The sequence below is a fragment of the Haemorhous mexicanus genome, chromosome 6, assembly GCF_027477595.1.
Source record: "Haemorhous mexicanus isolate bHaeMex1 chromosome 6, bHaeMex1.pri, whole genome shotgun sequence".
In the NCBI taxonomy this organism is placed as follows: Eukaryota; Metazoa; Chordata; class Aves; order Passeriformes; family Fringillidae; genus Haemorhous; species Haemorhous mexicanus.
Genome location: NC_082346.1, coordinates 41,126,859 through 41,198,947, shown reverse-complemented (window position 1 = coordinate 41,198,947; position 72,089 = coordinate 41,126,859). Strand labels below are relative to the sequence as shown.

General features: G+C 38.7%; 1 protein-coding gene across 2 annotated transcripts; it reads left to right on the top strand.

Moving 5' to 3' along the window:
• The first annotated feature begins 26,695 nt into the window (after positions 1 to 26,695).
• MBIP (MAP3K12 binding inhibitory protein 1) lies at positions 26,696 to 42,764 on the top strand. 2 transcript variants are annotated; one of them, XM_059849923.1, is made up of 9 exons: positions 26,696 to 26,840; positions 31,131 to 31,250; positions 32,924 to 33,136; positions 33,229 to 33,325; positions 34,800 to 34,865; positions 36,544 to 36,696; positions 39,245 to 39,342; positions 40,652 to 40,690; positions 41,826 to 42,764. In XM_059849923.1, the coding sequence occupies exons 1-9, from the start codon at positions 26,718 to 26,720 to the stop codon at positions 41,931 to 41,933; spliced, it is 1,017 nt and encodes a 338-aa protein (XP_059705906.1). In that variant the 5' UTR covers positions 26,696 to 26,717; the 3' UTR covers positions 41,934 to 42,764. The 2 variants fall into 2 exon arrangements, with proteins under 2 accessions (XP_059705906.1, XP_059705905.1); XM_059849922.1 differs by having other exon boundaries at positions 41,823 to 42,764.
• Positions 42,765 to 72,089: the final 29,325 nt, after the last annotated feature.

Here is a 72,089-nt window from a genome sequence, read left to right as displayed (position 1 = left end):
GCCAGATTGCCAGTGAAAACCTGGATTTGAGGGAGGCCTGGCCCAACAGCCTGGGCACAGGGTTGGGGACCAAGGAATGCCCACTGCATGCTGATATTAACCTCCTCTGCAAGCTTGCAGAAGCTCCTTTATTTGCAGAGATGTTGCTCCCTCTGCACTCTCATTAACTTCAGTGGGAGCCAAGAATGCACAGCACCTTTGAAAATCAAGCGGCTAAACTCACAGCTTCAGTTACCCATCTATAAAATGAGGCTAAACCTTTCTTATCAGTCTCATAGAGCTGTTGTGAAGATTAATTAGATAATGACTGCAAAGCCCTTTGAACATGAAAAGTGCTAAGAATTGTTGTTACCAAATGATGGCAAAGATTGGGCTATTCTTCATTGCTGTCAAATAATAATAAAGAGATGTGCTAGTCTAAGAAAAGGAGAGGTGGGAAATAAAGGGCAATAATGGCTGCTGTTGTTTGCGCATATGATACTGAATAATCTTTGCAAGAAGAAGCCAATCTTGTGAAAAGCTATCTACTGTAATGGTGCTAGGGTTATTGACAGGTCTGGCTATAAGTGCAGGTTCCATTAGATACATCAGCCACAATGTATTCGCAGCAAATCTCACTGATGATTGCCCTCCTGCAGAGGGAGAGATAAGACAAACTATGATTGAAGTAAAAATGTAAACAGTTAAAAAAAGAAATAGAAGTCAACCACTGCTCTCCCACAGGGGCAAGGACCAAGGATTGTTGCACCTGTGAAGCAGTAATAACATCAAATGTTAATGTGATATACGATTGTAGCACAGATACTGCTTCAAGCTCTTGCTGAAGAATTTATGTTGTTTAATATTTTTATATGTATATTAAGTGAAGTGCACTTTCCTAGTCTGGGGCAGTTCAGGGCACAATACTGGCAAACTGAAGGGGTTTCACATGAGTCAAGTTAACAAGAGCATTCTTCGGCAGCACAAGTTACAGCTTGTGGTTTTTACAGGTCTCCAGCAAAAGCCTCTGAATTGATACCGAACCCCTGAATCTCAGGGTTGTGTTATGAAGTAGATGCACTATGTTTTTCTCTTTCTCTTCTCATTACTGTAAAAATATATTATTGATTCATATCAATGCATGATATCAATTCTTCTGTTTGGCAACTGGAAAGAAACTGAGGGATATATCAATGCTAAAAAAGCACCTCCTATTTTCACAGTGATAAGGAATGTTTACAGTAAACAGACATTAAATAATGTTCAGATCTGAAGAATGGCATCATATTAACCAAAGAGTTTTAAAGCAATTGGTCAAATAGGCATTCTAAGGCTGATTTATATGTGTGGCTTAAGAAATAATGCCACTTGTGCGGCTGGCCCTTCATCTGGCCATTAGTTCTCCTTTCCATCCCCACACTTTCCCCCATGCCCAAAAAATTTTCACCCTTTGCTGTAACATTCAGCAGAGGCACAGAAATGGCAAAGAGAATTAAATTCCTCCACATTTATTTTAAACAAAATACTGTCTGGGTGGAACAGAAAGCCTATTCATGGCACAGAGGAGAATTCATTGTCCCTTACACTTAGGAGCAGCCAGCTTTTACAGTGGTCACACCTGTACTAGCCAGCCAGTCAACATGTCTGTGCCAGATGTGCTGGCTTTCCCCAGCTGGAAGGATAAAATACAGAGGTAGAGAACATGGAAAGAAGAATACAGAGAGCAGGGAGTACATGGAGCTTCTGTTGTACTGGAGACAGAAGGGAGCTGGGGAGAAGGATGACTATATCAGAAATCAAAGACACTGGAAGGAGTGAGCAGCAGCACTGGTGTGGTGAGCTAGGTGATGTGATGGAGGAGAGCTAGAAACACAGAGGGGATGACATGGCAGAACTGCTTTGGGAAAGTTTTAGAGGACGTGGAAAGAGTAGGGATGACAGCAGTGAGTGGATGGAATATATAACTCCAAAGAAAACAATGTTTAATTATTTCTACTCTTCATGGAACAATCTTTTAAAAATATTGTAATGCTCTCAAAGTTTCAGTGATCTGGAAAACATCTAACATGTTACCATTTTTCAAAAATTCCTACACATTACCAAAGTAAGTAAAAATCTAGTGACATTATATTCGTTCCAGACAAAATACTGGGACACAGAACAGAATGGGATCTAACCAGTAATGCTACAAAGACAGTAATATAATCCATTTCAGTGAATAAATTTTAACGGGAAATTAATGATAGAACTGATTACGTCCTTAGATGAAATGAAAAGTTCTGTTGCTAAAGGAAGTCGCTCAGTACAACTGAGCTATTTTACCTTGTACTCTGACCTTCTGGTTAAATATGACACTACATAAAATCTGTGTAGCAAATTTTAACTGGCGTGAAAAGGCTGATACAGCCAAAAAGTAATTGCACAGAGGGCATCATTATATAACGGGGTTCCACATAGATCTATTCTTAGTTCAGTGCTATTCAATATCTTTATCAATGAGATGGAAGAAAATAGAAACTTGTTGTTGGTAAAGGCTGCAGATGCCATATTCATATATAAGAAGTTAGTACGTGACCTGATTTTTAGACGCACTAAACATATTTAGGCAATGAAAAAGGAAGATTTTGGCTTAGAAGCTAAAGCCACAAAACATGTGGGTATTGCAGTGCAAGTTTTAAAGCACCTTTTGAGCCAAACTCATCTCAAAACTGGCTTCATAACAGGCGGTAAGAGAGAAATGCCCAACTAGCCAATACAGAATGACCCTGTTCTTCAGTGCTTAGCCATCGATTTCTGATCTGCCAGATGAGAAGGAAACTGCTTCATCTTAAAGCCCTCACAGAGAATTAAGCACTTAATTGCTATTTCATACAACCAAGCTGTCTAGAAATGAGGGTGCTTGCTTGGCCATGTGGACTGCCAGGGCTGAACATCCCTCTTTCATGACAAGAAGTTAACAAACGCACTTCTCAGGCTCTGGAAAGGTGTCTTTGCCTACAACTTCATTTGGATGGAGATGCTTTCCAACTCTCCTATTAAAGCTTAGGCATTATATAGAAAGGCTGCAAAAACACCACACATGCTCAGACAAGCATTAGATAATGTAATAGCTACTGCTTCTTCTGCCCTTATCAGCTGATGGTGAGAAACAGATGATGCCAGTTTTTAAATAAAATTATTCCATGCCATCAACTTGTTTTTGAGACAAAATCTGGGGTAAGAGAAAAAAAAAGGGGAATAGATAAGCTGGTGCTGGTGGTTTCTCTCTTTCTATGCATTTATAAGTATAAAAAGACAACAAGCATTAGGGTCCTGCACCTTTGTGGTCTGCATAAGAACATGACTGGAGTATGCTACCAGCACTCTTGGTTTTTCCATAAAACTTCACATTCCATGGAGACCAACATAAAGAAGACAAAACACAAAGATGGCATATCTCCACCTCAGGGACATCCCATACCTAGATCAGAAGATAGAGAAATATCCCCAGATCTTGCAGTGAAAACATGGCTTCAGGGAACAGAAGTTTTTCCACAATCTTCACTGCCTCTCACTATCTTACATGTTCTTATTTGTCCCTCTTATTAATTTCCTCTTATTAATTTCCTCTCTTGGGTAATGAATGAAAGACTTTTCTATCTCTCTTCATAAAACTTTCTTTAGGCCTAGGAGTAAAGCAAAGTCTTGGCATAGTCATTGCAGCAGACAGCAGATATAAATGTCCTGGAGAAAGGCAGTGAAAAAAAACTCCCAAAGCATTTTTATTAGTTCTGATAACTAAATTGGTGATAATAACAAAGCATGCTAACCTCTTTGTCCAAACTACAGGTAACTAGGGAGAGAGGATTTGCAGACTTTCCTGAGCCACAGGTTTTATATTGTGATCCTGGGCAGATCACTCTCCAGATGCACTCCATTTTGCACTGCTGGAAGTACTAACAAGAGTGCTACATGCAGGTGTATTTTCTATAAAGTAGACCATTACCAGCAAAAAGTAAAGGGAAACTATCAATTCACTTAATGCTGAATACCTGTGAGCATTCAGTTGCTGCCACTTCTGGGCACTGATGGCTACATTTGATTATCTGTAGATGCTTATGACCTGCATTCCACGTTGTGACTACCTGATGAGCTGGCCTCCAAAGGGCTGGCTAAACTCCTCTGTGGGCATAGTTGCAGCTCAGGACAAGGTCACTCTGTGCTCTTTGAGTGAGCCACCAAGAGCTGCATCTTGTCCTGTCTCTCAGCTTGTGTAGAAGTTTTGGAATCTATAAAGTGATTTTGGATGTTGTTTTCAGGGCCATTTTATAGCCCTGTTGGACTGCAAGAGCAAAAAGACCCTCTCCATGTTTAGAGTAAGTTCCTTTATTTATAGCTGTCTTTATTTTTAATAACTTCTGATCCAAATTGTCTTAATGTCCTGCAATAACGAAACAGCACAATAACTGTTTAGTTGAAGTGAGCCTTCATTGCATAGGGGTGCTATGTCTGGGCTGTGGTGCTGGGTGAGATACACAAACTGGCCTTAAACGCCTTAGCTGCAGTCTAGCCATTCCAGCACAGCTGTCAGCTTGGATCAATTTTCCCTTCCAAAAAAATGCTGCCATCAGGAGGAACGCTTTGTGGCTGAGCTATCTTGATCCCCCATTACATTTGCAGCAGGGATCTAGACTATTTATATTCTTCAGAAAACAGCAGGAAAGAGCACTCCTGAGCTGGGAACCAATGCGCACCCCATTTCTGTTGTAACTCTAATGTCAGCAGGAGTTGGGTAGTCCTTTGAAAGAGTTCCTCATCTAGATGATTGGTGTGGATGCACTGTGGCAAACAGCTGCAGTCTGGTGACCTGTACAGCTCCAACAAAAGTCAGATATTTTATTAGAAATTGTGGAGTTTGAAAGAAAATTGAAATAATTTTACCTTACATGATTTTCTGCCAGTTTATGTATTCAAACGCTTCAACAAAGAATGGAGTTCTCCCCAGCAAAGGTAATTAGTAGCTATCAGTGTGCAATACAAAAATGTTTTTCTCATTTTGTTCCTACAAAGAGCACCGCTGTGTATCACATTAACACTGTCTGATAGCAACAGATGACAGCTTTAAAAAAATCCAAGAAAATTAACAGTAATGCTCTAAAAATCATCACTAAAGACTTGACCTTGCTAATTGATATTTAGGATGAGCCATCAAATCAGTTCTTTGAAATAAGGCTGGCTGCTGTTCTTACATTATTGAGATTGCTATGCTGTAGACTTGTGATGGTATCAAGCTGTCAATAAATGCAAATTAATGGCCATTGACGCACAGTTGCAGAAACAGCTACACCTATGTTACCACATCCCCAGGAGCGTCCTTACCATCTACACTGCCTAGTCACTAGCCATCCCACTCAGAGCACCCAGCCTTCAGAGTACCATGGAGAGCTCAAGGAAGTCTGACTCCATCCTGTCCTACAAAACCACAAGTTTGGCCCAAACTGCAGTTCGAACTGCACCTCAGAGTGGCTCAATCTCAAAGCACAAAACAACACAGCACAAATGTTTCATTTAATAGTGTCAAATGGCTGAGATAAGGACACACAACTTCTCATCTCAGTGGGAGGCTCATCTGCTTCTTTTCAAATGGAAATTGGATGGAAGAGACTCCTCATTTAAAACAGTTACATCTGTGCAGAGATCACTGCTTGTTCTAGTGTGCAGGCCAGCCAGGGAAAACGCTGAGACATGCCTCAAGCAAGGCTAAAGATGGACAATTTGTAGTTATGTACAAGAAGGTACAGCACCACCCACCGATGAAAGAGGAAAGCATCAAAGATTCAAACACAGGCATACTCTCAAAATAGCTCCAAATTAAATATTCAACCTATTCATCCTGTGCAGGCCCTGTTATGGGCAGACCCCCAGAAACCTCCACTGCCAAGAGTCACCACATAGCTACAGTAAGAGATCTCAAGCCAGGGACAGAGCATGAGACCACTGCCAGCAAGGGGTAACTATCCAGCACTTGATACCACAGGCAAGAGCTGCTCTGTCCCTAAAACAAGATGGAAGAACAACGTTGAGTGGGACCATGAGAGCAAACTCAGGGGAGAAGGATGGGAGTAGACAGGAAACTAAGAAAAAATTGTTTTCCAGAGAGATGCTGGAAGCTCTCTGGCAGGTGGGGGGCAGGCAGTTGCATACTTCCCCATACATTTTCTTTGTGCTCATGTGAAGTGAATGACTGTTGCTTTAAATCCTCTTTGCTGTCTGTCTCCAAAAAAAAAGGATTGAGAAGAAATGCGTATAATTATACACAGAATATTAATCTTCTTCCTGGTGATCTACAACTCTAGCATATTCATCACACTGGAACTGTGCTCGAAAGTATTTTCATCTGATTAAAACCGCTGATTCATCGATGCATGTAATCCTTTCCTAATAGTATGTATATAAATGGCTCTTAACAATTTGCACATCAGTTTTTCCTCATTTTTCATTGTTATGTGATTTTCCTAAACACTGAGAGCAATTCTGAACTTTTAGGTTTTGATTGAGCTTTTTGGAGAAGTAAGGTGCAGTGATCTAGGCTACAGATTGAAGAAGCCTGAAAACCTAACATCTGATTTTAGCTCTGGCCACAAATTCCCTCTGTAGCTTTGGATAATTCAGTCCAGTCTTGCCTGCTCTGGGATCAATTCTACAGTCACCTTCAACTCTGGACCCACAATTCTTTTAGGAATTGCGAATACTTAAACTTGATCACCAGCCATGTACCTCACTGTTGCAAACTCAGCCACAGTTCAGGGTATGAAGCTCAGTCTGACTCCCACTGTACCACGCCTTTCTGCACTTCCGCAGAAATTCACATCGGAAGATACTTACACACTCTCACCACAAATGTAGCCATTTGCTATTCTTTGCTTCTGACTCCTTCTGCACCTCCTTCCTTTCTTTGCTATTTATAGGTGGCAGCTTGCCTAGGAGAAGAGACAAGGCTGCCAAATGACTTCACAGCAGTGTCCCACAAGGAAGCTTGGGATAAATCTTACCTCTATGTCCATAAAATAGAAACCCAATGCTAACAACTTTTGTTTACAACAAACGGCCCATAGATACATGATGCAAACAAGAAATAATGGCTCATGAGACTTCAAATGTCTGAGAATAACTATCATACCCTTAGGATGAATATTTGTAGCAGTCTCAACACCACTCTTGTCAAACCTTTCAAAGCTGGAACCCAGTCCTATAGGCCAGAGATACTACCAGTTAAAATTCTCACTGCTTAAACCTCTTTCCACACGTGTTCACAAAGGCTCAGCAGTGGCCCACTGCCAGCAGCAGCATGAGGCCCTCTCATCCCACTTTCTCTTGTTCACAACAAGAACCTGGGTGCATCCCACCTACGCCTTTTCAGAAAGCTGAAATAGTAGCTGTGTTCAGAGCATGTGAAGTGTGTACCTAGAAGACTGTTTCTGTATGGAAATTAATGTTAGATATTTATTTTATTAAAAACAGAGACAGGTACTGACCTGCTTTTCCTACCTTACCCTGGTGATTAGAGCATTTCTCCCAAGTTCAGCTCTCTCAGGCTGACAGACAAAGTAAGGGCAAAACCACAGCTCCCAAGAGCTTCACTGTTCGGCTGAAATATCTTCCTGGGACACAAATTCTACATTGGCTGTCAGGGCTGTTAAATGGCAGCCCTGAAATGTGCACAGTGTTGTGAGTACTTGAGGAAATAGATCATACTTCAATCCCCAGTTCTCTCCATCTCCTTTTTCTTCAGAAATTAGGCATTTCATGTGAGGAAAGGATGCAGAGTTCTTCAGCCCACGTGGAAAGAAGTTTGTAAAGGGTTATTTATACAGCTGGAATTGTGAGAATCTGGAAATCAGTCTTTCTCTTGTGATAGCTCAGGCAGCTTTGTGCTCACCTGCTGCAAACATTCTGAGTTAATGAACTCCTCCCATATCTTGATCCTGTGTAGTTAAAAACTTGTAATGCTCACTAATATGATATCCAAGAGTCTTTATGAATTTAACTACTAGGACAAAAGTTTCCATTCTGAATATGCAAATGTCTTCAGTGCCTCTGAAAATTAGATCAAGTCTCTATCTAGTCAGTGCCTAATTTTACAGTTGATGTTCTGAAATGTTTGCCCAACCTCTGTATTTTCTGGTTTTTGTTTGTAAAAATGGAACATTAATACTTAATTGCTTCTCAAAACTTTGTGGGAATTAATGCTTCTAAAGCATTTCAAGAATGAAAAGGACCACATAAACTGACAACTACTGTAATTAAGTATGAATTATTTAAAATGAAAAATTTGTATTGCAAATGAAGTGCTGGAGGAATGTATTGAACAAACCACCAAAAACTTCACAAAAATTACTAATCAAAACACAAGGCTTAGACATCTTGCAGTACCACTTCTTAACAAAGTACTGAACATCAACTGAGCTGTAGCAATTGACCATATATGCACATAGCCTTATTTTGATGGAAAGCAGTTTCATGTGAAATATTTTACCTTGCATTGGATTCAGCCAGGAGGATGCTTATGGTCACTCAGTTAACACTGACTTAATGAGGAGCCCACAAAAGTAGTTTCATAGCAACTGCTAGCAACTGACAGCCAGCTGTTGTGTCCCCTTTTTGCAGTATCCAGACATTTTCCCTTCTAATATTCCTAAAAATAATTTCTGTGGGGCAGTAACCACATAGAACAGTTAGGTTTAAACTCCTGTAGTGACATGTGATCCAGTACAGAGAAATGTCAGCATCACCACTGCTACTACTGAACTTATTTGAAAAGGAATGTAACACTTCAGGGATGGAGCTACCAAGCTATTGGTTTTTGTCCTGTGTGCATAGAGCATACAGACCATGACACCTACAAGTGAACTAGAAGCATTGTGAATACCCAACCTTTTAAAGCAGTATTGTTGTACATGCCCTACATCTAATTTTTTTCCCCGTTTATTTTGTATCTTAGTCTTGAAGCACTTAGAATGAAAGGGATATAGAGTAAATAGCAAGGATGTCTCTTTAACTTTCTGCTAGTTTTCTTTCCAAATCAGGTCTATGAACACTGTTTTTCAGTTTAAAATACAATGCAGTAAACAAAGTGATTTAAGCTCTTTTGCATTATTGTTAAATTTCTTATTGGATTTTTAGCTCTTTTGCTATTTGTAAAACAACACCTCTTTTAAAGAACATTTACTGTATGCATTTAGGATTTACATTAAATAACTCAAATGAGTATATTCTAGGCAAAATATAAATGTTTTTGGGAAAGGGAAATTAATAATTAATCTATAATGTGGCATAATAATATATTCACATTTAATAACAACATTCCACTAATAAACAGCTAACAATATTCAATATTTCTGAAACTCCCCACCCCCAAACAGGGGTGTTATTACTTCAAGTTTTGCAGACATTTTACAAAGTTGTTCTAGGCAGAAAAAGGCCTGATGGCTGGAAAATAGCCAACATAATGTCATTATTGAAGATGGACTCAGGGAACACTTCAGGAAATTATAGACCATTTAGTTTTGATGCCTTTTGGGAGGAGGGAATCTTAAAAAGCGTTTTTGGACATTAAATGGGAACCATTTAGGAAAGCACAGCTTGATGAAGGATAGCTAGTATTGCCTCAGGAATGAAAGGTCATGCTTCACTACATTCTGAATTTCCTCCAGGTTATACATAATCAGGGAACAAAAAGATACCATAGATTTTGTTTTCATTTCCAGAAAGAATTCAGGAAAATTTTAAATCAAGGACTAATATATTGTACTATGATGTTGGTAAGGGAATAAAATAAGAAATTTTTCTAAGAGGAAAACTTTATTATTCTGAAACAAATAGGTGTAGAGAAACACAGGTATTAATAGCAGGGGTTTACATTTCCACTTTACATATATTTTGTGACAATAGAAATAACAACATTAGGCTATCCAAACCCACATCATTTAAGTCTCAATGGAGTACTTAAGCATGTATATAACTCTAAGCAGATGCTGAAGCAGTATTGTTAATGTAAGTGGAATTACTCAGGTGCTTTAATGATTTACAGAGGTTCAGCCCCTTCGAATATAAGGTCCTAGAATCCAGATTAAAAAATGGTATTTTTTAATGCAAAAATAAATAATTTCTGCAACATGTTCACCAGGAAGCTAATCTGATAATTGCAGCATGCAATTTCTTAACCTCTCCCTTCTCTTACCTTCTTAACCTCAGCCATTAAGAATTCACTTGCAGGTTTCTGATCCATCCAGAATCATGATGCTACCCTCTACAATTTGTTGTACTTCAGCTCGAAAAATTTTGTGTGTTTTAATAGATGAACGTGTGGTATCATCAAGACTTTTCAGAAACAACTGAAAATTTTGAGTGTCTTTATGCTTGAACACTAGAGAAAGAAACCTTTGAAATATGTGCCCTACAGAAACCAGGTGAGTACTTCCACATCTGAAAATCAATCCCATTTTAAAGAAGACCCAAATTTAACTTGAAAAAATGGAGACACCCAAGACTGTGAGAAGTAACCCTTCTTGAAAACCTTAACTAAGATAAATGAATTAAAGGATCTAAGTTTAACAGTGCAGCACACACAATAGAAATATATTTTATGATGTGAAATTATGGAATTTAGAATACTATAGTATCTGTTCAGTAAGTTTCATTATTGCATTGATTTTCATTAAATCTATCACTACCAAAAGACCCAACTACATAATATACACTGGAGCAGATTTAGCTAAAAAACTTTCTGCTATTTCTTTCTCTAATCTTTTTCTATTCCCTCTCCAATATCAGTAACAGTTTGAGATTTCAATTTGAATGCCAAATTTCATGTTGAAAATTTATAGCTGACTGCAATTCTGGAACTCTTAGGACAAAACAGAATTAGTTTGCACGGAAGCATTTTGGTTTTCATTATTTTCAAGACGTATGCTACAAGGACCAAATGCTACAGCTAATATGTTAGAAACATGTTAATGCTGAACTACCCTTCAAACTCTTACTTTTTCTTGAGTGTCAGATGAGAGAAATCCTAACCAGGATAAACAAGGGGAAGACTGACAAAACTAAAGGAATGCCAATATGCAGGAAGACTTTAAACAATTATTCTTGACATAGCCTTAATCTGAGAATTCAAACATTCTCCAGACCATGTGCAGTGCTCTGAAAATAAAGCACAAGAACACCAGATAGATCTCTGTCTCACAGAAATCAGAGGAGGTGTTCCCTTACAGGACAGAGTGGAAGAGAAAACAAATGAGCACTTACATAGTAGTAAACACAGAAATGCTGGGAACAGGATCAAGACTTTGAAGAGGACAAAAAGAAAAAATTACGGAATTTCCAAGGCACCATTGCTAGAAGCCCAACTGCAAAAAATGGGGGTGAGGGTAGTTGGAAGGGGAGGGAAATAGCTCATTTGTGAGCCCAAAATCAGTCATTGGTATTAGCCATCTCAGTCAAAAAAGCCTGAGAAGAAACCAGACACTGAGTCGCCTGCATTGTTTGATAGTGGGGTTCAAGCAAACAACAAATGGTTTTATCTGGCCTGGTTTGGCCACAGAACATGGAAGCTGAAAGGAATTCTCTCAATAGGACGCCCAGAATCAAAAATCTCTGATGTTGCAAATAACCCAGAGGATATGACAGAAATTCAGGTGACATTTCTCCCTGAAGCACTGTGCTCAAGCTGAACCTGTAGCTCTTTAGTTTCTCAGTTTCAAGTGTTTTCTAAGGATGCCTTAAATTCAGATCAGGAGTTACATCAAGTTACTGTAATTGATATTTCTAGCTAAATGATTAAAAATCATGGTCAAGCATGTGTTTTCCACCTTTAAGAATGCCTATCTTAGGAACTGCATATTTAGCTCAGCAGGGACTCTGTCACACACCACCTGTAATTCATTTCAGCATTGCTTTGGACAGACTTCTGAAATCCTACGATCATACTGATAACACCAGCGGTCCAAATCAGTATTTTACACAATTGAGTTGTTGAGTCTTTCTAAAGGTCTGCTTCTTTGGGGGAGGGGGCCCTTATCATCTCTGGATTTCAGCAATAAAATACAGATTTTCAGTGTGGGACTGTGAGCTCCCCTCATCTTGAAATTCCATTGTCATATGCCTGCAGTAGTTCAACAGTCCAGATCCATAGTCAGGCTACTAATTCTTTACTACATGTTCCAAGAGACAAAATGATAGCAAGATTCCCTCAAAATTCTACTGAACCTATATCTCTTTAACCTTTTCCTAGCCTCTAATCATGATTTCCTTCAAGGTGAGGATGTCTTTCTACTAATAATGAAATGAAAAAGATGTTGGCCTCTACTGTATTCCTTCCCTGACAACTAATTCATTTGAAGTCAATACATGAGCTACAGCTATAGCACATGTGCAATGCAGACTGTCACTCAAATGATACAATTCTGCTTCCTGACCAGATGGAAGTATAAATGTTGAATATTTCTGAGAATGCAAAGTTTAGCCTGGCCAGATGTGTATATGACAAGTGCAGCTGTGGCCTCATGTGATCTGTACGCAGATGTATAGAGGAGTATTGAATAATAGGGGAGAGTTTTTTCATGTGCTATTGTTTCAGCCTTTTTAGAGGTAGTTTTTTTAATTTCAAAGTTAAATTAAAAAAATCTCAAAACATTAAACTTGTCTTTAAGGTGATATAGTTTGTGTCTTGGCTACTTAAAACTGATTGGATGGGTTTGCCTGGCAAGCCAGAACTCACGAGTTCAAGCACTGTGAATTTGTATGCTTTCCTGCACACTACCTTCTTTCAGTAAAGAAGCCCAGAAAGCAAGTTAAAGAATTATTTGTCCAAGTTCTATAAGGTTTTTACTAAAGAAAGATGAAGATTAATCAATGCCTGTATTTTGGGCAAATCAGTGTGTAACGAGACTCAGCGGTTTGAACTAAACTCTACATAAATTCAAACTAGAGGACACATTTTTTTTTCATTTTTCTGATAATAATTGAAACATCATACTCAACATTTTGGTAGATTTTTTTATCTCTGGAAATTTTACAATCAAGACTAGCTTTTTTTCTCAAACACACACTCTAATTCTAAAGGAATTAATCCCAGGAAAATCTTAGATATGTTATGTGGGAGGTCCAGCTAGAGAATTGCAATAGTTTCTACTGGCTTTATACTATACAAACAAGCTAAGAACCTGTGACTGAATAGTTGTTGCTACACCACTCCTGTTTGGGGAACAAGCATTATGGTCACAATGCTCTTTCAGTGGCAAAGCTCTTTTTAACTGCAGGCTAAAGTATCAGAGCTTAGAAAGAGATTTCTAATTTGTCAGGATCACGCATTTTGGCTGTTCGTATATCTTTAATGGTTTCCCATTTCTTTCTCATTTTCCTATATCTGTGTCCCTGAATAAAATCACAAAAATTATCAACACCTTGGTAAATTCACCCATTTATTTATGAACTAATATATAATACAATGACAGATCTAATAATCAGTCATGCATAAATCAAGCATTAAATTCTAGTAATTCAGTGATCAATGTATGATTCATATGTTTTTCCAGGGAGTGAAACTGAAAAATAAGCATTGTAATATCTTGCCCAGTATTACAATTTGAAATAATACTGTGAGAAGCCCATGGCATGAAGAAGATTGACTGTCACCTAAGACACAAATCAGGTGTCTTAGATGTCTTTTGATCACAGAAAAGTAATATTTAAAGCTATGTTTCAGTAGTTAAAAACTGGAAAATAAGGCTGTTACAGCATTTTCTGGCTACAGAATAAGAAAGAGTGCTCAAGTATATCACTGTATGTAGTTTAAATATAACTCTTCCACTTTTTGTTCCAAGACTGGTGCAATTTCACCTTGGAGACAGCTTTAAGATAAGGTTTATGCATTAAATCAGCTTTTCTACTTTTCAAAAGCACAGATGTGTCAGGATCTGTCACCCTTTTATCTTTGTGAAGAATGCTAGGCTAAACTGAATCTGATTCTTGAGCAAATGTAAAAACTGATGAGGATGCAAGGGATCCCAACCTTTGTAAACACTGGCATAATCTGCAGAGGGACAAAGAGAGAGAGAAAGAAATGTGAGACACTGGTGAAAGAATTCACAGTGCTTAGGAGCCCCAATTATGGACCAAGATCCTGTTTGCATTGTTTAATAACAAAGGATAGTTCTTGCCCCAAGGCACTTACAATAAATGTGGATTTGAAATTAATTTTCAAGGAATGCTAGGGTAATTGTGTGTGCACTGTGTTTAACATTTGGCAACACACTTTTGGAAATGGCATGTATTAGTGGAATAAAGCCAGCCTGAGCCTGTGTATTGTTAAACTCCATTCAGAAGATAAAAATTATTGTATGATATTGGGCAAAGACATAATCTTTCCATTAATAAATTTCAATCTTTAAATGCATTTCTATATTAGCTATAGAATTTATGCACCTAGTAGTATCTGAATGAGAAAAATAAAACATTTTGCATTCTGTCAGTGAATGACCTTGATAACCATAAGAGAAATTAGAAAATATGTTCTATATTTGTTACGGCAAACATATTCTCTAAAGTATTACAGTAATCATTTTTAAGATCTCAATAATTTAACAGTTCCTCAGTTGTTCAAGTACTCTGGCCTTGGATGATTGCTTGAACCTTCACGAACACACTACCTGCAAAGTCTTTTTAAACGTTTTTAATATTTCAAACTCTTTATTTTCCTGAATATATGTTTAAAGGTAGTGTGGTTTAGGAAAGGGCAGATGAAGATATTTAATGATATTTCATCCAACAACTGAAGTAAAATGAAACTATGTCAAAAGACATAGAGTTTACTCTTCATTTTTATGAAAATGTTTTTATTTTCTTCTTCAACAAAAGAAAAACGTGAGCTCACATTGAGCAGGAAGTACCATTGTTTCACTCACAGGCTTGGATCTAGGAAATAAATTCTCCACCATTAGACCCCATAACTCAGTTCTTCTCAGTGCTGGTAGTGGATGAACTTGTCTCTATCTCACTACAAAATCATTACAAACAGTGTACATCACTGCTGGCACCCTTGGGATATTACCATTCCCTTCTGCACCAATGATCTTTCTGATAGCAGTAATGTTTGGCAGAATGCTTTGGCAATTTTCAGTTCTTCTTTCCCATGTGTTTTTCCTCCCACTATCACCCCTTTCTGTGAGCTGATCTTGTGAAGCTACTCAAAGAAATATCATTCCTCTCCAGACCTCCCCAGCTTATTTCACCTAGAGCATTGCAATCAGTTCCAATGTTTCATGCAGAAAATGAAATAATGTTACCTATGAAACTACCAGAGAAGCACAAAACTTCTCAGACATAAGGCTTCAGCTTCTTTTCTGGTCCCTGAAAGTGTCAGTCACAGTGGTCACCATGCCCAGAACTACCTGTCACATTCCTGCTTTTCTTTGTTCCCTGAGCTACTTCAAGTTCTTGTATGATGCAAACCTCTTTTTTCAAAATTGTTTCCTATGTAAGCCAATACCTGGTTTCTTTCTTCCTCAGATTTCTTTCTCCCCTTCAGTCAAGGTTCCCAGTCTCCCACCTCTTGCACATGTCTGCATACAGAAACCAGCAGCATCAGGCTGAAAGAACTTGTATCTGCCCTGTTTATGTGTGTGTAACTGCAGTATCTACAGAAAAGTGCATCTCCCTCTGGGACAGTCACAGGATGGTGCCTATATTGGATCACACCACTTCTCTCCTCATAAGACCTAATTTGTGAACCTCAACTATCAGAAAGGAGGTGCTGGACGTATCTGAGCCCTGTCAAGAAGAAGACAGTTTCACAGAGCTCAGAATGACATAATACTGCACTCGCAAACTACAAAAGCCAGTTCCCTCCTAGTGGTTACAGATTTCCTCCTTGGCTCTAAAGATTCATCTTCCTTTCTCTACTGCAGTCTGTCAGCAAACCTGAGCAGATCTCCCACAGACTTTCTCTGAGTATAAGTGATTATTTATATATCTTTATATTTATAGGTGATATATAGAGTCCATACTTTCCCAGTGCCTTACATCCTTAAGATCATCCTTTGCATCCACAGCAGAAAATGCTGGAAGTACTTCTCCTGTGCATTCACAATGAGTTCAGAGTAAGACTTCCTCTGATTTCTGCCTTCCAAAGTATTGTGTACTTTAGTACACTCTAAAATTTCCCAGAGGTACTTCCAAAGGTTGTGCAAGGCTGTGATTCAGAGAAATGGTGCTGAACATCTATGTCAGAAAGTGAGCTGTGCTCAGCTGTGTACATTGGCTCAGCTGTTATGCAGACACCTGGCAGATAGAGACCTTCAGCTGCCATCTGTGCTGCTTGTATTGTGCAATCACATCTCTGTAATCTAAGAGTAAAAATGGAGGGGAAGGAGTAGCAATAACTGTGGAGAAAGGAGAGAGCAGTAAGTTTCATATAACCTCTAATATCAAGAAGTGTAGGTCATGGAGCAGTTGATTTTGCTTGCCACAAAAGCAATTTTCACAGTAGGTGATATACAAAATTATCCTAGACACATTCATTTTTTCAGAATAATCGAGGAGAATTACACACACATAAAACTCTTGTCATATATAGGGCAGTAACAGTCATTATCAGAGGAACTGTCAGAAGCCTTCTTCCAAAGAATCCTTAACAGACATCACAAAGAGAAGTTGTTAGGCTTGTGTAACCTGTGGAGGGTAATAAATTTTGAGTGACACTATTGGTAGCTACTTTTTACAGCAGCACCTCTACTTGCTGATAATTATTCCTTACCTTCTCCCCTAAAATGAAAAAAAAAAAAAAATTAGAATGTCTACTGGCAAGAGGAAATTTTGTTCTTTAATATCTAGTTCTGTATCACATGGTCAGGAGCACATCCCAACACCAGAAATTGAAGACATGGGAAAGCAATGGTGCAGAAGCAATGTGGTACAGTGGCGGTCTCTTCATGCTTTTTGGGCTAAAAGGCAGGCAACCAAAGGCCCAACTAGACTGACAGTTCTTGCAGTTAACCTCTTCCTTACTTTCCCAGCCTTTCACAGAACTCCTCAGAGCTTTCCAAGTTGAGCTGGCTTCTCTCGATATTAAAAGGTTTCAAAAAGGGTCTATGTGGAATAAATAGGATAAATTAGAAAATTAATTTATACAATGGCAATCATGCCTTCAGCTTTTGTAACTGGGCTTTTGTTATCAGGCCTTTTCATATGTCTTTTCCTTAGAGGTAACCTCATGTCTGAGAGCTAAAGCAGCTCTCCTATAGACAGCCCTCTGCTCTCCAGATGCCAGGTACAAATTAGCTAAGAAATTATTTCTCCTTTAATTTTTATCTCTGTACCTCTGTGTTGGTTTCTGTCCTTGTTTTTGACCAGGTTTAGATGGATTATATGTTTATTGTTGAATTTAAACCCATGTATACTAATATGAATATATATATAATTCACATTAGAAACCCATGTATATTAATATGAATATATATATAACTTACTTTTTCTTGTTTTTTACAAATTACTAGTCTTCTAACCAAAACCAAGCTCTTCCTACATGTTAGCACATGTAGGAAGTATGTAATGCAGTAAGATTATACTTTAAGGTTATACTTCAACCTATTCTGCACTTCTACAAAAAATTAAATAATATTTCATAATCTGTGATTTTTTTTTTTTTTTTACATAGTTGCTAAGGTAACGTGCTGGAGTTTGTGATTCAGTTTTACTCAGCTGACTGGTTATTACATTTTAAAAATAAAAGACTGACAACATTAAATTATATTTATTATTTCTATAACCTCTTATAACCTCTGCAATTCTCCATGGACTTCTGAGTAAGAGACAAAGACAGCCTGATGTTTTGGACTACCTTTTCTCAGAGGAGATGATGTAGGGGAAGGTAGGTAGCATTAGACAGTAGTTCATTAAGTGCCTTATTGCTCTTCCAGAAGACTCAGATGTTGGGGGAATGTATCATCTGTCAAATTTCCTTTGTTTTGCTAGTACATGCTTGTCCCTCCTGCATGATTTGCCAAACATTTGGCATCATTCTTTGCTGACACCTCTCTCCTCATCCTATCCCCATCAGGAGAAGCAGCAAGCTCCCCATGGCCTGACCCTGCTGTTCTGTACTGAACTGTCTCCTGTCTTACTGCTTCTCAGGCACGCTTGGGAAGCATCTCTATTGCATGCCAGGCCAAGCACAATCAGCTGGGAAGGTTTTGCTCCCTGTGCTTTTCACCCTGCCATTTGTGCCTTCAATTCCTTGTGTTCAAGGGTTTCTGTGTATGCAACACATTTCAGGATTTATTTTAATGATTCATTAATATTTTAAAACACAAACCTCTCATAATCATAGAATTCCATCATTTATTTAGGAAGTCAGGTGAACATCAAATGTCTACAGATTGTAGTTTCACCACATGCAGACTAATCTGAAGATATAATTTTCAGGGTACCTCAGTTTTGAGGCTTAGGAAAGACCTTTTCTCACCAATCACTTCAGTAACTCAAACTTGCTGCTTCCATTGAATTGTGAAAATAGTATGAAAGCATGAAGTGCTTATTAAGTTTAATGTTTTTCTTCACCTAGTTTACTGCTTTCCCATCTACCCTTTACTTGCAGAGGACTTAAAATAAGATAGAAGCTAAAGGAAGCACACTTATCCTGCTGTTGTCTATTTAGCTTTCATTAAGTAAGTTGGTGCACGGTTCACACTCATTCTCAAAACCAGCCCATCATCTAAAAGTATTTACGTAAGACTCTTTGCATTATATACCAACCTCTGCAACACTAGTATTAACTACTGACATCTGCCAAGGCTGACTAGTAAGTGCTTTACAGTATCAATTCATCCCAAGCAAAAAGCATGTTTGAGTGCTGCAGTGCTCTTGTTAACACCAATAAGAAGTATCAGAGCTCATATGACACCTAGCAGAAATTAGTACCCACATTCAAAGAAAAGCTTTTGTTATTTTCCAGAGTATTATGTGGACTTTATTGAGATGACTGCATCTGACACCTGCTGTAATATAAAATGCAGCTATAATTAGCCAACTGATGCTCTCCACAGTTTAGGTCGAATCCCTTCTGTGGGAATTATGCTTTAAAATATTCAGAACTCCAAGTGGCTCTCATTACATTTAATTTTTACTTAGAATTAGGTGGTCTAGAAAAAAAATTTAGGATTGTAATAGCCCCCCGCTGAATGCCACACAGCAACGTGAAAACCCATAGATTTTTTTCCAAATAAAAAAATGAGAACAAGCAGACTACACTACAGCCTTCAATTGAAGTCTGGCTTTGCTTAATTGTACTTTTTGCACTCATCAGTCTCTCCTCTTCAGAGCAAGCTACAAAAATTGCCTGAATAGCCAAAGAAAAGTTTCCCACAGTCACTGGTCACAGAAAAACACCATTGTCCTTCCTCACAGTTTGATGGACAACATTTCTATAAATGGGTAGCCAGTCTGTCAATGGTACCCTTGCTGAAAAGGCAAAAGAAGAGAACAGATTCTGCCAATATCTGACAAAGCATGTTAACACATAATCAGGCATTCACTAGTCAGGCAGCTGCCCCTGGGACCTTCATAACACAGGTGCCTTTAAGCCATTTCCTATTCACAGATAAAGGAAACAAGCAGGAGATACCTGGGAAAGGAGCAGTCTATTGTCGCCTGTCAAATGTCCATCTCCTAGGCTGCCTGTATAAAAACAGAAAGAACACAAAAGAAACTTCAGCCTGAATTGCTAAATTATAAAACAGCAAAATACTCTCCAATTCCATAACTTTAATCTTCATTTAAATAATAATTTAAAAGGTTACTAAAGGAGCACCATGTCTTATAAGATGTACCTCCTTCATTCTTTTTCCAGCATCAAACTGAGCAAAAGACCAGCCATGTCCCCAAGGCCAACAACTAGAATAAAGTCAGCAGTGGCTATCCCTGGACTGTCACCTTCACTCTCTGAAGCTTCGGTATGGTTTGTCCATGCCTAATCTGCTCTCTGCTTCACCCAGCTGAGATTATTAAATTAATCTTTAAATGGAGGAAACTGGAAGTTTCTCAGGGATCAGTTTAGTGTGAACAAAAGTCAATTGAACTGCAGAAAAAGTTTCTTTCCTTTTTTTTTTAAACAACTTACTGAGCCTAACAAACAAGTGACATTTCATAGTCTAGGTTATCTAAAGGCCACTAAGTAGAGTGACCATTTTAGCAGTGAATAGATCATGATAAGACAACAACTAGCTTTAAGCAAAGATTTGTATTTTGTGATGGTGCAAAAGATGTCTATTTCATATACTCAGCATATTAAACACTAAAAACTATAGTCCTAAGCAGGAACTCAGTTTGTATTTAAGAAATTTCATTTCTTTTTCATCGTAATTTTAGTAGCACTGCCTGTGTGTTTAATGTTAAACACATGAAAATGCTTTATCTAATTCTATGGAAGTTCTTGATGGAAGCAATTCATGGAAGCAATACCTAGAAAATGGTTTCAGAGATGCATCACAACAACTGGAATTGCCCTCATTTTGTTGGGAAGCTCCTGCAGGTAATGCACTGTCTCTGAGAACATAAAAGGCTGCAGTGCAGCACAAAACACTTGAAGCAGAGACGGAATACTGCATGCTATGAAGAAATAAGTGTGCAAAACTCTTCTGTACACTTCCATATGAAACAACATTGATGTCTTGCCTTCTCCTCAAGCACATTTCCCAAAGAGTCTAGTTATGATTTCTCATAACTACAATTCTCTTAGCAGATCTACTCTTTCATACAGGCTGTGTGTGTATATATACATATATACACATACATATGTATGCTCCTGCAATAAAGTTATTCAAATGGAATTCACAGTAATAATGAAATTAAGAAGAATCCAATAATTATTAAGATTAAGCTAAAATTCAATATGATAAAATGTAATTGAAAAAAGATTTATGATATCTTTTGCCATTTTTTCTTGGTCAGTTTTCAGAATTCTGTACTACGAGGTCTCCTAGCACTGCCCATACCTGTTTAGTTTAGCTACAGTGACACTTCTCAACTTTTTAGAAGGCCTGCTTTTTCTCTGTTGAATCAGTGTCAGGTCATTATCAAATTTACAACCTGGGCCCAGTCTTGTAAAGGCTTTTACCCACAGGCTTAGCTTTATGCACATGAATAGTCCTTTAGAATTCATTAGAATGATTTGTGCACAAAGTAAGCAGGTGCATGGCCAGCTTCACTGAAAGTTTGGGACCCAAACTTCATATTCCCTATTAACAAATGCCTCTTCTGCTTTAGAAAAATATTGACAGTGTAAAGATGGGTGTGATCCTTTGTTCATTTACTACAGTACAAATAACTTTATAGTTACTTTACATCCAAAAAGGGCATTATGTATTTACTCATAGAGGAAGTCAAAGAATACTGCAGGTGGAATGAACACAGAAGGACATATCCAGAGAAGCTTAGAGGATTCAGGCACCTATCTTACTTTTTCATATGGATATATGAATGCCTTAAGGCTAATTTGAGAGGCTCAGCACAACTACATAACACAGGTCCCTCATTTCAACTATTCGTCCACAAATCTCATATCTAAACTAGATCTGGATCTGGCTTTTGAAGTCTGCCGGGGGCTGCCAGAACATGGAATGATCGATCACACCAATAACAACAGATGTGGTCTATTCAATGATAACTGTCTAGCTACTGGGGTATAGAAATTTTTAAGTTGAACTATTGAAGCAGGAGATAAATTTAAATTTTAGCAATATAACTGTTCCACAGAAAAGGCTAAGAAGACTGTAATGTTTAGAAAAGGACTTGGATCCCAGATAAGCTATGTGAAAAGCTTGTACATAGCACAGCTGAAGAATCCTGTTTAAAATATTCCTAAGCATCCATCACTATTATTTATTTTTAAATAATAGTCAGATTATACTAATAAAGATGCAAGCTACAGCTCTTAAAATCAAGCACTCAGTAATCAAAGAACCCCAATAGTTAAATTTTCTCTGAAATAAATATGCTATATTCCTGTTTCCCTGTTAAATATAGATTTTCAAGTGTCCCGTTAAACTTGAGTTAAATATATAACACGTACATCATGTACATATTAATGCAATGGAAAATTATTAATTTTTAGTCTGTCTTCAGGTATGAATGCTTAATTTCACAATGTTTGTGTCAAATTACTGACAGCAAAAAGGGGAAACACTGTGATCATAGACACCTACTCTGCAAGGCACCTTCTACATTTTTATATGATAGTCTCACAAGAAAATTATAGGAAGAAGAATTATAATCAAATCTTTCAAAGTAGCTATAGAAGTCTAGAATTTGCAAACACAGAATAATTATAATAACGGTTCACTGACTTCCTAAGAAGAGCTGTTGAGCTAGGACTTGCAGGGATCAGTTCTCAATCCCAAATTATATAACTGAGCTGAAGGATTTTGTGCAGAGTGCTAATCATATTTGCAGATGGCAGCAAGAAAGGAGGCAGGTATATAGAATTTAAATATGTTATAAAATTACTAAACAAAACCAATGAAAATAAAGACCAAAGTAAGGAAGAGCATGAAGCAGTATTAGAAAATCACAAGGGTAAAAAATTCAGAAAGGAAGGGTCATGGGTATATGTGCAAGCCAGGATAAGGACACTAAACAGAATGCAGGCAACAGCATCACGAATGTTAGGAATGATCAAATTACTGCAAGTCACAAATGTAAGATACTTATAAGTTTGTTGGTTTGCCTTTTTTTCTCTAATGGCAAATACATCAGAGCTGTATTTCCACCAAGACATTTTGTACAAATCCCACTCCAATCCTGTCTGAACAGGGCTTTCTAAACTTTGATAAAGTGAAAGAAACACCGAAAGGTCAGCAGAGACATTTGCTTTGAAGGAATGCAGCTCCTATTGGAGAGCCAGATTTGCAATTCAGAGCCTTATTTGATGAAGTTAATAAGCACATGACTACGTTTTAGGGATGCAGGCTGAGGGTTTTTTCAGCTGGGCTAGTGCTTAAAATTAGGCACCAGCTTAAGTATCTTGTTGAACCAGGATTTATAAACTTCGATGCAGCAATGCCTTTTCCTGAGTACTTGGGAAGCAACAGAAATGAAGTGCTCCTATTTCTGAAATTAATGCTTGGAAAAATAAATAAAAGCTTTTATTTTGGAGGGACTTGGTCATTTCCTATTTTAACCCTATTTAACTATTTAATGAGTACAATACTATCAATTTTATTTTTATAACTGAGATAATTTAGTGCAGCACTGATAATCTGAATATTAGGAAAAACTACATTTACAGTAGGGTGTCAAATGGAACCATTTCCCTGGGGCTTTGAACAGAATTCAGAGTATTGTTATCTTTGAAGCTCCAAATTATTTCAGGGTTTTTTTCCTTATTTTTTTCCCAAAGCATTGCCTCTTTTGCCTTTCTCTGTGCTACAGCTGACATAAGCAGAAGTGCACAGCATGAGCTTTTCAGTTCAGGAGAAAAATCTGCTTATATGTTACATAGCTTCCTTAGCTCAGCACTTCACTCTTTGCCACAACAAACCTCAGTGGCTGGTACATTCTGCCAACCACCCACCTTTCTTTGGTTATTAGTTAGAGACAAAATTAAAGTGTGAGTTCAGAAATTATGGTGCTGTAATATTCAGCAGAAGAAACAGTGATAGCAATTATGACAGTGGTGACCAGTGAAGAGAACTTGTATCAAATTACTGAGGTTTACTGTGATTTTAAATTGCTTAAAGGCACCTAGACTTGGAAAGAGATGAATAAGTTCATTGTTTTACAAACAAAATAAAAAGAAGCACTAGTCCAAAATCAAAAGAAAATAGTTTTCTATTTCAAAATAATTTTACTCCAACCACAATATTTGATATTAAAGAACTTAGTGGATTTGCACTTATATTTTTCAAGATGCTTTCAGTGGGAGAGGATTTTATACGCCTCAATGATCCATTCTAGGATAAAAGCTGCAGAAGATTTAATATTATCATGACTACTCCATCCCTGAGTGCTAAAAGCAACTCCAGATTACTCCCTCCCTTGTTTGTCATATTATTAAAATATCTGGACATTATTGCCAAGTTAGACAAATTTAAATCTTCTGATTCCTCTTTCTAAAGAAGTATCTCTCTCTCTGGCAAACCACTTCTTGCCAGTTTTCTATAAATTTATTCCAAATTACCAGTATCTTTCCAGCAATATTTTATTGCTTCACCAGCTTTAGTAAGAATGCCATGTAATTTTCTCTGTCTTTGTGGAGGCCTGGATTTACTTTGTGGAGGCTAGCTTTACTTCCAGAGGTGATCACAAATGAATTTATTTTTACTGTTCACAAATTCCAGTGAGCATATAATCATCTTCTGGAACAATTCTGCTCTGGTCTGTCTCTTCCATTAGATATGAAGGTATAACATCTTTGCCTTAGCTGTATTTGCACATTTTTCCCTCTGTGTTCGTTTTCTCACAGGCTCTCATTTTCCCAATCTTTTAAATCACCTTGGATTATTTCTGTTCTGTTAATGTTTGTTTAATGCATTGCATAATTTAATCTGTGAAACTTCAGATGACACCAAATTTATTCAACTAGCAGCTGCAACCCAGATCAAGGTCTTCGGAGACAGAGCAAGTAGGAAAAAAGGCTTTCCCCATAGGAATCATTACTGTTTCTCTAAGAGGAGATATTTGCTAACAGGAAGAAGGCCAAGATCCAGTTTCTCCCTAGTAAATAAAAGGTGGACATCAACAACTTTACTACTTCATGGTCTTTTGCCTACTCTTCTTGTATTTAGCACTGAATAAATAATGGTGTATCATCCCCATTGTCTCTCTGAAATCATCCACATTCATTAAATCTCCCTTATAGTTCCATGTATCTTTCTGATATTTATATGCTTATATATTTATTTTTCATTTGAAATGTTTTTTACCCCAAAACAACCTCTGGCTACAGGTAAAGATGACATGTTCAAAAGTAAAGGAAAGATCCTATGTCACCCAGTTAGGAAAGCTACATGTACATTGCTAACGTAGGACACATCTGCTTCATCACTCCAGGAAAGCTGCAATCTATCAGGTAGCTGAGCACTCATCACTTGAAGTTAAAATTTGGTTCAAATGCCTGGAAGTGTTCTGGTTTATCAGGTCATTGGGAATTCATTCAGGAGACACTGACACCTCTGACACTGAGAAGCAACGAGCAATGCCAAGTTGTTATGTCTGTGCTCCATATTCTGCTCTGGCTGGCAGATCCCTTATGTGTTAGTTCAGTGTTGTAGTGCTGGTGGGGAAGGGGAAAAGGAAATGTATTTTCCTTTATTCTTGGAAGCTTCATGATTGTGTCCAAATGACATTATTACATTTGGCAGGGTTGCTCCAGCTGCCTGTCCAGAGACAAACAGCAAGAGGCAAGGTTGGTTGAAGCAGCCCTTGATCACAAGCTGGAATTACTATTGTTTCACAGAAATGCAAAACAAAATTTAACAAATTTTCTTAACTGACCACCATATTCTGTGCACGTGTTCAAAATGTTATTTGATAAAAACTGTGTGTTTTCAGGAATTAAGTAAACTTCTATGTGTTTCAGAGCTTCTCAACCACAAACACATCCTGCCGTAAGTATTTCTGAATCCAAAGAATGGTTCTCATCAACTGAATCCAAGCAAATGCCATCTAGTTCACCCTAGATAAAATATTTTTGCAAAATACAGACATCCATGCAATATATTTGTAGCCATTAAAGACTGAAGTCCTCTTTGGAACTAATTTTTCTCTGGAACTGAGCAGAGCTTTCTCTGCTTGAGTCTCCTCAAATGTTGTGGTTGCTGGTCCTGAAAGCCTGGTTTAGTAGCATTTATTTTCACTACATCAAGGTATGTCTTATCTGAAAAAGAACCCCCAAAACATCAGTCAAATAAATTCATCTGCCTTTTTAAACATTTTTATTAAGAATGTTTCAATATTTGTATATACAGCTGCACTCACCATTTTTCACGGGAACAAAAAATATTTGGGGGTAGAGGGTCAGCGGACAGAAAGAAGTGCAAAGATCAAAATTTGGCTATCAAAAGAAACATCAGGAAGGAAACCTTTGTAAGCATTTCTACTTCCATTTCTTAGGAATTTCCACGAAATTTCTTAGGAAAGAAATTTACAAGTAAACACTCTTACTGGGAATAGAATTTTGCGATCCCCATAATCAAGAGTACTCTGACAAACTTTGCAGTCTAATTTAAAAACAACCCTGCTGCAACCAAAAGAGTCAAGACTTTGAACAACACGTATGATTGCAAAAAAGTGAACGGGTAACAGAAAGGCACAGCGGAACCAAGGGCGGCCATGCGATCTACTGAAATAAGCGCTGGTGGTCCTTCCCCCGCGAAGGAGCCCTCGCTGGAGCCGCGCCCGCCGTGCCCGCGCCCGCCGTGCCCGCGCCGGGAGCTCCCGGAACGCGCGGCCGGAGCAGCGGCAGACAGAGCGCGGCCCCGGCCGGGAGCGCGCCCCCACAGCGGCCGCGGCCGGGAGCGCGCCCCCACAGCGGCCGCGGCCGGGAGCGCGCCCCCACAGCGGCCCCGGTATCGCGGCCCTCGGCCCGGGCCGGCGCTGCGGAGCCCCACCATTGGCTGCCGTGCCTGTCCATCAACGCGCTGGGCGGAGCCAACGCCAGGTGCTCGTCATCGCGGGGCGACGGCGCGGCCGCGGCCCGGCCCGGCGTCATGGCGGCGGCGGTGGCGGCGCCCAGCCCGCTCCCGTCCGGCGCCCGCGCTCCGGAGGTCGACCCTGCGGCCTCTGAGGTAGCGAGCAGCGCCCTGCGCTGCCTGGCCGGGCTGGCGGGGCAGGTGAGTGAGGGGCGGGCGGAGGGAGAGGTCCTGGGCGGAGCTGGGCTGGGCGCCGCGCCCGCCTCACAACACCTCTCTTTGGGGGCCTGCGCAGGGCAGGTTCCTGCCTCTCTCCGGCCTGCGGGGCCCTTGTGGGCTCCAGGAGTAGGGAACGGCGCTGGAGAGGACATAAGTCTGCCACACACAAGGGAGCTGCCTCTCTTCTGGGGGTTGTTCGCGCCCGCCTGGCTTCTGCCAGGGCTGGGGCGGCGGTGCCGGCTGCCTCCCCCGCTGCCTCCTGCCGGGGCAGCCCCAGCGTGCGCGGCCGCTGCTGCTGCTGCTTCTTTCCCGCAGCCGGGACCGTGCCTTGGCCTCGCAGTGACGGGACGTCGCGTGCCACTTTGCAGTTTGACGGATGATCTCTTCCATGGGAAAGTGCAATTTGCTTAATTGCTGTGTCTTAATTAATTACTCTGAATTGAGAAGCTCCTGAAAACCTACAGTGCATTAAATCGAAGTAAATGATCAGGAGCTTAAAGTTAGCCCTGCCTTGGTAATGATATGCTATGAAACACACAGTGTAGCTAAGGGTCATAATTCTTAAAGGTGCTCTGCTCTATGGTACATAAGTTGAAAAACCTACTTTATGTTTAGTAATGTCTGAGAGTTGTGAAACAGATGTCACAGCAGTGGTGGAAGGCCCTTACTAGGAGGTTTTAGTAAGAACCTATTTATTGCTATAAACAATTTACAGATTATTTTACACTGTGGAAACAATTTACGTAGTTCTGTGAAGGCAATAGAAGCGCACTCTTATGTCAAGAGTTAGCAGTTTGAAGGTTTAGGGCCAGATGATGAGCAATATCTGCAGGAGCTAGTGTAACTTAATGTATATTTGGTACAGAAATGGGCTCTTAGATGCAGAGGCAGTTTAGGAATAGCTGCTGCCTGATCTGAAATTGTTTTTTAGAGTCTTTCACCTCTCATCTCTATAGAATTCTATTATATTTGCATTTCTCCAAATATGCTTGCAATTGTCTCTGTTTTCAAACAAAAGGCAACCAAAATGAAGGGCTTGATAATTCAGGCACTAGTTAAGAGCCTCTGTATTCCTGTCTCTAAAATGGTTACAAACTACCATGGCTTTTGAACAGTACAGCACTGAACAGTGTCATGTTCAGACACAGCTGACTCGTAGGATTACTGAGGCGTGAAAACTATCTATTGAGGTTTAAAGGCCCCTTAATTCTTCTGGTGAAAATTCTGAATGTGATCAACGAAGAGCAAGTGACTGTCAGTTTATTTAAGTGTGAGGACAACACTATGACAGTAGTAGGATACATCAGAGAAAAGTTGGAACTCCTGTATTTATGAAAAACAGAAAGGAAAGTAAGGGGAAAGTTTCCTAAGCTTTTAACTAGGCTATTCATCACAAGTTTATTAATTGTTTCTAAACTACATTAAAAACTCTTGTTTTTCCCTCTTGACCTCTTCAGCAACTTACTTTTTCTCCAAAGCTGGCTCTACAACTAGCATGTCACTGGAAAGTCCCTGGTGATTTTTAAAAATAACTGGGTGTGCACAGACCATTGTGAGAGAACTCTTTAGAGTTGCAGTAGAGCTACAGTAGCTATGCTGAAGAGTATAATTGTCTTCTTTGGTGTTTGGAGTGTCTTCTTTCCATGACAACAGACACGTTTTACTGTCCAGTGCACTGGTTGGATAAGGTTCTGGTTGCTCCATCTTAGCTGTGAAAGTCCTTTTAGTTGCTCAGTTATGATCCTTTCCAGTTGCTGAGTTACACACTTGTCTGCCAGTGCTTGAGTTCTGACAGAATTAACTGCTCTGTTTTAGCCCCGTATGGATTCTAGCAAACTGTCTTGCATTTCTGACTGAAACTACTGATTCCCCATTTCCCTTCTGTAGAGATGATTGAGCTTGTGCCAAATTGCTAGCAGTCACAGTTTGATTCATTATAATAGTTTAAGTTGGGTTTATGCTAGTAAATTGGGCTGTAAGCAGGAATATTTTTGGCACAGGAATTTTTTTTACTGGAGCAATCAATGGCAGTACGTGACCAGGAGGACATCTGAGAATAACAGCTCTTAAAACCAATATAGCTGATCCTGAAAAGTTCAAGATTCAAGTGATAGCCAGTGTTTACATAAAACAAATTTCAAAGGGCTGAAATTATATATGATCCTGTAAATTGAATAGGCTGTGGACTTGTAATTAGTCAAAGGCTTTGAAGTATCAAAACACTGAATTTATAAATCTGTTTGTCACAGTTCCGAGAAGCAGTAGGATGTGAAAGACTGAGAACTTGCTCTGTTGTACTAGAAACTTTTGTTGATGCAGGAGGGGTTTATTCTTTCATTTAAAAGCAGTGTCTGTGAGTTAAAAATATAACTGGCCTCTAAATTATTTTAAGTTAGAAGTTCTGTTGCTTTTTTGTGGTTTGAACCACCTGGACAGGAGTTGTCCATTATGATAAGAAGGCATGTACCAGCTTTTTCTTTTTGAAAAAGGAAATTATTAGGAAATTGCAGTAGCACTTGTATTTTGTTTCATTTGGGTGGCTTAATGTACATGTTTTTACCCTGTCAGTAGACTGTAATATAGCATATAGGAGGTATTACTCTAGAAACTTTGGGCAGAAATACATGCTTCAGATGATCACATGCACAGGCTTAATTCCTAAAGTAAATTTTATTCCTACTATGTTCTAAATACAGTCTTGGTTTTGAAACTCCTTCAAGATTAGTATATCCTAGAACATTACTTTTCCTACATCCTGTGTACTTAGCTTAAGTACTAAACAGGGATAACCATTTGTGGAAATTATCTAAAATACATTCTATATCTAGTCAGAGTGTCTCCTTTGCTATGTCATTTGGGAACCCTGAATTTAGCAAGGCTGATCTTTTGACTAAAGAAGGAAGGTTCAGGCTTATAATTCTTTACAAAATTGTGTTAATGCTAAGATTTGAAACTAAGGTAGGACAGATTATCATCCACAGCTTTGCCTTCAGAGTGATGGAGGCATTTCTTGTGTCCAGTTCTTAGTGTTTTCATACACTTTGTGGTGGCTTCAGGACATGCGTGCACATGCATTCTGTGGTCTTGTTTATAATGTTTGATGCTGTTAGATGTTAAATGTCTTTAGACCATGAGTTAAAGGTCACTTTTGTCATCTTCCCGAGGTACCTTTTTCTGTTTCCACCCCCGCTTTTCATTTTAATGGAGGGGGTGAGGAATAGATATACAAGTATGCATATGAATTGGGAAATCAGTGTTGCAAGCAAAGTACCTGTAGGTCCTCTTGATTTCAAACAAGAATTTTATCTGTATTTAGAATTTCGGGTATCACTTGCAGGATGTTTGGTTGGAGAACAACCTTCTTAGCTTTGGGAAATGAAAGTAATCATCTCTTTAAGATCTTGAGAAAAGCTTTAGTGTAACAAAAAGGGCAAAGTTGGATGTGAAAGTGTATTATCCCCTTAGAGTTTATTGACAATCATCTTTGTATTAAAAAGGGTATTTATAGCTTATAGAAGACACGCACTTCTTTTAAACAATACTTCAAATTTATTATGTGTGTTTTTCTTTATTGTCTTGGGAGCTAAATATTGCAATTCTTTGGCAGTGAGGACAGACTGTGGCAATTGTTCATTTTCGTACAGGAATACATATACAGGAAAATCAGTGTGATTTAAAAATAGGTTTAATAGTGGTGCTGTGTAATCTAGAGTTTATTAAACTTTCAGGTATTAAAAATATATATATTTTTATGCACTTATTTTTAATATAAACCTTCCTTTGGATTAGCAGCAAGTAAAAATTCAAGAACGTGCCATGGTGTTACATCAAGACATGGGTCATGCAGGCACAGATAGTCTTGCAATCTTGGAATAAAATACATGGACTTACAGGAGACTGCTATCCTGGGTCATGTTTCTTCATGCTGGTGGTTCTAGTGTCCATTAAAAGAAAAGATGGTGTGAGTGATTAACATGAATGATATGCTTTCATATGAGAATTAATTAAATAAAGCCAAGGACTGAATTAATACAATGAAAGTGTGATGAGTTAGTAAGGATTTTTTAATTTTAGAATATACTGTACAAATACTAGCTTGCTTGGAAAATGATAGCTGCTTGGACTATAATATCAAATCTTTCCAATGTTCTTGTCTAAAACTGGGATGGGTCTATATGAGGCTGAGCGTAATTGTGGTCTCGTAGGAGTCTTGTATACTTTTTTGATGTTAAGAAATATAATATAATTTTTTATTGTTTTGCCCTGTTGAAGCTTAATCTCGGAGAGGATATTGTGAAAGTTGTAATCGATTGGAGCAAGCTTCAGAGCACATCAGCACTTCAGCCAGCCTTGCTCTTTAGTGCACTTCAGCAGCATATTTTATGTTTACAGGTAAATATTTCATGGGACACATTTGCCTTGACAAATCAACAACTAAAGTAATCTCAGTTGTAAAATTCCAGTAGTTTTGTTCTTATATTGGTGTGTTCAGTAATAAAGGATGGCAAAAGTATTAAATGCTTGGGATTCCACTATGCTCCATAGGTACTCACATTTACGGATTTTTCAGATTAGTGGTGGGAATAGCCACTGTAGGTGAGCAGGCTGAATAAATGCAGCCTCATTGATTCCTAGACTTGCATTGTAAATGTGATACATTTCCATCTATGGTGGGTTATAATTAAGCAATAAGACACGGCAGGTGTGTGTCATGCTATGATAATGATTCCATGCGTTGGGTGAGTTTTGAGGCTCATAGAGTGCTTTCAGTGGTTCAAGAAGTGGCATTATCCCAGCATGACACATCCTGGAGTGTCTTACTGCAATTAAATATATTTTCAACGTAGGTTTTTTTTTTTTTAAAGAGTAATTTCTTTGACATTAATGTCTCATCTTTCCAAATAGCCAGTCACCATTACTGTCATTTCTTTTAACTATTTGAAACTTTCTAACCCTGCCAAAAGTAATTTGGTTGCATGGAAGGGAGGGTTAGCAGTTTGTCAGCTGGTAACTAAGCAGTGCTTTGACCTTGATAGTTCATATGTAGAAGATGGGATTTGAGTACTACTATTTTGCTTCAGCTAGTCAATGAGTTGATTGAGGTGCCTAGTACTGAGAGGATGAAAAGGGAAGTTTTTATATTTTCTTGTCTGTAGGTAAAAGAAAGACCCCTTGTTTTCCAGACATCCACCAGATCTTTGGTGTGATGAGCAGAAAGAGAAAATACTCAAGATAAATGCAAATAAAATTTATATCAAACATGTAAGAATGCTGCAAGTGGGAATTTGATTCCATTTCAGAAAATGTGACTGCAGAAAATCATGTTGTCTTTAAAAAAATTAAAATAATTTATAGAGAGAAAATAAGCAGTGAAGTTTAGACTAGATTAAACTGATGGAAATTAAAAAGAGACAGGGACATATGTATGTACTGAGGTTTTGATGTTACAGTGTACGTAAGAGTTACTGCAGTAAAATAAGCATTTTTCCTGCCACAAATGTCAGTGCCCTTTCTCATTTAATTTCATGAACTAAGTAGATAATCAACTGTGTCAAGCAAAGCATGTGTTCATGATAATGCCTATGTATTTCATGTCTGTGTTCTCTCATTCACTTGGGCAACTACGGTTTCAAGTGGAGAATGTAGTGCTGATGTGATAAAGGCTTTACAGTGTAAGAGCACCAGATTTCACGTTAAGGAGGAAAAATACTAAGCCTTACTGTTCTGAGTAAGCATTTGAATGACATGTTAATTAAGTGGCATTGATGCCAGCGATTGAAGCTTTGATTTAGCTAGTAACACGGGAGTATGGGCAGATTTTTACAGATATTTGGGAGTTTTCCTCTACAAACCTCTAAAAGACAGGTCAAAAAGGTCAGAATCGTGGTGTGCACAATATTTGGAACTTCTTTTTAATCTTATTACTGTGTTCCATCAGAGGAAGATGTTGTAATTCCCAAAATTATTTCCATTAGTCTGGAAATTGTAATAGTACTTGTCTTCTTGGCTTTGGGACTTTTGGACTTTTATTTTTTTAACCCTAATAGACTGTTTTCTTTGTTCAGCCTCTCTTAGAAAAACTCCAGTCATTGATCAAAGAGGAAAATATAGGCCATGTTGAACCTGGAGGTAAAACAGAAAGCCAGACAACTTTAGATGTTTATGATGGTAACAGTCAGACTGAAGAAAAATATGGAAGTTATGACTTGAGAGATCTGAAGGATGCTCGTTTTAATTTTGATCCAGAAGTGGTCCAAATAAAAGCTGGAAAAGCAGAAGTAAGTGATTTATGTGAGTTTAAAAACAGAATAATGAAATTTTAAATTTAAAGAATGAAATAGATATATGCCTTCATGTTTATTACCTGCAGATTGACAGGCGGATATCAGCCTTCATCGAGAGGAAACAAGCCGAGATCAATGAAAATAATGTCAGGGAATTTTGCAATGTTATTGATTGTAATCAAGGTAACTGGCTAGCCAGACTTTAATCTTCATAGTAATTTAAGTTGTGGGGGGGGGTTTTGTTGGTTTTTTTTTTTTGGGGTGGGGTTTTTTTTTGGTTTAGTTTGGGTTTTTTTGTTTTTCAAAAGTGTTAATCTATATTTAAAACAGAACTTTTTTCAAGATTAACTTTGTTTTAAAATTTAGAACTTGCATGTGCACTGCAGATGTCACATGGAAAAATAAATTGAGTAGTCACTGGATGACAATGTTTAATGCATCCCATACAGAAAGATTATTATTATGTTATTTTTAAGAACTGCTATCTTAGATGATTTTGTAGCTATTGTTCCTAGTGTTTTAACTAGGTGTTCCTCCAAAGTAAATGGAATTGCAATTCAGAAATGTCTTGTGAGTTGCATATTCAAATTGAAGTTAATTTAATGCTAGTTAAATTACAAAGAAGTATTTTTTTATAATGAATTTGAATTACTAGCTACTTGAAATGACTTTTTCTTTTTAACACTGCTCACATTGTAGTACAATTGGATGTATCTGTAACCAATCTTAAATCCATATGGCAGACTGGATCCCATTTACAGGATCAGTAACTGTAGCCCAATGCCTCTTGGAAGTTAAGACAGTTTTATATACATAACTACATAAGTAGTACAGAGATATTTTCTAAGTACCTGTGAACCGACATGTGCATTGTCTCTATGAGGTACTTAAGCTCTTAGAGAGCAAAGCTTATTGTTCAGTAATCTTGGTAGAGAGTTTAACTGCTAGAATGTTAGTTGGAATGCAAAGGACAGCTGAAGTTTAGTAGAATGTGGTAGATAGTGAACTAGTGTTTCCCAAAATTGTTAATTATGTACAGAAGAATTGATTATAAGACTTGTCTCATTGTTCAGGCGTAATAAAATATATGTAAAGCTTTGGTGTAATGGACAGAGATTTATATGAAAAAAGAAACATTAGAATAAATTAAGGTGATCCATACTATAGATTTTATGGTTATGCAAATGAAAGAAGTCACATGGATCAGAATAAATGCAGAAAGGTTTAGAAAAGAATGCTGATGAATAAACTAGATCAGTCAAAAAATAGGGGAGTTTCAGAAAAGGACATAAAACCAGAATAACAGTGGTAAGCAGGAAGAAGGCTGCTGTACAGGAAGAAGGAAATAAGGTGCAGAGAAATGCAGTGAAAAGTAAGAACCAAATAAATTTGGTCCTGACCCAGTAAACTTCTATATACATGTGTGAATACCTTTATATCAGTGACTTATCCAATTAAAAGTAATAAGTCCATGCAAGTGTAAAACTTGCAAGTGGGTAAGTGTTTATAGAATGAATTAAGTATTCCTGATTTTTTTTTTATTGTTTGAAGCATTTTAATTAGATTTGTTTAAAGTATCAAAGTTGATGGTGGTTAGAATATTTTCAATTATAAATACATCATTTGGACCTCACTTGTTATATCATTATTTATTTAGAAAATAGCTGTGCCAGAACAGATGCAATTTTCACACCCTATCCCGGATTTAAAAGTCATATAAAGGGTAAGCAACTCTTTTAATACCCATTTAAGTGCCCAGATATAACAGCTCTGATAAGTTTTTGATATCAAAATTTTTTATGATATGCTCAAAAATGCAAACTTAATGTATTGATATTTTACTCTGGTGAATACTTTTACATCTTCATTTATGTCTTCAAGGTTTTAAATTCCTTAATTGCTTCACTAAATGAATGGTAGGCACTAAAGACCAAATCAAAATAGCCTATTTTTATTGTCTGAAAGGAAATGTAGAAAAGAAAGCAGGACAGAGAAGCTGAACAATACTTAGTTTTTCTTCTGAAACCGTCAGTAAGGAATTGAGATTAAATAGGATTATCTTCTATTTTTCATAAATTGGTGCAAGTGTCTTGAAATAGAATACAATTTTGGGACAGTGGAAGTTCTAAGACATAGATTTATAAGAAGTGACAAGCTGGGGAATGAATTTGTCACTGCATTATTTTTTTGAAAGGAATAAATAATATAGAAATTATGTCCAGCAGAAGTTGTGTGTAATATATTGGTTGTTCATCTGCTGCTCTCTAGGTGTACACAGTTAACCTTCTTTAAAAACAAACAAAATACCCAAAATGAGAATGAAAGCAACCCTCTTTTGCATTTTTGAAAGTGGTAATACTCAGTTATCCACTTGATATTGGTCCTAGAAACAATTAATTATTTTGAATTCTGCAATTTAGAATAATACTGTAAAGCAAAAAAATAAGTTTTGAAAGGTGTGATGAGCTAAGAAGGAAATGGGGAAGTGAGTTTGATTTTTAGAATCTTTCAAAAAGAACCTCTTTCAATAGTCACTGTTTAAAACTGAGTGTTAATTTGTAGGTTGGATGCAGCATAATACAGGAAAAAAGGGAAGCTTTCACTTCAAGGAACAGTTCATAACTGATATGTGAAAAAGACTTAGAAAGGAATTGGAAGTAAAACCAGCATAAATTCAGGCAAGAATGTAGCACATTGCATTCATGAAGGTGTATGTATGTAGGATGGTGTATGTGTGTGTGTGCTTCAGCAACTGGAGCTGCCAATATAGTCTTTAAATCTGCAGTGCACTGCAGTAGTTCTATGAGAAGTTAAGAAATTACTCTGATTTAATGAAAAGTGAGCAAAATCTTCTGATGAGGACATGGCTCAGCATGGGTAGAAGATAGTCCTAGATGCAGCTAAGTCACTAAAGCTTTTATCCAGATGGCAAAAATTCGAAGTGAACTTCCTTGCTGAGGTTTGTATTGGTTCTTCAGTTGTGTACCTCTCCTCATCTTCATGTATTTATGATGCTTCCTGTAACATTAGGTCTGGCCTCGTCTTTGCATTTGCAAAAGCTCTCATGTGCAACTGTTGACATAGATATCAAGGTTTCTGCTGTTTATCAGCAGTTGATGACAAATTCTCGATACTGCCATTCTACCTGAATGTATGAGTAATTCTTTTACTTTGCATATGTAAAATCCAGGGGTTTTGTTAGGTTTAGTTACTCATGCAAAAAAATAAGAAAATGCTTTTACTTGAACTTTTCATCTTACTGTGTGTGGAACCCTTCATATGCCAGACTTCTGTAAAACTGATTTAATGCAGGTTTTCGTGCTTCATATTTTCATTCTTTTAGTTATATCTGCTTTGTGTTTCATGTGCATATATATGAAATTTATTTTCTCTTTACCTAGTTTCTAGGGTAGTAAATACATATGGACCTCAGACTAGGTCAGAAGGAATGCATGGGTCCAGTCACAAAGCCAGTGTACCCATGCATGATTGTGGAAACCAAGCTGTTGAGGAGAGGTTGCAAAACATTGAAGCACACTTACGGTTACAAACAGGTTTGTATGATGTTATAATTTTGACATTGGTGTGCCATTTTATACTACAGTTATGATTACTGTGATGAAACTGGGCAAGTCTGTAAAAACTGATACTGTAAAAAATTGTCTAGATCCACTGAAAGGTTTTGTTTTTTGTTCACCCCAAGTACAGTGATCTAGTGGTTTAGGGTTTTATGCCCAAAATGGAACCCAGGTTTATGCCCAGTTTGAGATGCTGAGTTAGCAAATGTACACTTTGTGTAGTAGCAAATAAGGGAGAGGCACATCAGAACAGGATTTAAAATAATATGGAATATCTGGAGATTGGGGCATAGCCCCTAGAGTCTTGCCTTGATGCACTTAACTGGAAAAGCTGAGTGTAGGACTAAGGGCTGCTTCATGGACAGCTTGTGGGCTGGTGGTAGAATCAACAAAAAGAATGACCTGAAACCTTTTTCTAAAGATGAAGAATGTTTCTTGAAATAAGTTTAGGCATTAAGCTTATTTCCCAGAATATGGGAAGCTTGTTGTCTCCACTTCTCTTTAGGCCTGCAAACATGAGTCCATACCTCTCACTAAAATAAGTGCCATAGCTGTCAGGCTGCTGCTGTTTTTTAGATAGTCGCTTTCCTCACCTGAGCACTGGGTGTCCATAATATATCACTGAGGCACAATGAGGCACTTACCAAGGAGCAATTAGTATTTTTCTTGAAAATTATTTTCAAAACAGAACAGAAGCCAAATCTCCATCTACTTAAGTGAATTTTCTACACAAGACACTGCAGACACACTTGATTTTTTTTTTTTGTCTTCTGAATACATGCCAATCCATTATCTTAAAAATATTTGGAACATTGACTAGATTGCTAGATTGTTGTGACTGTGTAGTGGATTAAAGTTCTCTGGTAGCAAGGAGAGTAAGATACGCATAGATTCTCATGAGGTAGCAGTCAGAGCTTGATGCTTAGTTCTATAGCTGTCTCAAAAATAAGCTGGCTTTTGTGCATAGAAATAGAACTTGGAAGCGGCTGGCCAGCATTAGGGTTACAATGTGTAGCTTTGGAGTTTATGCATATACCACATATCAGGGACAATGATTGGAGGTAGCTATGAAGAGGTCCTTGCTTCCAGGTTGTGCCTCTAATAGGTGATCGAATTTTGTTTGAAGGAATGGGTCAGGTAAACTATAGTATAGGTTAAGAAGGTGGAAGCATGCAACACTAGCTCAATTCTTGTTCAAATCAGCAGTCATGGGGAACATCTCAATATTATTTGATGCATACCCCAGCAACTGTGCAAAAAATACTCACCTGAGCACGTAATACGCCTTAGCTACCTGTTCCGCTAGTTTTTGTCTCCAGCAACAGAAAGAACTAATCTTGACTAGCTGGCTGTTTTTCAGAAGAGCTTCCAGTGCTAGTACTGCTCTTTTCCCTTTACATTAAAGGAAAGCAATATTACAAGTGATAGGTTAGCCAATTTAATTAGTAGGTGCTAAGCGTTTAGTGGAGGGCAGAACTGAAGGAGTGAAGCTACCTGCACAGTTGTTTCTTTGAATGGACAAAATAGATGAATAGCAAAAAAAAAAACAAACCCCACATTTGTGCTATTTTGATCGTTTGTGGAATAGAACTACCTTGTCAAACAGACCCAGAAATAAAAGGAAATGGGTGTCAAAAAGCAAAAGTTTGCTATGGCCTTGGTTGTCAATACAGTTCAGAACCAGACTGTCATTTAAATTAGAATAGCCAGTACTTAATTGTGATAAACAGTTATTTCATCTAGTTACTTCCTTATAGAATACTATGGAGTGCAAATAAGATTCTTGCTAAGGCTGATCTTTTGATCAGTTCTATTTGTTCTATGGGGAAACAAACCCAGGTTGCTGTAGTATAGATGAAAACAGCAAATGGGTTGAGTTGGGATTTTTTTGGTGCTGTTGTTTTTGTGGTGTGAGTGGGTTTTGTTATGGGGTTTTTTGTCAGGGTGGTTCTTGGGTAAGCTTGGATCTTTTTTGTTTGTTTGGTCATTTTTTTGATTTTTTTTTTTTCCCCCCCAAACCTCTGTTATTCAATACACACATTCCCCACTCCTTTTCTCCCATCTATGGTCAAGCAAACACTGTTCTTGTGACAACTCATACTTGTTGATGCTCAGTAGAGATTGTTCTGAAAGAAACTTATCTTAGATATCAAAGCTGAATTCATTTGTGGTCTGCCATCCTATCTGCTCTCTCCTAATGCTGGTGTCAGCTTTGAAGTGGCAACATTTCATGACCCATGTATTGCAAAGAGTGATCATTAGCTGTTTCAGGGACCTTGACAGACATCAGCCAACTGCATGAAGTTGTCTTACTGCTTTCATTGACTACACTGGCTTATCAATCAGGTTTTACCCTGAATCATATTAATTATCCTTCCTTTATATTATCCCATCCATTTGTTTTATTCAGCTACTGGTTGATAGCTAATCTTGAAGAATTCAAATGTTAGACTTGCAATCTTTAGTTAAATAAATTATTCAAGTGATTTTTCTGATTTCTTTGCATTACTACTGATGTATTTAGGTGGTCCAGTACCAAGAGACATTTATCAGAGAATTAAGAAGCTTGAAGATAAAATCCTTGAGCTGGAAGGACTGTCTCCTGAATATTTTCAATCTGTAGTAAGACATTTTCTTACCTTCTTTCAGCATATCTAAATGTATTTATGCCTTTTGTGCTTGAATCTTTGATGTACAGAAAAGAAATTAAGAGTCAGAGGGCAGACACTTTTAATAAACAACTCTGGCTTGGTATAGTGGTTATGTTGCATGTGGACCATTCTATCAAGTTCATATTTACCTTATTTCTCACTCAAAAGATTAAAGTATCTGTTGGGGGGGGGGGGGAAATTGCTGCCACCCGAGCTTAACTAATTTGTAAGAAATGTATCACAGTTTGTGTTTGTCCCCCTTGCCTTAAAATCTGAAGTGCTTCTTATGTCAAGAAAATTGACTGAAGTTTTGATTTTTGATACAAATCATTAATGGCTTGAAACAGCTGAAATCATTTGGGCTTCTGTACATGATCTGATTGCTAACGATATGTGAATAACTTCCAAAAGGATGAGAGAGTAAACTGTCTGAAAATTGCTTCATGTGATTCTGTGACTTAGTTTTCTTTATTTCTGGTTTTCAGCCAGAGCTCTGTCTCTCTCTGAATAGTACACCTTAACCTTCACTCACCAAAGGGTATTAGGACAAAGAGAACATTAGTTGTTACTACATTAGGCTCTATTTAATTGTAGAAGTTTCTTGTCTGTTTTCTTGCTCTTCTTTTCCCATGTAACAGTAAGAATGTCTCTTTTATTGTTGATTGCAATTTAATTTATATCTTCTCCCTTGAGACTAGCCAAAAAAGAGTCCGTTAATAAAAATCAATAGCAATAGGGCAGTTTTTGTTTAATTTTTTTAAATTTGTGTTGGAGACCAGTAAAGTTCTTTATTTGTGAGGCTGTTCCTTCTGGCTGAAAACCAGAAGTTGAAACATACACTTTCATAAGCTGAGATTTCTATTGAAAATGCTTTAGAATGAGGATCAGGGAAAAAATTGTGATGGTGGCAATAGTAGTGTTGCACAGTAATTAGCACATTTTATCTGAAGTTTTGCATAAATATTGGTGTGGATATAGGCAAATTTTAGGGACGAAAATATTGACAGTTTCAAAAGCTCAATTCTGTCTGAAGGAAGCTTCAGTTAAATTGATAGTTGTTGACTGCCAAGTGTGGAGAAGCTTCAACAGCTTCTGACTGCTCTCCAGTAGTATTTCTCATGATCCAAAGTACTTAATGATAAAAAAGGTTTCTTTAATCCATGGAATGGCAGTCAATGGGTTTTTTTATACTTTAAAGACTCTTAACAGAATTGTTACAGAATTATTTGTGGTCTTCTGTCAGTGCAACATTAAGTCTGTTTTGACTGTCTTTTCTTCAGAGCTGTTCTGGCAAGAGGAGAAAGGTTCAATCTCCCCATGTAAGTGCTATGAACTCTTGTTTTTTCTTAAGTTTAGGATGTTTTGAGTGGAAAGTAAGCAGGAGTTCTGTGAAGCAAGTATGTAAGTTCTCAGAAGTAGCTGCATCAGTATGGGATAGCTTGCTGTCAAAGAGAGTAGGAAGGAGATAAGAAGCTAATGGATGTTACAATGAAATGAGTCTTCTAAGAATACATACTAGGGTTTTCACGAGTTAGGAGGATGATTGAATTAAATCTATAGTGCTGTTAATCAAGTTGAGTAACAGGCAATTTCTGTATTCTGATCAACCATCTATTAATGTCTTCAATTTTTGTTTTGTGGCATAGTGGTTTTTGTTGATTTTAAAATTATCTTTAAATTTGCTTTATTGGTTTATGAAAAGACAAATAAATGGCTGGCTTGGCAAAAGTACTGCAGAAGGACCCAACATTATAGCAGATATTAACCTGGCAGTAAGACTTGCCATTTTCACAACACCATCACATAAGGGAATGCATTTGCCATGTACCTCTTAGGCCACAAGAGAGAAGTTATTGGTGCAGGTGGGACTGTAGCTGGAACCTTGTCTGCTCCTAGCTATCACCCTTAGAGACAGATGGACTGGGGAGACTGCTTAGAATGGGATATGGTCCATCTGGGACTTGAGAAAGTAGGCTTGTGTAGGAAAAAAAAAGTCCTGCATAGGGTGAAATATGTTTATAAAAAGGATGATGACCACCTTGTGTAAGAAAACATAAAAATATTACCAAGTTAAGTGGCACAGAGGAGCTTGATGTTGGGCAGTAGGAAGAAAAACCCTTTAGCTGTAAACCCAAGTTCTGCAAAATCTTAAGTAATGTCATCTAGTGTTTTAACATGAAGGGATTTCTTAGGGTTTTTTTATGAGCAGACTAAACAAGCATCTAATAAAAGTAGCATGAATGTATTGATCCATGATTAGGACTGTCTTTCTTGCAAGTTTACGTTCTTTTTCCTTTAAATTTAAATAGGCGAAGACTAGATTCAGACAATTCTGCAGAAGTAGTTCTGTCACTTAGTACAATATGCAGTGACCTCAAGTATCAAGTGATAAGCCACTTCTCTAGCAATTACAAGATGTAAATGATTGTCATTTTTATTTTGTTCTTTTAGCAGAGCTATTCACTGGCTGAACTTGATGAAAAGATCAATGCTATAAAACAGGCATTACTGAGGAAAACAAAAGAAAGCAAGTTCAAGGAGGCTGAGCAGCTTCTTCGATAAAAGTGTTTTCAGAATCCTCATCATGATTTACACATACCTAAACCATTGACTTGAGCAGTGTTCATCAGAGATGACTAGCAATGAAGACAAAGCATGCATATAAGCTCCCTTTGGGTGATCTTGAAAGCTTTCTTTCAGAGTAACTTGTTTAGAAGCAGCCTTATTAATGAAATAGTTACTTTAAAATGAGGACTGTTTCAGGAATGTCATTCTAATAATCCGTTCCCTTCTTTTATAAAGGAGGACTGCAGCATTGTTTGTATGTGAAAAGTCTTAACCTGCACACAAAAAGCTACATCTCACGTGTTATTCTTAGTGACTAAGTATTCAAAAGGACTGTCTTTTGGATACTGTTCATGTAAGTAGTTTGCACAGAGTTGTGAAATTAAATACTTCCTCAGAGATACACTGACTTTGGGAAAAAAAATTGCCTAAACCTTGCAGAATGCATGCTTACTTGCAGGGTTTTTTCTGTATTTGTCACTGTTTTCACAGCTGTTAGAAATGCAGCAAATTGCATTTGTGTGACAGGTGTTTATGGAAACCCTATGTGTGTAAATAAAAACAATTGTTCTTCAATTTTTCAGTGTCTTGTGGGAATTAAAATTTTGTAATGTGTTCACAAACAATGTATTCTAAAAATCATCCCAGAGGAGATTTAGAGGAGCATGCCAGCAAAGCATCAACTTCCCTTCTATATGCACGCTTACGTGACTGAAGCATGGATGCTAGCTTAAAGTCTGACCTTTGGCCAGACAGTGAGTGAGACTGTGTTGTGACTTTTTATTTCGTTTTGTTTGTTTTTTAATAAACCATTTTCTATTTATATAAGTTTTATTTACTGTCTGTCAGTATTTCAGTTTAGAAGAAAAGTAGCTGCTACTGAGAGAGTTTTATGTAAACTGCTCTGCTTAGAGCAGTCATATTGGTGATGTCCCTGTGTTAGTATCCGTGACAGGTGTTGTGAACAGTACTGACTTGACACAGCCTTTGAAGAATAGTAGGTGTTTTCTGTGACCTCATCTTCTTATCCAGAATAACATTTGTTATAGCAACTGCAGCTAGTGTTTCTCTGGAGATGAACCAGCAGAGATGGGAGAGAAGGCTGCTTGAGCTCTTGTCCTGGCTTCAGGAAGGATGACAGTATGATAGTAACCTCTAAGGTGCTGCTTGTCCTTCCAGGAAGAGATCTGAGTGCTTCAGATACAACGGTGAATATGAAGAGGTACTGTTGCAGTTGAAGATTGTTGTGTGTGTTACATATTAGTACAGTATCCTACAGAAATAACTTTTGATACATAAAGCGTTGCCCTTGTTGAACATCCTAACAGTATGTTTTATGAGGGATGTTTTGGTGAAGCAGCACAGTGAGCCGCAGCTTTCTTACTTCAAGTAGATAAGCTTTACTTCTTTTTATGGTCCTCTGGCCCAGGAGCCATAGCTCAAAAGAGTACAATGTACAGTTGCCACACCACACTCTTCAAACAGTACTTGAAAGAGTGATGGAGGTGGCTGTTACAGAGCCAGGAGGAATGATGGCCAAAGGGATGTAGCTTTTATAAAGGAGTAGTCTCCACCCATGTGCATCATAATACAAGTGCTGGTAGCACAGGGTGGCATAGTGAATAGCTGAGGAAACAACAGTGGATGCACTCTGTATGGTAATTTATTAACCCTATATAATCTATCAAATACATGTGACAGACAAACTTGATAAATGTCACGTGGCATTCACCTTGCTTTGTTCCTAGTCACTCTTTTGCCATTATTTTTTCAAGTTCTCACTTTCTTGAATGCTTAATGCTAGTGTGCCTGTACAGTAAAAATTCAGGGGGAAGATATTCTTTGCTTTGAGCTGAATGCTAAGCATTTGCATATTTCAGAGGTCTGCCAGGCTGTTGGAAGTTTCCCTTCCTCTGCTGTATAACTTCATGTGAAGAGGCATAGAGCAGGATCCTCTTCTGTGGTTCAGTGCTACTGGTCTTACCAGTTTATCCTTCTTTGCCTTTTGTCTCCTTGGGTTTTACCTTCCATGACTAACTTCCACTGTCATGACTGTTTCTGCAGAAAGATGAGCTCTCACCACAGCCCCATAATAAAGTGGATGCAGGTTTGACCTCTTTCACCACCCTTTTTCCAGAATTTCCAAATTCTCCTGTTCTTCCTCTGCATCTGAAACACTCCAGTGCTTGCTGATAAGTGCAGCTGCAGTAACTCTAGTCTGAGGGTAACTAAAGATTAAACAAAAGCAAAAGAAGTTCTTACTATCCAGTTGATGTGTCTCAACATGTAGACTACTGACTAAAAGAGTAGGGGGTGGGACTGCTGCTGAGAAATCCTCTCAAATGTCTACATGCTGAAGGTGAAACAGACTTTAAATAAACAGCACACTTGCTTGTGAGCCTAAATCAATGAAGAATCTGCTCTATGCTAATTATTTTATTGGCAGTGGATTTGCTCACGGACTGAGATACCATCTTAGAAGAAAACTGGAAGAAAAGTTTCTCAAATTACTTGCTAATTATAGAGCTCTGGACTGACAGGCAGGGAGAATGCCTGTTGCTGTACAATAGATGTTCCTGCCGTGATGCAGACAAGTAGAGATGTCTCCACAAAAGCACTTACATTCTTTCACAGGCAAACTTCAGAGAAATAAACTGGTGCACTCACACCCTTCCATCCTTGAGAGAAATACAGCAGATGAAAGCTTAGCAAGAATCAGAGGAACCCTGAGCCTCTTGCCATTAGGCAGAAGTGGGGGACCTAAAAGGTGGGAGGGGTTGGAAACAGGTCCTTCTTTGGAAGGCAGGAGAATGCCCTACCAGCCTCTCTTGCCATCTCAGGTGCACTTGTGGAATTGGTATGAGATTCTGGAACTTGATAATCAAGCAAAGGATAGTGAAGGAGAAGGTCTACCCAGGGGCTTACTCAGAGCAAGTCAGTCAACCGTTCATATTGCAACTATGGGTTTTAAGAAAGAAAGAATGGTAATTGTTGTAGTGATTTCCTTCTCAGGGAAACAGGGCCCTGTACACTGGCTGGATCCATCTCAAAGTCTGCAGCCTCCCTGGGGTTCAGGTAAGAGATGTTAGGAGATGAGTAAAGTCTGATTATTACCCACTTCTGATTGGCTGGGCTGTCAGTGATGAGGCAGAGGAGAGAAGCTCTAGGGCAGTTAAAAAGAACTTCAGGATGCTAAGATAACTGGCTGAAGGTATAGGAGCCAGATGGTGTTTCCCTCAATCCCTTCAGTAACAGGGAAGAATGATAAAAGCGAGCTTTTGCCTTTCCAGTTTTCACTGTAAATGACTTAATGGCATCCTTGTACTCTCCCTGAGTTGCCTGCCCCTTTTTCCAAAGGGTATAAACTCTTGTTTTTCCCCTGAGTTCTAGCAGAAGTTCCCTTTTCAGCTCCCTTTTCAGTCTGGTAGTCTTCCCTGCTGGCTTGCCTGTGAGCGCATAGGGACAGCCTGCTCCTGTACCTTTCAGTTTTCTTTCTTAAAGTATGCTAGCCTTTAAGCCACATGTTGATCAGGTGGGTTCTCCCGTTCCTTTTCTCATTCTTCCCTGTTACCACCCAGACTTGGGTTACACAATATTAATTCTGTATAGAAGGTGTTCCCATTTGGGAAATCTTGCACCGAATGTAACTGCAACCAATTGCAGGATGATATATCACAAGGTTCAGATTAAATTCTGTGAAACTTTCCCTCATATGTCCAACTAAAATTGAAATTAAAATTACAATACCAGATAATTAGGATTTGCATTGTTAATTAACACCCCCAGAACAGGCTAATCATTGTTCTAATGTACAACTATTCCACACTATCAAAACTGGCAACCCTACAGCGCTGTAAACTCACTGGAAAAGAGAGAATGACCATCATACGTATGTCCTGCTGGAGAGAGATTGCAAAGCATTCCAGGTTGCCGAGAAACTTACCTGAGCTGCATCTCTACTGCCCTGGTGTTTGCAAGGAGCATGTTTTGAAGGAAATGCTAAAAATCCCTGTAGCCAACCAAGAACTGAAAGGATAGTTTTGTTTCCAGTGCAAGAACTCAAGACAGACATCTATCCCAGCTTCAATATATAAAATTCACATATGAAATTCTGTCTCCTTATTTATGCTTACCTGAAAGCTGATCTATTGATCTTTCCAGATTTTGTCAGAGTCCAATAGCCTGTGTTTCATGCTGCATATCAGTTATTAAGGGCTTCCAGTTACAAGATAAAAAGGATAATTGTACAACACTGTAAATTTGGCATTAATTATTTAAGGAGAATGTCTAAGTGCATCACTGTTACAGCAAGAACAGTTGTCTCACATTGCAGTTTAGCACCTTGTGCAAGAGATCCAGTAAAATATTGGAGCTCAAGTTACTGTGCAGTTCTGCTGTGTGTGCATGATCCATTTCCTTGCTTCAGTCAGGCTCCTCTGAGTAGGGAGCGATTCATCTCTAGGAGGCTAATTTCTTACAGTTGAGTGCAGGATTTTAATAAATAAACCCAAAAGTGAAGTGCCCTTTTGAACAGCCCTCATATCAGCAGGTAATATCAGTAATTTAGAAAACTCAAACCATTCACCATTCTATCCAATGTATTCTGATCAGTCCTGGATTATTTATTTATTTATTTAATACATCACAATTTATCTCTTGTTTTAATTAAGACCTTACAACAATACTGAGAAATTTTAACCCCAGAATGCTGAAAATTAATTTTTTGAAGGACGAGCAGTCAAAATACTGAATAAAAGTAAATTTTTGATTGATCAGTTTGCAAATCATTTGCACTGGTGAGAGTAAACAATGCATTTTCTATGGTAGCAGATGCTGTAGCAGTAGCCATCCTCTCCTCGATGAAAACCTAGAGGGAAGGCTTTGAAAAAGTCTCTGGAAAGATTCCCTTACAGATACCTTTTCCCTTGCCCCCCCTAAAAATGGGTGTTTCCCCATAGCCCTTCCTGTTGAAGAGCTGTCAAATGCTTCGGGCTTCTGCAGCTGTAGGGCTCTCCCTCAGCCATGCTCAACACAGCCCACATAACTCTCTCACAATTGCTTGGTCCCTCAAAGCATGGCAGAAAGTGGCTGAACTATGCCCAGCCCTGCAGGTTCCTGAGGATCCAGGCAACCGGTCCAGAGGGGCTGGGCTACACATTGCCTTTGCTGCCAGCATTGCACTAGCCCACATAAGTTGCTCCTGTGATTAGGAAAAGGGTTTGATGACATGTTAGATAATCCATCCCACCCAAGAGCAGTGAGACCCAGCTCAATAGATCTCCAGGAGTTAAGGTTTCTTGGCATTTCTTCCTAGGATATGTGAATTTGACTTTTTCTGACTTTAAATGCTATCTGATGGGAGAGAGGTGGGAGAACATACTGCAGAAAATCTAATGATTGAGAAAGAGAAAAAAAGAAAGCACAACTTAAAACAACTACTTCTGTAGATCTAATGGAACTGCCTTGTCATGGACAAAACACTTAAAAATAACAATGAAAAGAATAGGCATTGTTTGAAGGTATTATTTAGAAATCATCTAAATTTTTAAAGGTTAATTAGTGTAATTTACCCATCTTGATTATTAAAAAGGGTTATACATGAACAATAAACATAAGAGTTCAATCCATTTTATTTCCACAGTTAATTCATCCACATCTGATTAGCTTTTTATGACCATCTAATTGATTTGTAGAATTCTGTCCAGTACAGATGGGCTACTGTTCATGACTACTTTCATAGCATTTATATTATTGTTGCTCTGATTTTTATTCAAGGCCAAACAGAGGGGAATATAAGAGCGTGATGTTCACCTAAACATAACAATGACATTAAATTTCTATTTGGCTCTGAGACAAGAATAGGTTTGTGGAGACAATCTACTATGAATACAAATAAGTTGTTTATACATAAATATAATAACATTTCTTACTTAATTATGAACTATTTTACCGGTTCTACAATATGCTGTTACCAAGTTTTGTAGCAGCAGCCAGGCTAAATCAATTGTCACAAACTCATTTGGCTCAAAGCTAGAATTATACACCTACTAATGCTTGTGAGAGAAAAAAAAGCTATGCCTTTGTAGCCTGTTTTGCAATAATTCTAATAACCCTCTAATAGGTAGTCTCTTTCACAGCTGTACATGCATATGCTGCATTATTTCATACATAGTTAATACATACAGAATTTTGCATTTAATGGAAACTGTCACTCCCCCTTGAGTCATCAAGGCCAGTGGAGGCTGGATAGCTGCTTCCCATCAAGGAGTCTCATCTCTTACTGAAAACACATAGCATGAGCAAGTCTTCACCAAGCTCTGGCCTGTAAACCTGTCTCTTGCTCTGTTTTGTTTCTGAGACTTCCGAGTATATCAGGAGTAGCATGAAAGTCCCAAACTGAAGTTACCTTTATACAGAAGAATTGTTGTCAACCCAGACCCTGAGTCACCTAAATTATTTTAAAAATTAAGAAACTCCCCCTGATTTCCAAGTGCTCTAACCTCCACTTTATGTAGTTGGAGTTTCATGAATGTAGCCTGTGTGTGGATCAGCAAGAAAGCAAGATGTCTGCAGAGTTATTACAGCAATGAGAGGTATACTTTATGCCAGTGATTTTGTACACCTCCTGTTCCCATAAGCTAACCAGATGCTTCTCTGGCCAAGAAGGAATGCAGTATCCAATAAGCTCAAATCCTGAACTACAGCCTTTGCACAAAACTCATGAAAGGAAAATATACAGATTGTTGCCCTCATGTATGCATTCATTTTTCAGAATTTGTTGTCAAAAGTATAGCATCATAAAATGGGAGAGGAAGGCAGAAAGATCCATCTGTTCAATACAGACTGAACTACCATTGAGGGAAGGCAGCCTGTTCAGATTACACAGCTAAACAGATTCTACTGCCTCTAGCTTCAGTGACAGGGTGCAACATCACATTTCCTGAATGATCTACCACGGTTCAACGTGAGACAGAACAGGAATTCCTCAGTGCAGCAGAAAACCTTCATTGACATATTGCAATGGCTTATGACAAAACCATTTATTACGCTGTGGGGATGAGAGATCTTTTCCTCTACACTCATAATTCTTTGTTAGTATATGTCCCAAACAGCAAAGGAGGAAAAATACTACAATATGAAGAGTATTTAAAAATCAGTATGTGAAAAGTTGCTGATTGCTTCTTACCCACGGAGAAACACCCTCCAGCACAGGATGAGGGATGCATCAGTTTCCAACTCACACTTGCAGGGAGTGTTTCATCTCCATTTTGGTTTTATAACAGCAGGTATCAGATGAAAACTGCGAATTTCCCTTTCATACAGGACATGTGTATATGGACTTATCTTTTAGCTGAGCCAAAGTGTTACACTGAGGGCCTCTAATGCAATTATATGTCAAGCAAGCAGTGAACAGAAAAAAATAGATATAGCAAAGGTGAAAAGCTATTTCAAATGCAATTTGAAACAAGACAGAGAGTCAACAAGAGACAAAGTAAGGTTGTTCCAGGTATTGGAGCTGCAGAAGAGAAGACACTTACCCAGCACAGATAGCTGTACAGGTAGAGAGGAGACCAGGGTGTGACAAGATGTGCCAAAGGAGAGTGCAGAGATTGACCTTGCAGGATGCTACACAGAAGGGCTGTTAGCACAGAGGAGATGAAAACAAAGAAAAGCAGTCTGACAGGAGAGGAAGGAACCAATTCTGGTTACGTGACTCTGGCAGGTTGCTGCTGCTGCAGGTTGCACAGACAGCAAGAAGTCCAAAGGTTATCAGGTCATCAAATGCATACAGGAGAGCTGTTTCTGTGCAGAAGAAAACCAGACTATTAGTCCCTCAGAACCTCTCAGAAAAAGGTATTTCTGACTCCTTGCGACACAGACCTCCATGATTCTGCCTGCAACAGTTACAGGCTTCAGGAACCAATTTTCTCTCAAGTAATATCAATGTTGCAGCTTATAACAAGGGTTCAGGGGTCTTGGAGGATTAATTAAGAAAGGAATCAGCTTCATAATCTAGTTTTTATGGAGATTGTATCATCATTTTTGTAACTCCATTGAATTTATTAATCATAAAATATTTGTTATATCCAGCGATGACCGTCATCGCTGTGTGGCAACAGCGAATGTTACTTCCTTGTGTCCTTCTGAGGGAAAAAATTTAGTACAGCAAGATTTAGAAAAACAAGTTTAGCAGGTACTAATCACCAAGAACGTGGCATACCTTCATGGCAAGAAAGAAATCCTGCTATCCTTCTCACCCTATCCCAGAATGCTCCCTGTGACTCCAGCTGCTTTATATTTATTTTAGTCACTCCCATTCTTGACGAGTTAGCTATGCAATCATGGGTCCCTTTCCCATCTGCTCGCCCTTGCTCAGATTACAGCCCTTGTCCTCCACTTTTCTGGCAAGCTTTCGGTGATCTTCTCATTATTCACTGCTTGGAACATATGAAAAATCCCAGTAGGATAAGGGAAGTCCTTGAACTGCTGCCAGTGTGTCATTATAAGGATGACATGCTGGCCTCAGTTTTAAAGCAATGCACCATGGTGTCATGTGGGGTTCTACAGCTGAAGTCAGCAAAGGCCTGATAATACGAGGGAGTAGAAGCAATGAAAAACAAATAATTCAATTAGACTAAATACAAATGTCTATATTCTGGGAGAAAAGATTTTATGACGGTTACAGCTCTCTGTTGAGACTTAGCAGGTACTGATCCAGAGCTTTCCCATCCTCACAGTACTGTGCAAGCCAATTGATCTTTCTATGTTTTATCCCTCAGTTCCCTGTAGGTAAATGAGGATCATAAAAAACAGCTGTCTTACAAGGTTGGTATCATGATAGATCAAGGAATGTTCAGGATGCATTTAGGTTCTGCCCTTAAAATGATGCTTTCATTTAGGTCCTGCATTTAACATGGTACCTGGAACAAGAATAAGCAGACTTGTCAATATGATCTTTTCTTAGCAATGCTATGGAGTAAAGACACGTGAATTTTACTGTATTCTGCAGCTGCAACATTTTAGGTGCACTGGTCCTGCAGCTGAATCCAAACAAGCAGAGTTTTACAGCTGCTGAAACCAAAGCAGTGCAGGCAGAGCTGCGTGTGCAGGCAGTTTCACCACGAAATGTCATCACAAGCTCCTTGAACCACCAGAGCACTCTGCTTTCCCTTGTGGGTCCCTGCCTGGAGCAGGCTCCTTCTCCTTGGCCCCCTCCTTGGGCCAGGCCCACCACTTGGCAGCACTGCTTGTTCACTGCCCTTCATCCAGGTGGGTCTGAAGGCAGAAGCAAGGCTTCCAAGGGAAATCCTTACAAACAACATGGCAAAACTTTTGCTCTGATTTGAACCATTCTGTGCTGCTGCTTAAGAATTTATAATTGTTCTGTTCCTATTTTTTGACCAAGGAAAATAAGTAAAAAACTATTTGGAAAAATGCATTCCCTAAGGAAGGCATTGTTTCTGAAAGCATTTCTTTGAAGGGAAATTAGTTATTAGTCTCTCTCTCATCTTGATGCTTAGATGTCTCAAAGAAAGAAACAAACACAAAATCCAGAAACATATACACTGTTTTTATCTGTGCTTGTTTCACAGAAATAATGTTTTCAAATTCAAAGGAATGAAGGGGTGTGAGAAATATTGAAAAGTCATGAATCAATTTCAATCAATTTTAATTCCAGTATAAGAGGAAGTAATGCCACTTGTCGAAAACAAAGCAATCATTTCTGACAGCTAAATTTGCAAGAGATTTATTGCTGTCTGGAGAGAGGTAAAGCTGAATGCTTCCCTGCTTCTACCTCCTTATTAATTGACTTCCAGTGCTGTTTGACATATTCTAGTGAAGTTTCTTTGCATCCTGTGACTCCTACTTTTCTTCCCTTAAATCACACTCCTACACAAAGAGAATTACTTTTTTTCCTAGAGTTTTAACTTGAAACTTGAATTTTGTATGCAGCTGTTTTATAAAAATATTTTTATTACTGAAAGATATATTGATTTAAAACAGGTGTTAGAAAAAATTGGAATGAGAGTTAGATTAGAATAAAATTAAAAATAAAGATAAAACTGGAGAAAGCATCAAGTCCCTCTTTTGTGTCATTTTATTGGTTTTTTACAAGCTGACTTTTCTGATACTTTTTGGTTGAAATAAGCCAAAATCCTCTGACAATGCTTATTCATCATTTAGCACCCAATAATAATTTTGACTGGCGGTTGCCTAAACATTTTACTAACTGATTTCCCCCTGAAATCTATGAGTGTTATGGATTTTACATGGATATATTGAAAAGTTGAACAATTTTGCTTTTGTACTACAAAGAAAGGCAGGAGCCTCTTCGTTTGGAGGAACACCACAAGGACTCAGCACTCCCTGCAAGGAAAACGCCCCAGTGGATGTTTTCCCTGGAAGGGGAGACCCACAATGAGGAGGTTTGCCCAAGTATCTTCAGGTTGTTAAGAGTTTTTGTCCTTTAATTCACTTATAAACACATATAGAGCTAGCTCAGAAAAACCATGAAGCAAACATCCGGATGACAAATGGTGCTGAACACCAGCTTCATTAACAAACTTATTTAATTCAGGTTTTCCACTGCTGATTTCAGATTTTTGAACTGAGGAGGAAAAATGCACTGCTCAGCAGAGCTGCTACCTTACTAACACACTCAAGCCCATGTCTGTACCTAAAGGGTGCTTTTTTCTAGCCTGTGCTGCTGCCTTTGACAGCAGTAGGGCTTGAGAGACACGTGTTTGCTTGACTGTACTGGAATTGTTATCAGCAGTGATCAAATATATTTTTTAACTTTTATATGCAATTCTGCACATAGATGTTTGAAAATTAAAATGTATTAATCTTTTCTTTTTATCTGCAACCTATCTTTTCGTAAGACAGTTTGAAGCAAGTCACATTTTCCACTAAAAATTTAATGTTAAAAGCAAGAGGTTAACAATGTTTAATTTCAACAGGTTAACAAGGGTCTAGTATCAAACTTTCATTCCACACACCAGGACTGCTACAAACACAGATCTAATCCACATTCTTCTGGTGTACCCAGGGTGTCAGAAGCCCTGGACTCAGATGAGCATTGGAAAATCTCCAAGATAATAGCAGTGGAAGACCCTGGAAGTCTTGCATTTGGCAGGAGATGTTAAAAAAGAAAAAAAAAGGAAAAAAAGGGGGGGGGAAGACAAAAAGCCCCCCACAACAAAACAAACAAAAAACCACACTGCAGTGTGTACCCCACTTGAAATACACAGTATCAGGAGAGGATTTAATTTGGCAATTTAAAAATTTGAAGATAAATTCATTTACTATTCTTGAAGAGATGATAGCCCTGCCTTTTCTACGAGATGTGTTTTGCACACTCATTCATACACACGAGGGAAGAAGCTCGATTCTTCTGTGCCCATTACTTGTGTAATTCCCCCAGCACAGTGAAGGCAGCTGTAAGGGCTCCTTGCATCATTAAAGACCATAGGACTGGGCCCATCTTTTGTTACGGATGTTGAGATTGAGATCATTGTAACAAGTAACTTTCACAACTCTCAAAATACTGAGAAACAAGTATTTCATCTTAGATTTCACCCCTGAAGTCTGTCATTACCATTACCCTCCAAAGAGAGCCCACAAAGCAAAAGTATATTTTCAGACATTCAAGAGGCTGTCAATGTGACACCCAGTCTTCCAGGCAAATTCATTAGGCCAGAATTAAATACTTACTGGGGAGGAAAATATAGGAAGAGAAACTTCAGCCTTTGTCACCCATACTTTTGTTAACCTAGACTCTGCCAGATTTGCCGCATGTCACAACCGGTGCTTGCCGGGGCCATTGAGGCAACAGGAATGCATTTGCTTTGTGAAGTAGTTTCCGCTTGCATGTGACAAAGCAGCTAGCTGGCTAGTCAGCCCCAGTCAGTGTCTATTTATGGCAAAATGTCAAAAAAGAATGTCCTGCATTTGTGGCTCAACAATAATGAACATGGCTAAATCTGAAAATGAACAAAGGGAAGTGAACAGCTTTTTAAATCCTGAAGAACATTCGATTCTTGGTGTCCTTTTTGTCCCGATTGTTTGGGCTGAAGGCTATGAAAGGACCACCTGTTGGGCTGCCATTTTGGGATTGTGCTAAATGCAGGGATTGCATGAAAGAACACTTTCCAAAATAACCTGGTATTATTATTCACTTATTTTATAGTAAATCTGCATTCAGAATCTGCAGGAAAGTATAAGGCTTTTTTTCCTAAGTGAAATTTAAAGCTGTAAGTTCTCTATAAACACACTTACTGCGGATGCATGATTTTATAGTGACAATCATGATTTTTTTAAAGGAGCTCAATTAAGCCTTTGATACAGCAGTAAGTTCTTCTGTAATAGAAAACCAACCTTGTAAAGTAATAAGATGAAGGAGTGATTAAGTTATGAAGGACCGAGTATCTCTGAGGATTAATTTAGTAAGAACCACTTGCACAAAATGTAACTCAGGTATTTATTTTGCTCCTGGCACAAACTTGAAATTTTTAGTGAAGGCAATTATTTTTTAATATCCATGAGAATGTTCTCGAATGTAATTTGCTTTTGCTCAGAGGTTTCACTGAATTATGCTAGGATTTTACCGAATTTTGAGAAAGCTTACCATAAACCAGTGTAAACATTTTATTTAAAAACATGAAAGCAGTATTCTGTTTTCTATGGATTTTTTTTGCCCACGGTCAAATGATAATGATTTGTTACATAGTCAAATAAAGAGAAATGTTGCCTGAATTAAAAAAAGAAAGAATCATTTGTGTTCTATAAACATCAAATCATCCAGCTGAAAGTTTTGAAGTTGAGATATTCACACGTAGAAACTTCCACCTGATTCCAACAAACACACCCATTAACGTATTAACAAAGCAAACCTTCCTATGGCTCCTGAATAATCTCTGTTTAGAGCCAATGGTAATGACACGTAGAAGAGCAAGGAACAAATGTGTTTTCCAAAATGTTTTCTTTTTACACCCATGGTGAATTCTGAAGATTTTGATACGTCCCATTTACTATCTTATTTTTTCTTAAATATAGATGCCTATGTAAATTTATTGACATTTGTATGGTATTTACCAGGATGAGCAATGAGCCTTCTCTGTGTTTTGTATCTGAACTTACATTCTCATATCATGCTACACAATGCACATTTTGAAAAACTTTATATGACTTTTATCTGACTTCATGATCGGAGCTTGTTTACACAATTAATTGGAGGGATAGCAGAGAGGGTTTTGCACATGAGTAGCTGGATGTATTTCCAGCTGCTTTCACCAGTTTTAAGCACAAAAGTTATAACTAAAACTCAGGCAGTAGATCTCTTGGGTTTTGCTTATTTTTCATCCTCAGAAAATTAAGGCAGTTGTACAGCTGAAAACAAGCCATAAAGACATTAGTGTAGGTAAAAGAGATCTTGTATCCTAGAAACCTCCTATATATCTCAAAGTAGCAGAAACTGAGCTTAATGCACCACGATTTTTGCAAATAAACCAGGATTTTAAATCTATCACAGTCAGTTAAAGTGACTCTTAGAAAATAATTATTTTGTTGGTCAAACAAAACTGCTAGTCAAGCAGATTTTTACATGTGGATTGAACTATATTTCCTCCATTGAAGAAGAATGAGATTTAATGTGGCTATCAGTTCAGATGGGGAAAAGGTGAGGTGGAACAGCGTACAATGCTCGAGTATAAATTAGTGTCTGGGTTTATTGTTCACACTGCCATAAAAGGTATGTACTACATGCAGCTATTCTATTAGAGAATTATGGAAACTGAAGCTAGTGAGCAAAAATAACTTATATCTGAATTAAAATATGTATCTTTGGGAGAGGCAATATGTTTGGAACCCTGAGGGTTAATGAGATGTAAACTGGTGAAGGGGGGAGAGGAGATAAGGGAAAAAACAGAAGCTGAATAGATGAAAGAAGTGATTCTGTGGGAAGCATTGTTGATAACAGCTAGGTGTCAGAAGCAAACTAGAAAAATGGGAAATGCTTTAACATTGGCAGGAAAATAATATTAAAAAAAAAAGAACTTATACCACCTAGTAAAAAGAAAAAGAAAATAAGAAATAGTAAAAGGCTTTCAGGCTTTCTTGGTACGCATCAATGAAAAATAGTGCAAGCAAGCAAGAAAGAAAGCATTGAAATGGAACCTCTCCGAAGGTATCTTGGGGAGAGGGGCTCATTGTCCCATTCTTTTCACATCAAGAATTTAATTTTACATTCTCTTTGTCTGTCTTGAGATATACTTGCTTTTATTCTACACCGGTTACCTTTTTTTCCTTTTCATCCACTTAGGTAGCCTACACTGGCAGAGAGAGAGCCAGAATGGGAGAAATCTAGCCATGAATTAAATCATCTGGCTGTCCCCTGCAATGTGATTCTTGAATAAAGTTCGAACTGCACTCAAATGCAGAGTGGCATCCTCTTTCCTGAATACTAGAGGGAACTGCAGCTCTTTAATTTCCCTCATTTTCTGTTCCCATTTTAACATCTGTCTTTACAGAGCAATTACATGGCTGTAGCATCCAGATTTCATTATGCTCCTGCTACACAGGATGCAGATATACCTTACAGAACTTGATTACCTAGACTTCACTTTCAGCAACTTCTACAAAAAGGTACCAACTTATATTGTCCCTCTGAAAAAACCTACAGTAAACTGTTATTAGCAGAACATAAAAAACCCCCAAAAGCTATTTGCTTTTTAGCGCCAGGGACATTCCGGTTCTTATGTACGTAAACTGTTTACACCCATCCCCCATGAATTCCTAAGACAGTTTCTCTTATATTAAGCTTCCTTTTGGTGCCCATAGCAACACCATCTAGTACTGAAATGTTCCTGCAGGGTTTGCAGGAGTCCTTTCAAAACAAGATGCTGATTCTGCAGTTATTGCACACCCAGCTACTTGTATCAGATTCATAGGCTGAATCCTCAATAGCACATGGAAGGCAATTCTTGTGGCCACTGACAGTCCTCATCATCATTAGGGACAAAACATGTTATGTATGTTTTGGTTTGTTTGGATTTTCTTCCCAAAACCAACTTGAGTTTTTTTGAGTTTTGCATTTTGGGTCTACTTAACTGTTTGAAGAAATGGAAGAAGGGGGTGGGCTTTGCAATTTGAGATGATTCTGCTATTTTATTTTCGTTTATCTGTCTCCAAACACACTGACACGCAAGTTGATCTCTGCCCTTTTGTATGTAGCTTGGGAGATACTTTCTGATCTTAGGGTAATGGTGTGAAGGCAGAAAAGGTACACTTGGTTAAGAACCAAAGTGGGAGAAGTTCATGGGAAGTCCCAATGGCTGGCTCCTGCAGCTCGGGAACTTTTACCAGAGCTAGTGCACTGGGAGCCCAGGTCCTCTGGGATATGTGGTGGGGGTCAGAGTCACCTACAGTGAGCTGGAACTCGGCAGAAGCCATGGATGTACATGGTGGGGCAAAAGGGAAGAGCCCGTGTCATTGCCACTGCCCCACCCACCTGTGTGCATCGGGGCTGAGGAGGCTCTAAAACCACTGTGAGCCTGCCTGCCTCCATGCCTTGTGCCTGCCTGCTGGACGTGTCAGCAGATTTCCATTGCAGTGCAGAAGGCTGAGGTATCCCAGGGTGTGCCCAGAGCCTCATAGCCCCCGGTTCCAGATCATCAGGCTGAAAAGAAATGATGCAGCTTTCAACCACCAGAGTCATGCCCATCGTCAGTGCCAGTCATCGATATGATTTTGGCTAAAAAAATGGAAAGGATCAGGGTAGTGACAATACTTTGTTCGTTCATTCTGAAAACTGTATTTCATTTAAATTCTGTGTTGTGCCATGCTGCGTGCTGGAAAATGTACCCTAGGATATTTTTAAAGCTATGAAAGTTCAGTAAATGGAGACTTCTCTGCAGGACTCTGCTATTAAATCTTTGCTGGAAAGTGGGAGCCACGTCCATTAAAAAATTCATGTTCTGGTAAGACTAATCACATCTTTGTACTACTAAAGTATGCTTGAATTCAGATGTTAATCGCATAAATATTTGCCAGTTATACGTTGCGTAGAACAAACGCCACAGTTTGGCAGGGTTAAATAACCCCTTATCTCTGAAGTTATCTTGAGAACGTGGAAATATTTGGGACATGTGTTCAGGGTGAGGTGGAACGCTCACCACAGGGAGGCAAAAACAATCCCTTCCCTTGCCATGGTTTAGCAAGAGGAAAGTTCACCTGGAGTGCAGCTGCAGGACCCTGTGCTGTGCACGGCAGTGCAGGCTGAGCTCTGCTCCCTGCTCTCAGCACCCCGAGCAGGGCACGGGTGCTGCTGGTGGCTGTAACATGGAGATAATATTTGGCCTTTGTACAGAAAGGGGGCAAGGGGTGGTAAAGCCCCCTCAGCCCTGCTATTGCTCTGAGAGAAGCCTTGCCTGTGGTGGCAAGGAATCAGATTCAGGTGTGCAGCAGGCTTGTGCTTGGGATGGAAAAACAAGGCCTGGCAAAAGGGAAAGCTTGAAACTCCTTTGCAGGTGATGGGCCACCAATCTGGGCTGGCTTTAGCAGTCATTCCACAGCAGGAGTTCAGCTGGACAAACAGTGTCTGGAGGTGCAGCATGCCCACGTTTCCTCCTTGCAACCTTCACATATACTGTGCAAAAGGCATGATTCTGAATAATTAGGAATTTGCTTCCAAGTTTAATTTTGAATTTACTGTTCATTAAAAAATAAAAAGTTTTTTTAAGGCTCAAATACCCTTTTCAACTCACAAGGAGATGTGAATGACTCCTAAAATTACTATTGGGCAATCATATTTTTACCTGATGTCATTCTTCCTACCCAGCATTAAATTCCCCATTACTGATAATTACCTCCTTGTATGGTCATTACGATATTGCCTTGAGCAAAATCATGATCTCAGGAAATTTCCTTTGTTTCAAGGCTAGCAATCTGGTAAGCATATCTAGCCCACTGGACAGTTTCTTCCACCCTTCTGGGAATACAGCTCGTGCAGAGGAAAACCAAATTGGGGGTAGTATCGTCTGTGTTGCAGGAACAGGGGATTACAGTGGGGAGGAAAGGATGAATTTGCAGCCCAGTGTGGATCTGGCAGGATTTATTTGGTAATTTGATCAAGAAGTGCTACATTAACATTTCTGTTCTGGACAGGGTCAGAGCACAAAGCTGGAGTTAGAGGTAGCATCCAAACGTACCAAATTGCTTGATCCCGGCTGGCACAAACAGGACTAGACAGGAGTTTGAAAAAAGAGAGATAAAAAATCTGGACCAGTACTTTTGTTTATAAACACAAGGGCTAGAATTGTAATTTTTACAATTGGTTTATACTGAATCATAGGTTATCATCCTGGGTGGGGTTTTGCATTTGTTTATTTGGTTTTCTGTACTCATCTTTCTATCTTTTTTTTTTTTTAGGGAGTGTTTCTTTTATGCAATGGAGTCCTGATGCTACACTAACCTTGAGGAAAACCCATTTTTGTTGTGATGGGTTTTAAGTAGAAGCTGCAAAATGTGGAAATATTTTCTTCCACTTCATAAGAAAATTTCTCTTGTGAAGAAGCATTAATCTGCAATGTTAACAAAATATCCAGTTCACACGAGGCTGCATCTTCCTTGTATTTGTTTGCTATTTAGATTTCAGAAAGATCCAACATGTGGGGTCCAATTCATAGCTTAATTAATTTTCATTTATGCTTGTATAAGTCTGTTGCTTTTGAGTTATTTTAAATTCTTTTGGGTTAATTTAAATAGTAAAAAAACCTCTCAAAGCTTATGCTGCCTCTTTCTGAATGTCCAGAAAGTTCCTGGAAAAACTCACAATGAAATTTTTCTCAAGATGGTCTGTAATGATAATAATAAATCACATACAATGTTGCCTGTGTGCATGTGAGGAAACGCACACTTTATAAAAAACAATGAAAAAGAAATTAAGAGAAGAAAAATTAGTAAATGCAAGAATTCCTGTGTAACTCGTGGCTGTCAGGTTGCTCTCAGTGCTAAACCTTGTCCCAGTTCTTAATCCAGACTTGCAGTCTGTGTTTCTTGCAAGGGAAATCCTAGCCTGCCTTCCAGAAAACTCTTTTGCTACACGTAGCTGCAAAGGAGAGGAAATCTGGGCTCGTGCCCAGCTATCCTTAGCTTCAAAAAATTCTCTCTCCTGATAGTCAGAATCAATATTTACCAAGTCAAGAAATGCCACTCCTCATCTGAGCACCCTGAATGCTTGTACCCAGTCATAACCCATCCCTTTGTTATCATTTTGCTCTGTTGAACGAACACGGGTTCTTTTCCTGGAATTATAAGAAATCATAATTGTTGATGGAAGAAGTTATTTTTTAACAACTAAAGCAGTAATCAGATATCTGATATAAAAGTCTGGAGAATGAAGCATAGTTAATTTAAGAGAAATTATGAATTTCATCCCCTGAAACTATAGAAACTGTGCAGATTAGTTGCTTTTAATCCCATTTAACTACAGCTGCCCATTTCATTCTTCTAATCTTTCCTCACAAAAACATCCTTCCAACTTCTCAGTCATGTTTTCTATCCTCCTTGGAATTTCTCTCTATTTGTCTACATATTTTGAGCATAAAGAGAGGCCCACGGAGAATGCAGGATTCTAGGAGGGATTCTGTCACCATTGTGCTAAATCCGTAATTAAAAAGGGTTAAAGTTAATATATTTAAGCTACAACAGCGAAACCACTTGATCACACATGACAACAGAAGTATTTATAATTACAATGATTGTCTTACCTCTCAAATGGTCAGACTTAGAGTGTTTAATCTGTATAGACTTGTTTTCTATAATGAAGATTTTAAGGACATTTCCAACACAGTGCAATTTCCACTTGAATTGTGGAAAGTGAACTATTTTTAAAGGGTTTTTAGAAATCTTGATTTTGGTCTGCAAATAACGACCTCCTTCCTATCCACCTTCACTTTAACACTGTTCTTTCTATCTCAGTGTGGCAGGACCCCTGCGTTACAGCAGCACCCTCCGTATGCAGCCAGGCAGGCAGGCAGGATGATGCACAGTAGGAACCACAGCTGCAAATAACATTTCCAAAACATTTTTCTGCACTTTTACTGAGATGCTTAAATAACACAGTTGTGATGAGGAAAACCCACATGTTCAATCCATCAAGCATTAACTGAATGCAAACAGAATTTGCTTGTGTAAATTTTATTATTTAAACGCTCTCTAAACAGTGTTGAAAAAAGCCCAGCTGTGTACAGGAACCCCAAAGCTATTGACTGCCAGGGTGTAGTATTACACTCTGAGACACCAGAGATTACAGTTATACAACCATAATGTCCTTGGTTTATTACTTTTCTGACCTATAACTGAAACTGTGAATAATTTTAAATTCAAGAGCAACATTTGTGCCACTGATGGGCATGAACACACTGCCTTGGAACCCCTCTCATGCACTGGGACCCCAACAGGATCATGACAGTTCCCACCTTAGAAAAGTCCCTGACCTGAAAGGCTTCCCCCAGGCAAATTTTCTCAGTAGTTTGCATTGTCAGACTTACAGGCATAGGGTTCAGGAAGTCTGGGGGTTGGGGTTTTATTTTTGTTTTGTTTTTTGGGCTTCTTTGGGGGGTGGGCTTGCAAGGGTTTTTGGTGGGGTTTTTTGTTTTGTTGAGAGGTTTTTGTGGTTTTTGTTTGTTTGTTTGAGGGTTTTTTGGGGGGGGTTGGTTGGTTGGCTGGTTTTGGTTTTGTTGGTTTTTTTTTGGGGGGGGATGTGCTTTTTGTTGTTATTGGCTGTTTTGGGGTTCTTTTCCCAACCAGTGATGCTATGGAATTAATCCAAACCAGCAACTTGTGAAAATAAATTGTGTTCCCTCCAAAGACTAATTTAATGGTACAAAGCACATATGCATGCGTACCTTACCCCACCCAGACCCACCTGCACAATTACACACACACACATTTACATGAGTAGATTAACTGCATCTAAAAATTAATTACTTATCTGTATGCACACGTGTCATTAAGATTTATAAAGCCTACGCAGAGATTTAGCTACAGGTTCTCCTTAGTTTTCTAAAAATTTGGATCATGGTATGGTCCTGATGCTTTTCATCCCTGTGCTCTTTACCCACACACCATCAGCATGTGATGTGCATTTGTATACAGTACAGACAGGTGTCAGGGGAAGATGTATATAATCTATGTATCTGTATATGACCATCATGCATTATTTATAAAACGAGTTTATTGCATATACAAACAATAATTATTCTAAACATGCAATTATATATCCATATTTGTATGTCTATATAGATTTTTTTGTCCTTAATGGAAAACTTGAACTGCAAGCAGCCATGTCAGAACTCAGATGGTTAACATTCACTTCTTGCTGTTTTATTGCATATTACTGTGCGCTCCTGAGCAGCAGGAGCAGATTCAGGCAATTACAATCAAGTCAGGGCACACGCCGTGGCTGAGCAACACGATCATGATGAGGATACTGATGAGGCACTTATCGAAAACCCCACATCATCCACACTCATCAGCCACAACATGTCACCCCAAATGAGGCATCAGCTGCCTTCAAATGGCTCATTGCACACTGTTTACAGCTTTCTTTGGACCCACTTTTGATTTTGCGGTCAGGACTTAGTTCAAACAGCAGCTGACTGGCACTGGCAAGCCTCGGGATTCAGCCGAGCCGACTTCCCAGGAGTCGGGAGTGTTTTGACACGGGGCCTGACCAACGGAGAGGAAAGGTCCCAGTTCAGCCCCCCCCCAAAACATCAGTCCCTCCGAGAGTGGGAGGATGAGTTATTTCAGAAGAGTTTGAAATCAAAAGAGGAGGGGCAGCACAAGAGAGGGGAAAAGCAAGCAAACAAACAAACAGCCCAGCAGCACTTTCTAGTATTTTTTATTTCCTGCCTCCACCTTAAAAAGCAGACAGCAAAGGGAAATCTGGCAGAAACACTTTGGACCAGAGCCCTGTCCTTTCTGGGACCCCTCGAGTCACTTCCATGGTGTGAAAGGGTCTTTAAAGTGGGGGCACAAGTCATGGGTTCTTTATTCAGAACTGTGTGGGACTTGCTCTAAGCTGGTCAGAAAAGTTTTCCTGAGCTGCAAACTCCCCATTACTTACTTGGATTCAGGGAGACCTTTCTTTCTTATTTAGTTATTTCTCCATAAAGCAAGCAAACAAGAAAGAATGAGCAAGGAAGGATGAGAACCCATGAATGGTTTCTCGGAATCAGCCCCCTGCCTGAATGAGGGTCAGGGATGAGCCAAAAAGGAACAACTCCAAACCAGAGATACAGACAGTAACTTCTTCCAGCCAGCTGATGGGCATTCAAAAGAGGGATTTAGAGATTTACTGGAATAGCAAAGATCATGTCCAGACCCTTGCCTAAACCAAGTGGAGTGAGAACTCTGATTGGTTACTGCCACAGAGCATCACCCTGGGCTGAACTGGAGTGGAGATGCTTTCTCCTGCCACCACTGCATGGAAACAGGCATTTCTGCAGCATTAGATTAGAACTAATTTGTTTTGACAAATAGAGATTTTTCTACTGAGAAAGTGCTGTGTCATGGAGCCCCTGACACCCTGCCAAATAGAGGTGAAATGACCTCAAGGTGAATAGAAATCCAGTCCTTGAACTTAAGATGTTAGCTGATGAAAACATGTACTAATCAATTATTGTCAGTTCATATCTGTTTATGTGAGAGACTGGAAAAAAATGCAGCTATTTTATCTTATCCCTCTTTCTTTTATATCTCACAGTAGCTCATGAAATTATTTTATTCATTAAAGACAAAGATCAAAATCCCCAGACAATTGGCTTCTCTACCAATTAAAATCTTATTTTACAAATACACAAGCTTATAAACTGAAACCTGATTCTCTGATCTTCCAGGGCCATCTTAGGACTGTAAAGCAAATAAACTCTGTCTGAGTTTTCAACTGAGGTGTAGGATTTTTTATATACATATATGTAGTTACCTTTATGGTCACAGTGCAGAATGCCTCAATAGCTCTCAAATTCTACAAGGCAGCAAATTCCCTCTGGATTTCAAATTGTAGCAGCATATTGCATTGTGAAAACATTTGAAGCAAAAATAGAGGATCCATGAAGGTTTTCCTATATTTATACATATATTTGAGGGCTTTTTATGTTTGCTACTTTCATTTCTACCCTGTGTTGCCCAATGCGTTTTCTCTTAGGGACAGATTCCTTCTGCTGCTTACAGAGATTTTATTTACTGCTAAATAGAGGAAAACTATTTTCTAAAATGGCAAAATAGATGGTTCTAGGAGGGACAGAAAATAATCTGTACCATCTGTTTATCAGTCTTATTTACTGAGACTTTTTTTTTTTTCCCCCCAGGGTTAGCAAATGTACTACACAAGTCCTAAACCCACTAATACCCTCAGAATAGCTTTAACTTATTGTTAGGGCTCCTATCATGCTCTCCTCTCTGTGGTGCACAGCAATATGAGCAGGAGGAGGAGGAGGCAAGAGTGTGCATGCGTTAGGATGCCACAGCATAAAATCCCTGAAAACTGCTTGACCGAAATAAAATTGAGCTGCTCGGCACAGCGCTGCAAAGACACGAAACTCTGTGTGAATGATGCTAGATAAGAACTGAAGCACCGGTGGTAAAGCATCCTAATTACAAACCTGCGGTGCAGGCGGAATAATGGACAGAGCGGCAGCTCTTGTGGCTGTGTAAAAAGGAGTGGAAGTTTGCATTTTGGTGGCTGTATCTTGAATTGAAAGGGGGGGGGGGAAGGTGAAAGAGAGAGAGAGACTGTGTGTGTGTGTGTGTGTGTGTGTGTGTGTGTGTAAAGAACTGTTTTTGGGTCATCATCTTACGCTCTTTGTGATGCACATTCTAATTTAGGCAAAAGGGATGCATCTTTCAAATGCAGATCATGTTTGCATTAGAAGAGCAATGAGAACACTTGTCACTTTCAGAACATTTATGTGCTAGAAGTACTGTTAGCAGAAGAGCAGTTTAGATAAATTCAAGACTTTTTTTTGCTGATCACAAACATTAAGCTTCACACCTGAAACCCTCAACCCCCTGCTGTGCTCTAATCCTAGCACCATTCACCCTTAGAGACTCAAAGTGCTGTGCCACTGCTCTCAAACATTTGATTGCCCTTACTTTGAATGCCACCACCTGCAAAAATGCCTTTTTATTCCCTTTGAGCCTCTTGAGAAGGAAGTAAAAATGATAATTCATGACAAACATTAATTAATTGTTTACAAGATGATCTTTTCTTTTTCTAACTTCTGTTCAGCAGACATGTTGAGCTGCAAGACTCCACGCTTGATGCCAGAGCTTGTCAAGAGGTCTGCATTGTTGTTTATCACTCAGGCATAGGATAGACTGCAGGTCATTGTTTCTGCAGTTCAAGTAGGACTGTCTAGCTCTTGTTTGAAGAATGGAAGTGCCATGCATGAGTTACCCAGTATAAAAGAACTACCGGTTCTAAGGAGGAACGGGGATTTAGCTTCCACTGCAGAGTAAATAAACATTTTTCACCATCTCTCGCTCCATGTGATTTTGGAAAGGTCAAGAGGTGCCATTACAGTATTTTAAAAGCTTCAAATTATGTTTAAATAACGTATCACTAAACTCAGAGAAATCTTATCAGAATTTAGGAACCTATTGTCGTACTTTTAGTTCTCGAATTCACCATCAGGGGAAGACGTGTTTTGAAAGGAATGTGCTGCTGTGAGGAAGGCTGAGATTACTCAAGGCTTCTACCCCAAACTAAAGCATACACCCTTCCCCCCCAGCAATGATTTAACTGAGTCCTGAAATTCAAGAATTAGATTGACCAAAGATGTTACAGTTGTAATAACTGACAGGAGTATCCCAATGACAGACTAAAAGAAAAAAGTACAGTCACCTAAAGTCATTTAAAAATTTAAAACAATGCCACCGAAATATTGAAATCTGGGCAGCAAAATTTCTTTCACAGAATTATGCTGCTAAAGATGAGCAAACAGGTTTGGAAAGGAACTCAGCTGCCACTGCCTGGCTGAATTCATTATAAAGTGTGGTGAACAGCACCTTTACAGATCAAACCTTTTATTTACTCTTTTTTTATTTTTAATACATGTAAACATATGTTTATTTACACATATGTAAGCACACATCTTGAAAATGTTGCTCTAATCCTCTTGAAAAAAAAAAACCAATTCCAAGAACTTTAAACCACATCAAAAGTCTGGCAAAAAAAAAGGTAAAGAGAGTGAAAGGTCTTACTTGTAGGAAGTGTACAGTAATACAGCTTCTCGCTGAACTCTGGTTTCCACATTCCAAATTAGGAGCCCTTAGATCACGGCTGCAAGGCTAAAAATCAATGATATTTTCTGAGTCAATACTAAGGGTTGCACTTAACAGACGTGGAGACTAATAAGGTATGCAGAAGGAGTAAAAGCAGTGCACAAAAAATTCAGGCCTTCGTCTTGGCGACGATCCAGCACAATGATGTTTCAACCAGATTTGAAAAAAAAATAAAAAAAATCAATAACATCTGTGGTATAATGGTTAATTAAAGAAGCTCTTCAGCAAAGCTCAAGATGAGAGGCTCGGCCTGAAATTCAGACAGCTGAAGCTTGATTATCAGGAAAGAATGCTTTTTTAGCTATGAGTGGATAGGCCAAAAGCTGCAATGTGTGGAAATGGGGGAAAAATTGCTTTTATTTTAACTTTCTTTAAGTAATCAATACATGGTTTTCACCTGCATTAGGAGCTGTTCAGAGCAAAAGCCTCTTTCTATACGTCTATATAAATATAATGCATTCCCTTTGGAATCTATAGCTTTAGAAAAACCCAGCAAAGATGAGCAGAGTGGCTGCCTGATCCTAATTCACAAATTCTCCACTTTCCCTCCCCAGCCTCAGTGCTTGTGGCTGTTCCTTATTTACAAAATCTATCTTATGGCAGACCCCTTCAGCTACATTATCTTCTGACTTAGTTTAATTTTAAAGGACTGAGCCTTTTAAAGATCAGTCCTGAAATAATATAATCAAAGACTGAATATTAAAGCATGAAATCTGCAGTAACCAGATAATTCTATTGTCATCTTCTGCATCTTTCTATCCTCTTCTTTTTTTGGTCATCGCTATCTAAAATATATATGCACAGATTTACAGCCAGAAGTGACTATCTTAATCTATGCCCTGTGTAATATTGGACAGAGATTTTCAGCTGGTAATTCCTGTGGATTTTCTTAGAGAATCTCTTATTTAGAGATTTCATATTACAGAAAATCTACTCTATCTCTTGGCAAGTTGTTCTGAAAGTTAATTAGCAATAGCATAAACCCACCTTTTTTTAGCCTGAATATTTCCTACCTACTTGTGTCTTGGTCTGCAAAGTTCAAGAGCCCTGGGCTATTAGAAATCATTTCTCTGTAGAAATTACAGATCACAGTCATGCCTGGTCTTCATCTTCTTCTGGTAAACTGGAAAAGATGGTACCTCTTTACACTCTAACAGTAGACAGACTTTCTTAATGTAGACAGATTTCACAGATTTTTTTCTTGTAACTCCTTTCAACTTCAGGCTCTTTTTCAAGGGCAAATAGACAAAACCCCCCCTCTTCTTTCAGTAGCAATGTCACCAATGCTTAACATCAGGGCTCCGCCCTCTACTTAGTTTTTTCCCATCAATCCATCCAAAAACTTCCCAGCTGTGAACTCCCTCACTAAGAGCTCAATTATTTTAGCTACAATTATATCAACCCTTTTCTCCAAAAGGCATGTCCCTTCCTTAAAAACAAGAATTCCTTCTTCCACAGGATGAAAATAACTTGTATTTGTCCATGTTACAACAAAACCTGTCAGAGTGCAGCTCTGAAAATACAGCAACTCTTTCCTTTTGCAATGCTAAGCAAAACCTCTCCCACATGTTACAACTATTGGGAGCATAATTTTCTGTTTTACAGGAAATTACAAAATGCGATTCAAACAGATGGCAAAAATGTTTTTACTTATCCAACAGATGAAGTTTCAGGCAGAAAAATTTTGTTGGGTAAAAAAATGTATTTAAATAATTTAAACATCCAATTCAAATTTTTACGTTAAACTAATGTGGTGTCTGTTTATGCACTGCTTCTTAAAATATACATAAAATTAACTATCAAGACCGGTTCCAAAACGTTTTTAAAAGTTATTTCAAAAACACTAGCACAGTGTTTCCTTTCTTTTTGTTGGGTGCAATCTCTTGAAAGCATTACTTTCACCAGTCTTTACAAATCTAAGGGCAGCAACATTGCTCATTAAAAAAGATTATAATAAATGAGCTTAATTCATACTAATAAGGATCTAAGAAGGCAGGTCGTTCTTTTTGAATTTTAAGGCACAATGTAAGCGTAGAAATAAAATCAGTAGTTCTGATAACTCAGAATTTTCAGGGCAGGGCTTCCCAAAACAATCGGGATCAATTTACTTACACATCCATTTAAATCAATGTTAGCTTTATGGCTGTTTTCAAAGGGAGCAGACTGAAGTCAAGAGAGAGTGCAAAGTAAAATCCTGCCCCCTTAAACTTTCCGTCAGAATTCTTCAGATTCCTCTGGAGTTCAAGTGGAATTTTCCTCAGCAAACAGCATACCCAGTGCAAAGATCTTTTATGTCATCAGCACTGAAAAAATGAAAACATCAGCAAGTACATATTTGGAAATATAACTGCATTCACAGTCAAGAACAAAGGAGACAAACATCATTAAAAAATGGCTGCACCTGATTTACTCCATGTAAGATGATGTCCGTGGGTGCATTTTGTTGTATGTGCCAAGCTTATTTTAGCATGCAAATTCTTCCTGAATTAAGTTTTATTTGATATCTATATATGGCAGCCAAAAAACACATAATAGTATTTTCTTTTTGGGCAAGAAGTTCCCCATCCCCTCAAGACATATTGCAAAGCATCCCATTAACTGTTCCCTGCCATGATTACAAGCTCCTGCAGGCACTGGACCAATTCCAAGTGCCCCGTCTCACACAAGGTGAGAAGAGCTCTGGTGAAGCCTCCTTGTTCTCCCACAGCCTCCAAAAGAGCCAAACACTCCATTACTAAAATAGTTCTGCCTTGTAGACCTCCTCACATGAATTGACAGCTCTTCAATCTCCAGCAGCCCCCAGTGAGATCCCTTGCAAGGGTCGTCTGAGCAGGCAGTCTGCCAGGAGATGACACACTGAAATGGTGTCATTTTTAAACCCAGCTTTAATAATGATCTGGCATTCAGCTAGGTCCATCAGCCCTGCTTCCCACAGTTCCATTTAGGTAATCAAGTAGCTCATTATTATTTGGCATGTGTCGTGCATACTCATTGTTCCAGGCAGAATTCCTCCCAAAAGGAGCAGGGCCCTCAGCCAGATGAATGGTGGCTGTGAGGGCTGCAAGAGCAGGCAGTGGGCCCAGCCCTGGGTGAGGATTTGAGGCAGTCACATTAGCCCTGCTCTTGCTCTCAGGATCATGGAGAAGGCCCAGGAGCCAGAGATCCAGCTGAGAAACTGAGTTGGCATGAAGTTTGCATGTCATCCACACTGACTGAAGAGTGCCAACAGACAACCTTGAACTTCCCTGACCTTTATGGACTCTCCCACAGGACCTCCACACCAAATTGCCTTTCCCCTCCTTTCTCTCAGAGGGTGCCAGTGGACTGTGGCTTGTAATTGGTCTACTGAATACACAGAAGGCATCCTCTCTGTCACACCTCGTAGGAGCCTCTGTGAATCTGACTCCCATAAATGTCTTTCCTATGATGTGACATCTATGTCTGACCCAAAACTTAATCAAAGGTAACCTTTGTAAATCTTGGCCCATATAATCAGAATAATTTTCTATTTCCCTAAAACTTGCTCCCTCGTGAAGGCTTCTGAAATCCACTGGGCATGCAGACACCAGGGGTAGGATGTGCAAAACCTTGGACAGAGACCTGTGTCTAAATTACTGTGTCTGTCCTGTGGTCTAAACACAGGACTGATATGATTTGGATTCAGTCACAGCAGCAGGTTAAACACTTTGCATGGCATTGCTTCCAAATTGAGCTTGAGTAAACAGACTGCAACCATGCTTCAAATCTGCTCGTTTGCAATGCCCATGAGTACAGAAGAAAGCTGAACTGCATTTAAACTTCTGTAGTTCCTTGAGACCACTGAGGCCAAGCAGGAGCTTGCAGAACGTTCTTGCATCCCTAGGAACCTTAAAAAGACCAATGATATTCTTAACATATGTCTGGGTAAGATACTGAGATAAGGAAAGTCACTTAAATGCTGGCTTTAATGAATCTAGTAAAAAGATTTCTAGTAACTTGTTTAATTTGGGGGATTTTTCATCCCTGTCTCTCCTAGAAGAGGAGAGATAATTTATAATGGTTTATAATGGGAAGCGGCAATCTTTGAAACATGGGAAACATACTAGAAAACACGCAGACCCCCAAAGTAACTCACATTGTTTAGCCCACAAAAGAGATTCCAAAGGTATCTTTGAGTTGTTGCAGAATTGGGGCAGTGATGCAGAAATGTGAAGCCCCATATTTAATGTCTAACTTCTCTGAGACCAAAGAGTAACTACAAATGTGCATGGCAGTGGTTAGCCGAGCCTTCAGGCAGAGACTGCTCTTCTTTGCTTGCTTTAAGTTGGAGATGCCATGACAGATCTGTGCATCAAAAGAGGAAACAACTGGCACGGGATGATAATGAAATTCCAGTGTGTTATTGGCTTGATGTTTTTCTCCTGCATGCTAAGGGCAGGTGTGCCAAAGGAACACTTCTGACTGGAATTAACAAAAGAGACAAAATTCAATTATACTCAGCCTCTGAAATCTTACCATCTTACCATCTACAATCCTTCTTATCTGAAATCTTATTCAGTGTGAGATACTCCCACACTGTTTCAAACATGCACACCTTGATATGAACACACTTCTGCAAAGTCTGGAACAACAGAGCAGCTGGCAAAATCAAGAATTAACAGACAAACTGCATTCCAGAAGAGTCTTGCTCAACAGCCTCTCTTTAAAAGTACCAAGAGCCACATGCCACACTGATAAAAGATACCTATTTCTTCCTGTTGTTTTCCTACCTCTGTTTTGAATTCTGCAGGTTTTCATGCTTCGGTGTTTTGGACAAGATTATACTGTACAGGCTGCAGCGCAAGAAATGACAGGTAAAAGCTGATAGAGGTGACAGAGTTTAAATAAGGTCTATCTGAGTCAGAAGAGCAGTCAAGTAATGGGTTTCCTTAAACAAATTAATCCAAAAGGCAGAAATTTCAGTTCAGAGAATGTCTGATTCATCCATGCACCAATTCATACATCCAGATTGATGATGTCACTCCCCACGACCACAAAAGAAATACAGCAAGAGGCAGACCTCTGGTATCTTTGCAGAAATACACTCTTTTGACTTCTGGGAGTTACTCTGGGTTTACAATTAAATAAATGAGAGCAGAATCTAGCCCATGCAACCATAAACTCAGCTGCGATCAGGCAGAGTCTTAGAATTCACTATTAATATCAGCACTGAGAGCTATTCTGATTACAATTGCAAAAGAATATTTTATATCCACTTTTACTATCTTATTCAAATACAGGAAATGAGTCAATCTCCAGCGAACAGAAAAACCAGTCAGAAGAATTGAAGAGTCATATTATTCAGCATCCAGCTTTGAAGTGAAGGAAAGGAAAACTGATTCCTGCAAATAGTCTGCAAGTGGAACTGTTAACATATTGCAAAAGGTCACACCCACAGACTCTCGATACAGTGGTTTCAGTTGTTCTCTTCAAAGCACACACTGCCATGTGGATACCCTACTTCAATAAATGCCAAATGAGAGCAAAAACTACTGAAAAAAATGTCTATCAAAGTCTTCCTGAAGTAATTCACCATGAAGTAACTTGGATGAAGAAAAGTGAGGCTGATACCTGCAATTTGTGTCTTTAAGTATTTCTGTCCAATGCTAACAATAGTTCTCCTAAATTTGGGGTTTTTGAGCACTAGCACGTTTTGCATAGTTCCCACTTGAAGCTGCATTTTCTGTAATAAACAGCTAGACCAAATACACTTGTTTCTCACTATAAACAAAGTGTTAAAAATAGAAACCAAATCACTTGTCCTTCCTTGGTGTCAAGGCTTGAGCT

Excerpts from the sequence above, each read along its gene's own strand:
- MBIP (XM_059849922.1), top strand. The coding sequence starts at position 26,718 with ATGGCGGCGGCGGTGGCGGCGCCCAGCCCGCTCCCGTCCGGCGCCCGC. Across the intron at positions 33,326-34,799 it reads TGTTATTGATTGTAATCAAG|AAAATAGCTGTGCCAGAACA; the intron begins GTAACTGGCTAG and ends TTATTTATTTAG. Across the intron at positions 40,691-41,822 it reads GAAAGGTTCAATCTCCCCAT|CAGAGCTATTCACTGGCTGA; the intron begins GTAAGTGCTATG and ends TTGTTCTTTTAG.